Source organism: Penaeus monodon, chromosome 14 (genome assembly GCF_015228065.2).
Source record: "Penaeus monodon isolate SGIC_2016 chromosome 14, NSTDA_Pmon_1, whole genome shotgun sequence".
Lineage (NCBI taxonomy): Eukaryota > Metazoa > Arthropoda > Malacostraca > Decapoda > Penaeidae > Penaeus > Penaeus monodon.
Window position 1 is genome coordinate 41,858,701 of NC_051399.1, and position 72,089 is coordinate 41,930,789.

Below are 72,089 nucleotides of genomic sequence, written 5' to 3' on the forward strand. Positions count from 1 at the left end.
AATATTGAAAAAAATGTAGCAATGTTTTATGTTGAATAGAGATGGTTAAATATCGAAATTCGAGGGTTTGTAAAAATTTAAAAAACGCATAAAATTTTGAATATTTTTTTTTTATTATATGAAACAAATTGAAGAGATTAGAAATGAGAGCTTTTTCAACAGATATTTTTTAAAGAGGTATTTTTTGAAGGATAGTTTTGAGAAATCTTTTGAAAGATATTTTTTTAAGAGTTTTATATTGAATGATTATTTTAAGAGTTTAATTTTGAAGAGACTATTTTCAAGAGATTATTTTAAAGAGACTATTTTGAAGGATATTTTTTGAAGAAATTTTTTTTTTAAGAGATATATTTTGAAAGACATATTTTAAAGAATATTTTTTGAAAGTATATTTTGAAGTATTTTTTTTTGAAGAGAATGTTTCGAAGGAATATTTTTTTGAAAGATATGTTTTGAAGAGATATGTTTTGAAGAGATATGTTTTGAAGAGTATATTCTAAAGATATATAATCTTCAGAAACATTTTTAAGAAAAATTTTTGTAAGAGATATAGTTTGAAAAATGAATTGAAAATGTGTGGTTTGGGGATACATTAGTATTTCCAATTGATTGTGCACATTTTCCGAAAGAGATTTCACGCCCTGGATATATAGTTTTTTACTTTTTCTTTATGTATTCTTCATAATATATTAACACTTTTTATATGTATAAACACACGCGTATATTAGTATGAAATCACCTGTTGTATTTATACATGTTTGTTTTATTATTATTTATTGTGTGAAAGTTGGTACTAATAATCAAAAAAAATTACAACTTTAAAATAAGAAAATTAAGGTTATCGACAATTTTTTTTTTTTTTAGCTATCTATTTTTACCTTTTTTTCTGGGGTGCGGGTTTTTACGGAATATATTTTTAATATATATAATAATTCACGAATACCCAACCCCATCTTTTTTATATGTGCATGTGTGTTAAATTATTGTGCCTGTTATTTAATTTTCAAAAGTGATGCCATCTCCATCACAAAAATATTTTTTATTTTTTTATTTATTTTTTTTAATGTAAGGCCCCTTTTTGTTCCAATACGTCCATTTCCTGAAAATTTATAAAATCGTTAAATTTTTGTATGTTTTACAGTATACTTATGCCAAACCATGATGTTTTTGTGTTCTTTGTATTTCTAACCCTATAACATCTACTATGGAGACTCGTTCATGAAAGCCCCTTCCCCATTACTGGTTTTAAGAGAGTTCTTCCCAAAAGGGGGTTATCTTTTTCTGTTTAAAGGGCATCATGAGCTTATTATCTTACTACTTTCTTTGCAATTCTAGTTTTGGGGGAACATGAAAATATGGATCGCTAACTGTACGATTTTTTTGACCAGAAAAACTAACTACGGTTTCAATGCAGGGTTCGCCTTCCTCAGCTTCCACCCTTTTGTTTAAGGGAGCAAGAGATTCCTTTTCCCATTCCCTGATTTGGCAAATGGGGAAAATTCCTTTCGTTTTTTTCCTTTTTCAATTTGCCTTCTAAGACACTACGAACTAAAAATGGCTATTAAAAAATAAAAAATGTGAACACAATTCTCATATTTCTTGTATACCTGAAGGAATTTATATATACGTAATTACATACAACTATATACTCATAGATCATCACAACAAGAAAACTACAATTATGTATCATGCTGTGACCACTGTGGCTCAAATATCAACCTATCGTTAAAGAAAAAAAAATCATATATGAAGAAATATATTATGAAGAGATGTATTAAATGTGAATATTTGTGTATTTGTATATTTCTTGTATACCCAAAGGTATATAGATGTATGTATATATTTATATATTTACATAGTTACATACATTTATATATGAAGAAATATATTTTGAAGAAATCTATATGTGAATATTTTTACCATTATGTATACCTGCAGCATTTTCTCGAAAAGAGATATTCACGACCTGTGAGATATGGGAGTTACATTTATTCATAAATAATTAATGCATGAATATATAACAATTATATAGTATAAAAGAAACATATATAAGAAATATATACACCACCTGTATATATACAGTATAGGAAAATCAAATGTCTGGATATGGTATATATATATAATATATATATATATATATATAATATATATATATATAAAATTTATATATATATATATTATATATATATATTATATATATATATATTATATATTAAAATATTTCATATCGCCATCTTTATAGGGTGGAAAAATAATGCATATATGCGTTTGAAGTGAGTGCCATTTCTTATCACATAATTGCGTTTTAAGTGAAAGGCCCTTTTACAAATTATTTACTACATCCGTTCCATGACAATATAAAATGTTATATATTGCATTCCTTTACTGTATATCTTAGTGCCAAAACGTGACTCGTTTATGAATGCACAGTTCCCTTTAAACCGGGTATATAGAGAGAAAACTCCTGCCAGAAAGGAGTTATCAATGGTATCTTGTTGGAAGGCATCATGAAGCTCATTATCATTCCTACTTTCTTTGTAATTCTAGCTTTGTGCAACAGTGCCGAATATGGATTAGCTAACGTGTACGAGATTTTGACTCCGGCAAGACTAACCTAACGGCTTTCATTCGTTTATGCTAAATTCAATTTACCTTCGAAGGCACTAGGAACTACCAATGGCTATTAAAAATAGAGAATGTGAACACAATTCTTATGTTTCTTATATACCCAAAGAACTATACATATTTATACATCTTTATAAATATATATTTGTATATTTGATATTAAAAATATTTGTGTATGTACATGTTAACATACTTATATACGTCCATATGTTTATATATGGAGATATATATTAAGGAGATATATATTAAGGAGATATATATTAAGGAGATATATATTATGGAGATATATATTATGGATATATATATTAAGGAGATATATATGTTATGGCGATATGTATTATGGCGATATATTATGCAGAAATATATTTTGGAGATATATATTATGGAGATATATAGTATGGAGATATATATATTATGAAGATATACTAAGAAGATATATATTATAGTGAAATATATTCTTGTATACCCAAAGGAAGAAATATATGTATGTAAATGTTTATATATACATATATACATATATACACGTATATGTAAGGAGAATAAGCAATAAACAACGAAAAACATGAAGCATGAATGAACAAATAATATATGAAACATGATTAAATCATGAAATTAATGCAGCAAAACATAAATGTAAGAATGGAGTAATGGCTTATTATACAAATAATTAGCCGTTTGAATTAGTATATGAAAAAAAAACTGAGAAATATTTTTTTAGATATTAATTAAGAAAAATATGACGATGAAATAGACGAACAAAGATGTGGCAATATGGGAGTGGACATTTTTAAATCAAAAAGGGATTTTATGTCTATATATATGTATACATGTTTTATATGTATATATGCATGTAAAATGGGATATATATATATATATATATATATAATATATAATATATATTATATATATATATAAAATGCACGTATATATTGAGATTGCATGGATATATGTAGATATTTATATATGCCCGTATATATGTATATATGGGATGGTATATGTAGATATATGTATATATTCACGTATGTATGTATATATGTATATATATGTAGATATGTGTGTATTGCATATATATGGGAGATATATGTATATATGTCTAATTATGTATATATGTATATATATGTATATGTTAACGTATATATACGTATATATACGTATATATGTGATATATACACATATATATATGCGTATATATGTATATATATATATACGCATATATGTATACATATACGTGTATATATACGTATATGTATGTTTGTATATATATGTATATATACGTATATATGTTTGTATATATATGTATATATACGTATATGGATGTTTGTATATATATGTATATATGTGTGTGTGTAAGTTGGGTATAGAATAAGTAAAACAAATTGAAACATTGATAAGAATAGTTATTTGACTTTAGGGAAATCAAAATATGTCTGTGTGGACGCAGTATGTCTATAACTTTTGTTATAGTTATCTATATTATCTTTATATCTGTAGGTCCGCGTGCTTACGTAAATATATATATATATATTATTTTTATATATATTTTATATATATATATAATATATAAAATATGAGTTATATATATAAGTAAAATATATATATATATATATATATATATATATTAATACATAAATAACCAACTATCTACTATTATATGTGATAGCGTGTGTAAATGTGGTGTGTTTTGTGTATGTAAGGGTACAAGTAAGTGCCATTTATCTCATAATTATATTTTTAATGTAAGTCCCCTTTACAGACTGTTTTTTCTACGTTCCCTTTCATTGAAAATATAAAGTCGTTGAATGTTTGCATTAGTTTTACAGTATATCTTAGTGAAAGAATTATGATGTTGCTAGTTTTGTTTGTGTATTTCCTAATTCCTGATAACACCTGTTATGGGAACTCGATTATGAAAGCACAGTTCCCATTACTGGGATATAGAGAGCTCTTGCCAGAAAGGCGTTATCATTGTTTTCTTGTTTGAAGGCATCATGAAATGTATTATCATTACTCCTTTTTTCGCAATTCAACTTTTTGCAAACAGTGCCGAATATGGATCAGCTAACGTATACGAGTTTTGACTCGGCAAGACTAAACTACGGTTCAATGCAGGATTTTGCTTCCTCAACTCCCACAATTTTGTTAAGGAGCAGGAGATTCCACTGCCAGTTTCTGATTTTGCAAATGTGAAAATCTTTTGTTTATCCGTATTCAATTTGCCTTCGAAAAATCTGCGAACTGGGAGTGGCCCATTAAAAATAAACAATAAGAACACCATTCTCATATTTTTTGTATACCCAAAGGAGTCTGCATATGTATGTATATATTTATGTATTAACATAAAATTTATATATCAGCATAAATATATTATGACGAAGTATATTTTAAAAAAATAAATAGACGAAGTAATGAAACATTAGAAAATTAGATAATAAATCATGAAATAAATGAAGCAAAAGAATATAATATGGATAGACTGATGCTTAATTATACGAGAATACATGAAAAATAGGAGAAAAAATATTTGAATTAGTATATGAAATAATATATGAATGAATAAAATTTTTTAATTAAAAAATTACCAATTAAAAATAAAAAAGCTGTTAATATAGAATAAAAAATGGATACTTTAACAAATTAAAATGATAAATTTAAAGAAGAATGAAAAAATGAAAGTCAAATCTGGTGGGTCCCTTGCGTTAAAAATCTATATCATATCTATCTATCTATCTTCTACCTTCTATCTATCTATATATATACAATAAATTTTATATAAATTAAAATATTAATTTTTAAAATATAACTATTTAATATTATATATATATATAATAATATATATTTAAAAAATAATATATTAATTATTATACAATATAATTTATATATATTTATATATATCTTTTATATAATTTTAATATAATAGAAATAATATATTTTTTTAAAATTTTTTTATATAGTTTATATATAATATATATAATATATATATCTAAAATTTTAAATATATTTTCTTTACAAAAAAACCACCCAACACCAACCCAAAAACCTAAAAAACAAAAAAAATATATTTGAAAATTTTATTTAAAAATATTATTAATAAAAAAAGAAAAAAAAACACCACAAAAAAACACAACAACAAATAATAATATATAATATTATTATATATATATTATAATTTTATATATATTATATATATATAATTATTATATTTTTAAAACCATTAATATAATTTATTATATATAAATTTATATATTATATATTATATATATATTTAAATATATATTTTTTTTAATTTTTTATTTTATATTTATTAAAAAATTATTATGTATATATGTATTAATTATTGTAAATTAATATAATATTATATATATTTTATATATATTTTTTAAATATTTTAATATATATACCCTTTTATATAATTATTAAAAATATAATAATATTATATATATATTTTATATATATATATATAAAAATTTTTATATCTATAAATTTTTATATCTATTTTTTAATTATATTATATTAATTTATATTATTATTATATATATATTATTATATTTATATGCTTTTTATTTATTTTTCATATAAATTTTAAATGTTAATGTAGGAAAGATATAATATAAATGCATATATATTTTGATATATATAGAAATTATATTTAATATATATTTTAATATATATATATTATATATATTTATTAATATATATATATATATTTGTGTGTGTGTGTGTGATGTGTGTGTGTTGGGTGTGTGTTGTGTTGGGGGTTGTGTGTGTGTGTGTGTGTGTGTGTGTGTGTGTGTATGTGTGTGTGTGTATGTGTGTGTCTGTTTTTGTGTTGTACATATATGTATTTTATAAATATTTTTTGGGGCGTAAATATTTTTGTATGTTAAATATATATGTTTAATTAAAGCATAAATATTATATAATTCTTATAGTATATTACTACATACAACATTATATATATATAAAAATTTTAAATTTTATTATATATATATATATATATATTATAATATATATGTTGTAGTTGTTTTTAATATAATTATTGTAATGTTTATATTTAATATATATATTATATTATATATATATTATATATTATAATATATATATATTTATATATATATATATAGGGGTTGTGGTGGGTGTGTGTGTGTGTGTGTGTGGTGTGTGTGTGTGTGTTGGGGGGGTTTTGTTGTGTGTTTCTGGGGTGTGTACATATATATTATGTAAAAATATATAGGTGCGTAAATATATTTGTATTTACCTTTTTAGGAATTTCTATCCGGGCTTAGGACCACACTGACTGGGGGGCTTGCCCACCCGTAACTAAATATATATTTTAAATATATGTTTATTATTAGAAGAGAGATAGATACATGATAGATAGATATAGTTGGGTGTGTGTTGTTGGGTGTGTGTGGTGTGTTATATACATTTATTATATGCAACGAAAAATAAACACACACAGCCACACACACCACATATGTATAATTTTTCTCGTGTTGATAAATTTTTACACTACAACAATTTTGGGGCTGTGTGGGGGGCACGGAAACTTCTCTTTAACAATTTTTGGGGCCCTGCGTTAAAATTCCCGGGATGGAAAACCCGGCCATTCCTTGCACACAAAGGAAATTTTAGAAAAAAAGGGAAAAAGATAGCATGCACACCAAGAATATCCATTGTAACATTTGGGAATAAAACCAATTTTAAATCATTATTATATATATTTTACTTTTTATAAACATTTTTTAAACAAAATTAAATTAATTTTTCATATTTTATATATATATATTTTATTCATTTGTATTTTATGTATTTATATATATATTTTTGAAAAATTTATTTATAATGTGTAATTTTTATTTTATTTTTTTATGTCCCATATATATATTTATATACATTTTAGGGTTATATTTTCAAATTGCTTTAATGGTTTTTAAAATCCCAAACAATATGGCAAAAAATTATACATTTTTTTTAATATATGTATTCTTTTGTATATGTATAAAATTTTATGTATATGTATTTTTATGCTAAAATATATAAAAATATATATAAAATTTTATTTTATATTTAATGTGGGGCCTAAATATAATAAAATATATTATATAATTTATATATATCTATATATATATATATATATATATTTTTCTATTTTTTATAAAACCCACATTTTTATTTTATATATTATATTTATTTTATTATTTTATCTATATATATTATTTATATATTTTTAATGATATATATATACACAACACACACCACACACACACAAAACCACACCCAAAAACCACACCCCACAAAAACAACACACAAAAAAACACACACATCCCAACAAAAGCCACACACCACACACACACACCCCCACACACACACATATATTCTAATATATATATATATATATATATTATATATATATAAAATTATTATATATATATATAATATAATTTTATACATATATTATTTATTTTCTGTACATAAATTATATTTATTTTATATATTATATATATCTATATATATAAAATTTTTATATATATAATATAATATATATTATAATTATATTATATAAAATTTACCTATTACTTTGCAGGGAATTTTTTGAAATTTATAATGTATCTTTTCGATGAAGGCTATGGTCCCCCCATATCTTTTTTTAATTCCTGACATATAACAAAAATAAAAACTAATTCGGTTTATAAATTTTCCCGCGTATGTGTATAAAAAGGGGGACTTTTCCCTTTCATAAAAATTTTTTATTTTTGGGAAATTTTTATTAATAAAACCAGGGAAATTCCTTTAAGTTATTTTTTTTTATTTTGGGGCCCCGGGGCACGAAGCCAAATTTAAAGGACCCGGCTAACGTGTACGAGTTTTTGGTTCCCCCCAAGGCTAAACTTGGCTTCGACGCAATGTTTTTCCCCCCCCCCAAAAACCCCGACAACCTTTTTAAAGGAAAAGTTTTTCCTTTTCCCTTTCCCTGTTTTGGGGCAATGGGGAAAATTTCCCCATTCTTTTTTCCCATTTTCCCGGGCATCCCAAACAAACATCTGAAAAAAAACCAAAGGGGTTTGGGAAGTAGAAACGGCGAGGGCTGACTAGGGTTTCCATGCAGAGGGCCCCCCCCTGACTGATCAGAAATTGAAATTTCCCATTCCTGTATCCCATTTTAAATTTTCTCATGAAAACACTTTTAATTGTATATATAACATATTTGAATAACTATATTTTCATATATATTATATTTTATATATTATATATATAATATTATATATATATTTTATATAAAAAATATACTTTATTGCTATATATGTATACATCCCACAATATTCACACACCCACACATATTTTGTGTTATATTGTATTTTAAATATATTATATAAAATTTATATATATATATATATATATATTATTTTTTAATTACATATATTTTATAAAATTATATATAGTATATATATTATATATAAAATTATATTAAAATATGTATAAAATATAATAAAATTTATTATATATATATATATATATATTATATGTATATTAAAATATATTAAAATTTTATAATATATTAAAATCTATACTATTGTATATATTACACACCCCATATAAAAAAAAAAAAAGGTTATATATGTATATATATATTGTATGTATATATATAAAGGGCATATATTTTGTATTTTCGTATATTTTAAAATATATTATATATTATATACATATATTTATTTTAAAAATATATCAATATATATATATTGTGTTTTGTGTTTGTGTGGGTGTGTTTTATTATTGTTATATAAATGTATATTCATTATATTTTTTAATAATCTATTATATTTTTATAAAAAAAACCCATATTATTTTATATATATATCTTTTATATATTAAAATATTAAATTTAAAATTAAATTATTAATAATATATATTTTAATAAAATTATATATTTAATTTCTGTGTGTGTTTGGGGTGTGTGTGTTTTTTGTTGGTTGTGTGTAGGTGAAATGATATTTTTTATATATATATAATCCCTTAATTTAATAGTATTTTATATATATTTTTATATAAAATATATTTTATATGTATTTATTTTATATATATATAATACATTCATATTTTTCCCACCCATACATATAATAAAATATATATATAAAAATATAATATATTATATAATAATATATATATGTAAAATATATATAAATATATATATATATATTTTTTTTGTATATTATATTATATTTTATATATTATATATTATCATATATATATTTATAGTTATTTTAATATATATCCCATTTTATATATTATATATATATATTTTATATATTTATTTTCAAATATTAATTATATATTATATATTTATATAATAAATAATTACGGCTCTCATAACCCTTGTTCCTGTGAATTGGGGGGGAAGGTATCTTTTTTTTTTTAAATTTTCCCTTTTTATTTATTATCTAATTTTTTCGGGAAAATGCTTCATCTCTTGAAGGGTTATATAAAATTTGCAAAAAAAATTGTACTTTTTTTTTAAAATTAAATCTTTCCCCGGCCAAAAATGAAACTTTGGCGGAGTTTGCCGAAATTTTTATGGGTTTTTTTAAAAATTTTTTCCCCCACCCTTTCAACCCTTCAATTTTCAAATTCCCGTAGCCTCGCTTCACGGGGGTTGGTTTTTTTTCCTTTTTTAACTTGGCTCTTCCCTCCGTATTTTTAAAAAGGGGCCACCTTTAAAATTCATTATCACCCCGTTTTTTCCCATTTTCGGGGTTTTGTGTGTGTGTGTGTGTGTGTGTGTTGGTTGGGTGTTTTGTTTTGGGTGCATATATAAATTTTATATATTTTTATAATATGATATATATAATATATATAAAAATTATATATATATTTTTATGGGGAGAGAGAGAGAGAGAGAGAGAGAGAGAGAGAGAGAGAATTTAGAGATAGAGAAGATAAATGTTTAGTGATGGGACAGATACATTTTGTGTTATTTTCTATACCACAAAACACCCCAACCCACCCCCAACACACCACACACAAACACACACACACCCTTTAAAATATTATAGATTATATATATATATATAAAATAGATAGTCAAATTACATATATATAATTTTTATTTTATATTTTATATATATTTTATAATTATATATATATATATAATCTTATGTATTTTATTATCTGTGTGTTTTTGTGTGTGTGTGTGTGTGTGTGTGGGGTTTGTGTTTTGTGGGTGTGTTTGTGTGTATGCACATATATATTTGTAAAATATTTATAGATAATATATTTTATATTTTTAATTTTTTTTTTATTTTTATATTTTAAAATATATTATATATTTTTTATATATTTTTTATATTTTGATTTATATAGGGAAAATATATGTATTATCATTTTGGGCATTAGGTAAATATGGTATATGATATGTATAAATATTATGCACACACCACACACACACACACACACACATAATAAAATATATTATAATTTATAATTATATATATTTTTATATATATATATATAATATGTTTAATTTTAATGTATATTATATTCTGAAATTTTATATATCTAAAATCTAAAATACCTTATATCAATTTTTATATCTATATCTAAAATTCTATATCATTCATACTATATTATTCTATCTTCTACCTATCTATCTTTTCTATCTATCTAATCTATATAAAAATCTATCTATCTTTTCTATCTATCTACTATCTATCTATCTATCTATCTATAATATTAAAATATAAATAATTTTATATTTTTAAAATATAAAATTTTAAAAATATATATATATTATTTTATTTTATATTTTAAAAATTAAAAATGCGAGGGGGTTACACTTGGGGTCTGTATTTTAAAATATCTATATCATATCTATATCTATATCTATTTTTTCTATCTATCTATTTTTATCATCTATCTATCATCTATCTATCTATCTACCCTATATCTATATCTTATATAAAATTATTTGTATTTATACATATTTTAATATATATTTTATATATATATTTTATATTTTTATTTATATTTTAAAAATAATATATATTAGACATATTATATTTTTTAATATAAAAATTATATTTTTTGTACACCCCAACCACACACACACACCACAACAACACCCCACATATATATATTATATATATATATATATATATAATATATATGGATATTATATATATTATATTATATATTTTAAAATTTAATTATGTGTGTGTGTGTGTGTGTGTTTGTGTGTGTTGTGTGTGTGTGTGTGTTGTGTGTGTGTTTTTGGGTGTGGGGTGTGGGGTGGGGGTGTGTATGTATGTGTGTGGTGTGTGTGTGTATGTGTGTGCGTGTGTGTTGCGTGTGTGTGTGTGTGTGTTTGTGTGTGTGTGTGGGGTGTGTGTGTGTGTTTGTGTGTGTGGGGTATGTTTTTGTGTGTGTGTGTGTGTGTGTGGTGGGGTTGTTGCAGGGGCGCGTTTGTGTGTGTACCTAATACATATATTATTTTATATTTTATATATATATATTTTAATATATTTATATTTTAGGGGAGAGGAGAGAGAGAGAGAGAGGAGAGAGAAGAGAGAAGAGAGAGAAGAGAGGAGAGATGGGTATAGATATGGGATATATAGATAGAATATAAAATGGGGTGTGTATATCATAAAAAAAACAAACACACACACACACACCCACCCACACACACACACACCCCAAACATATATTTTTTAATTAGTATAAATTATTTTTTTATTTTTTATTTTTATTATTATTTTTTTTTTTTTTCAACAGCCCTTATTTCAACGGGGGGGGCAACATAGGCCTCTCTCAATTCATTACTGAAAGTTATTTTGGCAGTCCACCCTTTTTCCTGATTGGTGCCCGTCCTAATCAACCGGGGGGTTTTGTGCAAAGGGTGACTTCCCCTACGACACTTGCTTTTTGACTTCTAAAAGGCGATATTTCTTTTTCCCCCTGGGTTTCGACTGGGGAGTCAAAGCGCAGGCATTTTTGCGACGGGGGGCCGCGGGGGGGAATTAAACTCGGGCCACGAGGATCGCAATCCAGTGTTCTAACCCCCTGGTTTTAATCGCGGCAGTCATAAAAATTATTATATATATATATAAAATAATATATTATATATATATATATATATATATTTATATAAAATATATAATTTTATATAATGAAATGTATTAAAATATATATATATATATATATATATAAAATATATATATATATATAATATATATATATTTTATTATATATTTTTGGGTTTTGTTGTTTTGTGGTGTGTGTGGTTGTGTTTTGGTGTGTGTGTGTGTGGTGTGTGTGTGGGGTGTGTGTGTATGTGTGTGTGTGTTTGTGTGTTTTTTGATATATGTGTTAAAATTACACAATATATATAAAAAGATATTAAAAAATATATTATATTTTATATATATATATAATTATATATATATATATTTTTAGTGTACTATATACTTTATTTATTATATATAATATATATACATTATATATATATCTATTTTTAAATTTTATATGAATATTAATTTTTGTTAAAATTTGTATATATATAAAAATTAATGTCTATATATTTTAATATTTATAATCTTTTATTTTTATTTTAATATCGCATTATTACCAAAATATATTTTAATTATTTATATACACACTTGTGTGTGTGTGTGTATTTCTTAAACCCCCAATTATTATCTTTTCTAAAAACTCCATCCCAAACGATAATGCTGATAAAGATCAAAAACTGATAAACCTTCCAAAGTCCCAAAGGGAAAAACAAAGTAAAAAAAAAATTTGATTTTTCCCCCTTTCCCTTTTTGAGCGTTTGGGCCCAAAAGGTTTCCATCTCATAAACCCCTTTTTATGACGGGTTGGGGCGTTTCATCGCAGCGGGGGTTTAGGTCATTTTTTTTAACGCTTTCGTGTTTCTAAAACCAAAAATTTCCCTTTGACGAAAACGGGGCAATTGATGGGGAAAAAGGAATTTTCTCTAACTCCCCTCTTCCTTTTTTTTTTTTGTTTAAAAACTTTTTTTGGGTACGCAATGAAACAAAAATATATCATATTGTATTTTTGTCATCCATCACAAAATAATTCAAACAACCCCTTTAACCTTTTAAAGCTTGGCCACATCCGAACCGTTAAGGTGGAAATGGGGCCAACGTTGCGTATTTTCAGGAGAGTTGGGTTTTCCCCAAAAAAAAGGATTTTTTTTCAAAAATTCAAGTTTTTATATCTCCGAGCGCGGGTCAGGAGGCCCCTAACAGTTCATATCCCACTGCCTTGGTTTCCCACAAGTTGGAGATTAAAGGGCCTGTGACCTTGTACTCTTGGAGAAAATTTTACTAGGCCTATTTTTAATAACTGTTTCTCCTTTAAGTTAATAAAGAACCCCCGGCTTGAAAACCGTTTCGAGGAACGCCCCCTAGCAAAGTAAATTTGCCCGTCAGGGATATTTGCTGGGACACACTCTACTTTTTTTTGGAAAACTTATTTTCAAAAAAATTTCCCCCTCAGTACTGTGCCCTCGGGGGCTCTTTGCTGCCTGGGGGTGTTTTAACAGGTAAAATTCGTCCCCTTTTTTTTTACCCTTTTGTTTTTTTTGTTTTTTGGGCCCCTTCTTTATTTTTCTTTTTTCAAATCCTATGAAGTGTAAAACCCTTTTTGGGCGCATAAATCTTTCTTTCATAGATTGTCTGCACCGCTATAATGTGTAAATAGTGAACTGAACAAAATCATACAAAATTTCCAAATTTTCTTCAAAAAAACAATCCTACGAAGGGGACTTCGAGAAAATTGGCTTTCCCGCTTTTTTATAGGGTTTTCGTCAGTGGGATAAACCCAAAGCTAAATTTTAGATAATGATTTTAGAAAATTTCGTTGGGAACATATGAAACTGTTGGGGGCAGGGGCGAGTAAGTTTTTTGCATTTAGTTTTTCTTTTGTTTTCCTTTAATGGGCTGTGTGATGTGAATTGAAATTTCCATAAATTTTAAATAAAGGGTAGAATGACTGAAAGGGAAAAAAAAGATGATGATAGAGATGATTTTAAAATTACTTTACATATTCCATACAAAATTTTATATATAATTTTTATATATTATATATAATATATTATATAAATATATCAAATAATATATGTTTTATTATACCTGTGTTTTTATATATTTAAATAAAAATTTTATATATATCCTATAAAATTATATAATATATATATATATATATATATATATTATATATATATATTATATATATCTGTCATATGTGTAATATATATATTTTTATATATTAATTAGATTTTTATATATAATAATCAATTTATATATTAGATATATACAAATTTGTATGTATTTTTATATATGCATATTTTTGAAAATTGTTTTTATATTGTATATATATATAAAATATACATATTAATATTTTTATATAACTTTTTATCCTTTTATATATTTTATATATTTTTATTTTTTAAGATAAAATTACCCTTAAATTATTAAAATCTTATATATATTTAAAATATTATATAAATATTTTATATATATTTTATATATAATATATATATATATATATATATACCACAAAAACCCACACACAAAAACACAAAAACACACACACACATATATTTTATATATATATTTTTATATTTAATATAATATCTTTTTTTAATTTTTATAAAAATATATTTATACATTATTATAATATATAAAAATTTTATTTATATATATATATTAAAAATTTATATATATTATATTACTATCCTTTTATATATATATCTTTTATATATCTTAAAAAATATATAATATATATATTTTTATTTTACTTTTAAATATATCTATATAAAATATATTCTAAATTAATATATCTTTTTTATTTATATAATATATTATTAATTATTTTATATCTTTTATAAAATTATATTTATATTATATATATATCATATATTATATATATATATATTTTATATTATTCAAATATTATATCTTTTTATTTAATATATATTATTTTTCTTATATTTTCCTTTTTCTATATAATATATTTTTATAAAATATATTTTAATTTTATCAAATATATATATATTCCTTATATCTTAAAATATATATTTTTCTAAAATTATCCTCTTATATATCTATTATATATTTATATTATATTTTATATATTTAATTTCATAAAATTTATATATATTATATATACAAACAAACTTAAAATATTATATTTTATTATATGTATATAAAATATAATATATATATTTATATATTTTTATATATATATTATATATATAATTTTATATGTGTGTGGGGTGTGTGTGTGTGTGTGTGTGTGTGTGTGTATTATATTATATTATTATTTTTTAAATTTATATATATTATTTTTATATATTATATTATACTATTTTTATTATTTTAAAATTTTTTTTATAACATTCTATATATTTATAAAATTATTTCTATATTAATATTTATATATTATATTAAAATTATATTCCCTTATTTATATCCCATACATATTCCCTTTTATAATTATCCCTAAAAATATATATATTATTCTTCTATTATTTTTATAATATTTTTATTTTATATTTATTTTATATATAAAAATATTTACCCCAACTGACAGTTTAATATATATTATATATATATAAAATAGTATTTTATTTTATATATATATCTATTTTATATATATAATATTATTTTTTTTTTTTTTAAAAAAATTTTTAAATATAAAATACACACATGTAATATAAAATATACATTATTTCTATATATAATATATTATATATTATATATATATATATAAATATTTTAATATGTATGTAGGGTTATATGTATATTTTGTATATATATCCCTCTATCATCTTTTTTTTTCCCACATTTTTTTCACTGTCTTTCCCTACCTTGAAAAAGTTGTGGAAATTAAATTCACATCACATCAGCCCATTGAAAAAAACACAAAAAACCCCTAAACTGCAAAACTTACTCCTCTGCACCAACATGTACATATGTTCCCAACGACATATTCTAAAATCTTATCAAAATTCAGCGGTTCATCCTACGTGACAAACGTATAAAGCGAACGCCACTTTCTCGAAGTCGTTCGTAGGATTGTCTATTGAAAAATTTGGAATTCTGTATGATTTGTTCAGTTTCACTATTTAAAAACATTTATAGCGGCTGCCAGACGAATCTATGACGAATGATTTAGCCAAAATGTTTACACTTCATGGGATCAAATAGAAAAATACTGAAGGGGCTAAACAAACAAAAACACAGTGATAGAAGGGGGACGAATATAACATGTTAATCACCTCGGGCAGCAAGAGCACCGAGACACAGTACTGAGGAAGTTTTAGAACTAAGTTTGCAAAGAAAAGTAGAGTGTGTCGCAGCAAATCTCCCTGACGGTCAAAATGACTCTGCTAGGTGCGTTCTCTCCGAACGGTGTAAAGCTGGGATTTTCTTTATTGAACTTAAAGGAGAAACATGTTATAAATATGGGGGGCCTAGTCACATTTTCCCCAAGGTACAACTTGGTCACGTGCTTAACTCTCCATACTTGTGGAAGCCAATGGCAGTGGGAAAATAACTTTTATGTGGAGCCTCCTGACAGCGCTCGGAGATATATAACTTGAATTTTGAAAAAATTTCTTTTGGAAACTCTAACTCTCCTGAAATATCATCGAAATCGTGTGCTATTTCTCACCTTAATCGGTTCGGATGTGTCCAAGCTGAAAAGGCTTAGGGGGTTCGTTCTGACTTATTTGTGATGGATGACAACATACAATTGATATATTTATGTTTCCCTTCGCGTCAAAAAAAAGTTTTATAACTAAGAAGAAATGCAGGAGAGTGAGAAAAATCTTACCTCATCAATTTCGTTTTTCTCGTCAAGGACAATTTCCCGGGTTTTTTTTTAAGCCGAAGCGTTATGACCCTATTCCCCCGCTGCGATGATCGGCCTACCCTGTCTAAAAGGGTTCATGAATTAAACCTTTTTTGGGGAAACGTCTCAAAGGAAAGGGGAAATATCAAATTTTTTTTTATCTATTGTCTTTACTTGGGACTTTGAAGGGTAATCATTTTTTATCTTCATCAGCAATTATCGTGGTATGTGATTATAGAAAAGATATTTTAAATTGGGTGTTCAAGCAAAACACACCACCACAAGTGTGTATATTAATATATATATATATATATTATTTATATATTATATTATATATATATATATATATAATATATATATATATACTATGTTACTATATTTTTAATATATAAATAAATATTATTTTATTAAATTTATTTATATATATATATAGTTTTTGTGTTTTTTTATCACATATATCACAAAACACCCACACACACACATACACACACACACACAACCCCACCCCACACAACACACCACACCACACCACACACACACCACACACACACACTATTATATATATATATATATATATATATATATATTTATATATATATACATACATATTTTATATATATATTATATATATTATATATATTATATTATATTTTATATATATATATTATATATATATATATATATATATGACTGGCCCCGTATAGACCAGTTGGTTAGAACACTGGATTGCGATCCTCGTGGTCCCGAATTCAATTCCCCGCCGCGGCAGTCGCAAAATGCCTGCGCTTTGACTGCTAGCTCGAACCCGGAGAAAACGACATATCGCCTTGAGAAGTCAAACGCAGTGTCGTAGGGAAGTCACCGCCTTTGCACAAACCGCGGTTGATTAGGACGGGCATCCAATCAGGCAAGGATGGCACTGCCATATAACTTCTCAGTATGAATTGAGAGGGCCTATGTCCTGCATTGAAATAATGGGGTGTTGAAAAAAAAAAAAATAAAAAAAAATAAAAAAAAAATATATATTATACTTATTATATATATATGTTGTGTGTGTGTGTTGTGTGTGTGTGTGTGTGTGTGTGTGTGGTTTTTGTGTGTATAGTTACCACAAAATTCTATCTATCTATCTATTTCTATCTATCTATCTCTCTCTCTCTCTCTCCTCTCTTCCCCCTCTCCTCTTTTCTCTCCTCTCTCCTCTCTCTCTCTATATATTTATATATATATATATATATATATAATATATATATTTTATGTATTTGTCACACACAAACGGGGCGGCACACACCCACACACAACAACCACACCACCACACCTCCCCAAACACACCAAAAACCCCCCACACACCAAAAACAAAACCACACCACCACACACACACAACCCCCAAAACACACACACCACACACATACACACACACACACACAAAAAAATCAAACACCACACACAACACACACACAAACACACACAAACACACACACACCACACACACACACACACACACACACACAAAACACACCTTATAATATATATAATTTATTTATATTATTATAAATTTTTATTTATATATATATATTTTTATATATATGTGTGGGGTTGTGTGTGTGTGTTTGTTTTGTGTGTACACAAATTTATTTATATTATTTTATATTATTATATTATTTTTTTTTAATTTTTATTTATATTTAATTTATTTAAATTGTTAAATCCAATATATTATATTGATATAGATAATGATAGATAGATAGAAAATAATAGTGATAGATAGTGATAAATATAGATTGATATAGATATAAAATGTTTTTGATATACAACACACGTGTACGCCGCTTTATATATATATATATATATATATATATATTTATTATTATATATATAATAAAAAATTATATATAATTATGATAGATAATAGATAGATAGTAGATAGATAGATGATAGATGATGATATGATTAAGATGATAGATAGATAGTAGATAATGATAATTTGATTGAATTGTTTATAATATAATTAAAATATAATATTGATATAAGATATATAGATATAGATATATAGATACAATATATAAAATTACATATTTAAAATTTTATATATTATATAAATATTATAATATTATATATAATAAATATTTGTTGTGTGTGTGGTGTGTGTGTTTGTGCTTATATTTTACATATCTATACATATTTACATATATGCATATATGCATAATACATATATACATATATACATAAAAATATATATTAAATATATATATAATATTTTAAAATATTAATAATTATATTATATATTTTATATTATATATATATATTATATTTTGTGCATACCACAAACCCACACACACACACAGCACACACACACACCACCACACAACCCACACCCCAAAATTTATATATATATACATATATATATTATATATTAATATATTTATTATATATATATATTTTTATATTATATTTTATATATTATATATATTTTTAAATTTTTTTATTTTTTATTGTGTTGTTTTGTTTGTGTGTGTGTGGTGTGTGTTTTGGTGTGTGTGTATGATATCCCCCTTGTTCTTCTTCTTTTTCTTTTTATCTCTCTCTATCTCTATCTCTCTCTCTCTCTCTCTCTCTCTCTCCTCTCCCCCTCTCTCTTATTATTATATTTAAAATTTTTATATATAAAATATATATTTTAATATATTATTGCCACACCCCACACCCAACCCACCACCACACACACACACACACCCCACCCCTGAAAATGGATAAAAAAAATCGGTGATAATGAATATTACAAGGGGGCCAGTAAAGTACGGAGGGGGAAAGCCAAGTTAAATAATAAAAAACCAAACCAAAACGTGAAAGCGGGGCTACGGGATAGTGAAAATGCAAGATCTGATTAAAGGGGGTGACACTTATAAAATCGAAAACTCTACGGCAACCCCCCACGTTTCTTTAGCCCCGAAATGATGATAAAAAAAAGTCTTTTATAGCAATTATATAAAACAGGAAAGATAAGCATTTTCCAGAAAATTAGATAATAAATAAAAAAGTAAATTAAAAAAAGATCCAAACAAATTAATTCACGACAATGGTTTTGAACGTAATTATATAAAATTATATATATTATATTATTATTTTATATATATTATATATATATATATATATTTTAATATATATATATATATTATTTATATATATATTATATTAATATTATATATATATATTATATATATAATATATATATACTATTATATATAATATTTAATAAAATTATATATCTATATATAAAATACATATTATACACATTTATCTAACAAAATTATAAATTATATACAATATATTATTATATATATTTATATATATATATTTATATATTTTATATTTTAAATTAATTATTATATATTATTTTATGTGGTTAATATTGTATTATATTATATTATTATCTACATAAATAAATTATTATTTAATATATATATATATATATATATTTATATATTATATATATATTTTCCCCCCCCACCAACCCACACCACAACCACACACACACACAATTATATATATAAAAATATTATATTTCTATATATATATATTTATAATTATATTTATTTAAAATATATTTATATATATATGTATATATTATTATTCTATATATTTATTATTTTAAATTACTATATATAAAAATTACATACACACCCACACACACACACAATTTATTTATGTTTTTTATATTTTTATTAATTTATAATATAATATAATATTAACGCATCTTATAGGCATTAATATATACATCCCAAATTTATTTACTATATACATTTTTTTTTTTTTAATGTGTGTGTTATATTCATTTGTTTATATATATAATTATATATATATATATATATCTATATATATATTATATTATATCTTATATATATATTATTATCCTAATTATATATCTATTTTAAAAATATATAATTATTTTATATATATATTATGTATATATATATTATAATATTATTTATTTATAATATAATTATTTTACATAATTAACATTTTGTTGGTGTGTGAATATTGTGTGTATTATCATATATATGCTATAGTATATTATTATTTTATATATATTATATATATATTTATATATATATATATATATATATGCATTATGTAATTCACATTGTATATTATACAATTACTAGTTTTTCATGAGAAAATTTGAAATGGGTACGGAATGGAATTTCTTTTTTTCTGTTCAGGTGGACCCTCTGCATAAAAACCCGCTCACCTCCCCGTTTCTACTTCAAATACCCCTTGGTAGTTTAAAGTTTTCTGCTTGGTATGCTGAATTGGGAAAAACGAAGGAATTTCCCACATTTGCCAAATTCGAACGGGAAAGAGGAAAATTTTTGCTTTTAAAACAAAATGTGGAAGTTGGGGAAGGCAATCTTTGCTCGACCCCATAGTTCAGCTTCCCGGGAACCCAAAAACTCGTACACTTAGCTATCCATTTTGGGGATTCGTGCACGGGAAAAAATAATAAAAAAATAACTTTTAAAAGGAAATTCCAGGGTGTATGAAAAAAAATTTAAACAAAACATTCATGGGGAAAAGATTTTAATTCACATAGGGGGGGAAAACTTGATAGCCTGAATTATTTTTCTTATTTCGTTATAGTCAGGAATTTAAAGAAAGAATGACGGACCTAGCCTTCATCGAAAAGACTTATATTACAAATTTTTCCGTGCAAAGAAATAGTAAATATTTTTATAATATATTTTAATTATATATAATATATATTATATTATTATAATATATTTTTCAATATATATATTTTATAATATATTCATGTCAATTAAATATATATATGTTAAATTTATTATATATTTTATATTTTTTTAATTTTATTATAATTATATATATATATATTTATATAAAATTATGTGTGGTGTGTGGGGTGTTTTGGTGTTGTGTGTTTGTATGTGTAGTGTATGTAGCAGTGTTTGTGTGTGTGTGTGTGTGTGTGTGTGTGTGTGTGGTGTGGTTGTGTGTTGTTATATATAATACATAATTATATATCCTTTTTATATTATATATATATTATATATATAATAAAAAAATTTAAATGTGTTTATTATATATTATTATATATATATTTATATATATATATTATATATATATTATATATATAAATTATTCATGCACCTTTAAATTATAATATATTTAATATATTATATAATATAATATATAATATATTTATATTTTATATATTATATATATATATAATTTATATTTTTATATATTAAAAATTATATTGCATATATAACATATACATAGATATATTTCATATACATAGATATACATATATAAAAATACATGTATATTTTTCCCTAATGTGTGTATATATTCAATATGCATATAGAAATATATACAATATGTATTAAATTATATATCCCCAATAAATAAAAAAATATATATATACACATTATATTAATTATATACCATATATAATATAATTACATACAACAAATGAATTATATATATATAATATATGAACATAAAACTATGTTAAAAATGTTTAAAAATAAGAAAAAAAATATTAAATATAATGATTTAATAATCTGGTTTTTTTCCAACTGTTACAATGGATATTCTTGGTGGGATGCTATTTTTTTTCCTTTTTGCTTCTAAATTACCTTTTGTTCAAGGAAGGCCCGGGGTTTTACCCGTGGAATTTGAACGCGGTCGCAGATGTTAACGAGAAGATACCGCTGCGCCCACAGCCAAAGATTTTTGGGGTAATGTAAAATTATATCACACGAGAATATAATACATATGTGTTGGGGGTGTGTGGGTGGGGGTGTGTTATATTTTTGTGTGCATATAATAAAAGTGTTTACACACACACACACACACCACAACCACACATCTTAACTATCTATCTATGTATCTTCCTCCTCTATATATATATACATATTAAAATATATTATTTTTGTTCTGGGTGGGCAAACCCCGCCCCAAATCAGTGCTGGGCCTAACCCGGATAGAAATTACCTAAAAAGGGATACATACAAATATATTTACCACAATATATAATTTTTTTACATCATATATTGTACACACCAAAAAAACGACACACACACATACAACACACACACCCACACACACCACACACACACCACACACACACCACAACACACACACACACACATATGTATATATACATACATACATACATACATATAATATATATAATATATAATATATTAATAATTTATATATAATAATATATTATATATATGTATGTAGTATGTTATATACATATAATAGATATGTTATAACATATTTTTGCATATATTAAGCATATATATTTAAAAACATACAAACAAAATTTACGCACACAAATTATTTAAATACATAAAATATATATGTCACCCAAAACAACAGCACACCCTACACCCCACACATAAACCCCACACACACAACACACCACACACACAACACACCACACACACACAACCAACAACCACACACCATACAACACCACACACACACATTATATATATATATTATAATATATATTATATATATTTTTAATATATTATATTTTATATACATTATAATAATAATATTAAAATAATTAAAATGCATTTTATTTTATCTATCCATACATATAACTATATAAATTTATATATAAATATAATAAATGCATAAAATATATAAATAATTATATAATTATATATATATATATATTTTATTATATATATATTATAATATATATTATTTTATTTTTATGTTAAATATATTATTTTATTTTATATTTTATTTATTATATATTGTTATATTTTCATATATTATATATATTTAATAATATTAATCTATTTTATTTATAATAATATTTCCCCAAAATACATTATATACCCCTATTATTTCAATATTTATCTTTACAAAAATTTTCTTCCATACATATTACAATATAATTTTTATGAATAAATATAAAATAAATGCATATAAAAAAATATATTATATATATATAATATTATATTATATATAAAATATATAATATATATTAATATTGTATGTTGTTGTATGTATGTATATATTTCATATATATAGATACAGTGTATTATTTTTAATATATATATATATATAATATATATTATATATTATTATAATTTTTAATTTATTGTGTGTTTTGTGTGTGTTTGTGTGGGGGTGTTGTGTTTTTGTCTGTTTGTTTGTATGTGTACTAATATGTATTATAAATTTTTTGTGCGTAAAAATATTTGTTGTATCCTTTTAGGTATTTCTATCCGGGGTAGGCCACCTGATTGGGGTGGCTTCCCCCCCAGTAACTAAAAATTTTTATTATAATTTTGTATATAATATATTATTTATAATAAAATATTATTATATTATATTATGTATTATATATTATTTATATATATTATATTTTATATATATATATATATTATATATTTTAATTAAAAGTTATATTATTATTAAAATTTTATATATATATATATATATAATGTATTATTGATAGTGATGGGGAATAGATAGAAGATAGATTAGATATAATATTTAAAAAGCAAAGGGATCCACACGATATTACTTTCATTGTTTTATTACTTCATGTAATTATTCATTTAAATTGTTTTAAAATATCCATTATTTTATTCTATATTTTTAAAAGTCAATCTTATTTGGTATTTTTAATTAAATATATTCTTCATATATTTTTTATTCTAAATTCAAATTTTTTTCTCCTATTTTTTTTAGACTTTGTATAATTTTAAACTCAGTCTATCCAAAAATATTCATTTGCTTAAATTTCATGATTTATTATCAAATTTTTTAATTGTTTTTTACTTGTCTATTTTTTTATTTTTTTTTTAAAAAACCCGCAAAATATAATTTATGCTGATTATAAATGTTTTTTAAACTAAAATGACATACATATGCACTCCTTTTGGGGATACAAAAAATATGAGAATGGTGTTCTTATTTTTTTATTTTTTTTTAAAAGCCCCTGCCAGGGCCAAGTTTTTTGAAGGCAAATTGAACGGGATAAACGAAGGAATTTCCACATTTGCTAAAACAGGGAAAGGCAGTGGAATCTCTGCTCCTTAACAAAATTGTGGGGAAATTGAGGAAGGCGAAACCCTGCTTGAAGCCGTAGTTTAGTCTTGCCGGGTCAAAACTCGTATACGTTTGCTGTCCATATTCGGCACGTTGCACAAAAATTGAATTGCGAAAAAAAGAATGATAAACACTTCTGATGCCTTTAAACAGAAAAATGATAACGCCTTTTGGCAAGAGGGTCTCTATATCCCAGTAAAGGGGGCTGTGCTTTCATAAACGAGTTCCCCCCAAAAGGTTTTATCGGAAAATTTGGAAATACACAAACAAACTGCAACATCATAATTCGTCACTAAATAACTTAAAACTAATGCAACATTCAACGACTTTATATTTAAATGAAATAAACGTAGATAACAGTCTGAAAAGGGGACTTACTTTAAAAAATATAATTATGAGATAAATGGCACTTACTTGAAACCTTACATACACAAACACACACATTTACACACGCTATCACATATATATGTTTAGATATTTGGTTATTTATGTATTAATATATATATATATATATATATATATATATATATATATATATATATTATTATTTTATATATTTATATATATATATATATATATATATATACTTATATATATATATACTCATATATTATATATTATATATATATATATATATATATATTATATAAAATATATATATATATTTTACGTAAGCACGCGGACCTACAGATATAAAGATAATATAGATACTATAACAAAGTTATAGACATACTGCGTCCACACAGACATATTTTGATTTCCCTAAAGTCAAATAACTATTCTTATCAATGTTTCAATTTTTTTTACTTTTTTCTATACCCAACTTACACCACCACATATATACATTATATAACAACATCCATATACTATATATACATATATATACAAACATATATACGTATATATACATATTTATGCAAACATACATATACGTTATATACATCCCATACAACATATATGCATATATATATACATATATATACAAACATATATACGTATATATACATACATACGTATATGTATACATATATGCGTATATATATATATACATATATACGCATATATATATGTGTATATATACGTATATATATACATATATACATATATCTACATATATATACATATATACATATATACGTGCATATATACATATATCTACATATATCCATGCATATATACATATATACGTGCATATATACATATATCTACATATATCCATGCATATCTCATATATACGTGCATGTATATATTATATATATATATAATTATATATATATATTATATATATTATATAGACATATATACCCTTTTGATTTAAAAATGTCACTCCCATATTGCTCACATCTTTGTTCGTCTATTTCATCGTCATATATTTCTTAATTATATATCTAAAAAAATATTTCTCCAGCTTTTTTCATATACTAATTCAAACATTTATTCAAATATTCTATATATTTATCCATCTACATGTTCATACATTCAACCGGCTAATTATTTGTATAATAAGCCATTACTCCATTCTTACATTTATGTTTTGCTGCATTAATTTCATGATTTAATCATGTTTCATATATTATTTGTTCATTCATGCTTCATGTTTTTCGTTGTTTATTGCTTATTCTCCTTACATATACGTGTATATATGTATATATGTATATATAAACATTTACATACATATATTTCTTCCTTTGGGTATACAAGAATATATTTCACTATAATATATATCTTCTTAGTATATCTTCATAATATATATATCTCCATAATATATATCTCCATAATATATATCTCAATAATATATATCACCACAATATATATCTCCATAATATATATGTCTCCATTATATATATCTCCTTAATATATATCTCCTTAATATATATCTCCATAATATATATTTATAAAGATGTATAAATATGTATAGTTCTTTGGGTATATAAGAAACATAAGAATTGTGTTCACATTCTCTATTTTTAATAGCCATTGGTAGTTCCTAGTGCCTTCGAAGGTAAATTGAATTTAGCATAAACGAATGAAAGCCGTTAGGTTAGTCTTGCCGGAGTCAAAATCTCGTACACGTTAGCTAATCCATATTCGGCACTGTTGCACTAAGCTAGAATTACAAAGAAAGTAGGAATGATAATGAGCTTCATGATGCCTTCCAACAAGATACCATTGATAACTCCTTTCTGGCAGGAGTTGCTCTCTATATACCCGGTAATGGGAACTGTGCATTCATAAACGAGTCACGTTTTGGCACTAAGATATACAGTAAAGGTAATGCAATATATAACAATTTTATATTGTCATGGAAACGGATGTAGATAAATAATTTGTAAAAGGGCCCTACACTTAAAACGAAATTATGGAAAAGAAATGGCACTCACTTAAACCCCGCTATATGCATTTTTTTCCCCTATAAAGTGGCGATATAAATATAAAAAATTTATATATATATATAAATATTATTATTATATATATATATTATATATTATATATATATATTAATATATATAATATATATTATAAAATATATATATTTATCTAAACCATATCCAACATTTGTTTTTCCTATACGTATATTACAGTGGTGTATATTTTTTTATATATTTTTTTCTTATACAAATTAAAATTTTTTTATAATTCATGCTTTAAATTATTGTGAATAAATGTAACTCCCATATCTCACAGGTCGGAAATTTCTCTTTTCGAGAAAATGCTGGGGGGATACAAATGGTAAAAAAATTCACATTAGTTTCTTAAAAATATATTTCCTCATTAAAAAATGTTTTAAACTATGTAAATAAAAATATATACATCATCTATATCCCTTTGGGTATAAAGAAATTACAAATACCAAATATTACATTAATACATCCTTCATAATTATTTCTTCATATTGTTTTTTTTTTTAACGATAGGTGTATTTGAGCCCAGTGGTCACAGCATGTACATTTGTAGTTTTTTTGTTGTATGATCTAGGTATATGTTTATGAAATTACGTATATAAAAATTCCTTCAGGTATAAAAAATATGAGAATTGTGTCACTTTTTTTTTTTTTTTAATAGCCATTTTTATTTCGTAGTGTCTTAAAGGCAAATTGAAATGGGATAAACAAAGGGAATTTCCACATTTGCCAAATCAGAACGGGAAAGGGGAACTCTTGCCCCTTAAAAACAAAAGTGTGGAAAACTGAGGAAGGCAAACCCCTGCATTAAACGTAGTTTATTTTGCTGGTCAAAAACTCGTACCGTTAGCTGATCCATATTCGCACTGTTGCCAAAGCTAGAATTGCAAAGAAAGTAGAAATTTAAAAAGCTTCATATCCCTTCAACAGAAATGATAACCCCCTTTCTGGCAAGAACTCTCTTATACCCAGTAATGGGAACGCGCTTCTGAACGATCTCCATATAGATGTTTACTGGGAATTAGAAATACACAAAAAACAAAAATAACTCAGGGTTTTGGGCACTAAGTTACTTAAAACAAATACAATTTTTAACGTTTTTATATTATCAGGAAATGGACGTAGGGAAAACAAAAGGGGCCTTACATTAAAAAAAAAAAAAAAAATAAATAAAAACTATTTAGTGATGAGATGGCACTCACTCGAACCTTAATACATTACCACATACATTCCACACATGCACATATAAATGATGGGGGTTGGGTTTCGTGAATTATTATTATAACATAATATTCCGAAAACACCCCACCCCCAGAAAAAAAGGTAAAAATAGATAGCAAAAAAAAAAAAAAATTGTCGTATCCTTAAACTTTTTTTATTAATGTTGTAATTTCCTTTGATTATTTTACCAACTTACACACTATAAATACTTTATATATACAAACTGTAAAAATACATACATGTGTGATTACATACTAATATACGCTGTGTTTATACATAAAAAGGGGTGTTAATATATTATAAATTGATTATACATAAAAAAAGTAAAAAACTATTATCTCAGGTCGTAAATATCTCTTTTCGGAAATGCTGCACAAAATCATTGAAATACAAATGTTCCGCATCCACACATTTTCACATTTCATTTTTAAAAAACTATATCTCTTCACAAATATTTTTTCTTCAATATGTTTCTGAAGATTATATATTTTCAGAATATATCTCTTAAAACATATCTCTTCAAACTTTCCCTTTTTCAAAACTATCTCTTAAAAACATTCTCTTCAAATTATCTTTTTCAAAAATTTCGTAAAAAATAGGTCTCTTCAAAATTCTCTTCAAAATATCTCTTAAAAATATTCTCTTCAAACATTTCCTTCGAAACATTCTCTTCAATAAATATTTTAAAAATATACTCTTAAAAAATATATTCTCAAAAAAGTCTCTTCAAAAAATTCTTTTCAATATCTCTTCAAATTGATCTCTTAAAAACTATCTCTTCAAAATATATCTCTTCAAAATATTTCTTCAAATATATCTCTTAAAAATATTTCTCTTAAAAATATTCTCTTAAAATATGTCTCTTAAAAATAATTTTTCAAATATATCTATTCAATTAAATCTCTTTAAAATATATCTCTTCAAAGATATCTCAAAACTACCCCTTCAAAACATCCCTCTTAAAAATATTCTGTTAAAAATGCTCTCATCTATATCTCTTCAATTTGTTTTCATATAATATAAAAAAAATATTCAAAAATTTTATGCTTTAATCATTTATCAACCGTCAATTCTCGATATTTAACCATCATCTATTCATACTTAATTCTTTTGCTAATTTATTTAAATTTTTATTCATGTTTCTTTTACTAATATTTTTCAGGTTTTTTTTTTAATGTTTTATCTGTTTCACTTTTTATTTTATCATTTATGTTTCATTTATTCAATAATTTTTTCATGCTTCTTTTTATCTAATTATTTTTTCATGTTTCGTTTTTTTTAATTGTTTAATCATGTTTCTTTTATTAAATTATTTATGTTCATTTTTTAAATTGTATTTCTTTTTTCTTTTTTTATTCATTCTTCGGTTTCTTTTATTTTTTATTCCCATTTTCACTTATTTATTTATCTATTCACGTTCATTTATGAAATTTTTTATTCCGTTTTTGTTGTTTTTTTTTCTTTATTTATTCATGCTGCTTTCAAGCGGCTTAAAAATATTTAAAGGTATCTACAACACAAATTTCACATTTTATACTTTCTAGTATTTTCCCTTCACATATAATTTTTATATTCTTATATTATAATATATATATTTTTATTATATATATGTATTTATGTTAAAAATTAAATTTATTATAAAAAGTTTTTGGTTCCCCAGAAAAAAGTTTGTGTTCACTTTCCCCCTTTTTTTTTAATCCCTTTGGGAAAGTTCGTAGGCCCCTTCGAAGGAAAAATTAAATTTTGGGTAAACAAATGGAAATTTCCACATTTGCCAAAGGGAAACTGGAAGGGAAATATCTTGCTATTTAAAACAAAGGGGGGGAAGCTGAGAAGGGAACCCCTGCATTAAGCCAACCACAGATATAAAAAAAATATGGGGTGCTAAAAAAATGATTACCTTCCCAAACAGACATTTGAATTCCCCAATCCAATAGCTTTTTTTATCAAGTTAAATTTTCCCTTTTGCTTATACTATATACACATATGAAACTATTATTCAAATACGTATATTAATATACAAAATACGTATTATATCTATATGTGTAGGTTTTATATAAAATTATATATTAAAAAAGAAGTAATTCATAAAAAAATGTTACCCCCTCATATCTTTCCTTCAAAATATATTTTTTTTTTTAAATTCAAAAAAATTTAAAAAAATTTCATTTTATTCTCTATAAATTCTTGCATTCAACCGCCAATTCTTCGATTTTTTAAATTTTCATCTATTCTTACATTCATTCATTCACATTTATTTCGAAAATTTATTCATTTTTTCCCTTTTAATTATTTAATTATTTACTTTTCTGCTTTTTTTTTTTATTCATGCTGGATTTAAGGGGGCCTGAAATAGTCGTATAAATATATTAATTCCTTCGGGTATACAAAAATATGAAATTTGTGTTACTTTTTTTTTTTAGCCATTTTTTTATTCGTAGTGTCTTCGAAGGCAACTGAAAAGGATAAACGAAGGGAAATTCCACTTTGGGCCAAATCAGGAACGGGAAGAGGAATCTCTTCTCTTAAAAGAAAAAGTGGGGGAAGCTGAGAAAGGGGCGAACCCCCTGCTTAAACCCGTAGTTTATCTTGCCGGGTCAAAAACTCGTAAAAGTTGGCTGATCCTTTTCGGCACTGTTGCACCTAGAATTAAAAAAAGTGTAATGATAATGCTTCATGTCCTTAAAACAAAAAATTTGACCCCTTTCGGCAAGAACCTCTATATACCCAGTAAGGGGAACGTGTTTTCATAAAGAGTCCCCATATAGCTGTTTACTGGGATTAGGAAATACAAAAGAAATACAAAAAACATCATGGTTTGGCACTAAGATATACTGTAAAACAAATCCAATTTTAATTTTATTTTATCGGGAAAAGGGGACGTATTAAAACAAAAGGGGCCTTACAAAAAAAACGTTTTTTATGTGATAAGAATGGCCCACTTCAACCTAAATACACATAAAACCCACTACATGTACACACACATGCACATTAATAGATAGGGATTGGGTATTTAAAAATTAATTATTTAATTATATATTATATATATATATATATAATTATTATTCCGTAAAACACGCCACTCAAGAGAAAAAGAAAATTAGATCTATAAAAAAAAAATTGTCGTATCCCATGTCCTAAGACATTTGTTTTCCTTTTCCTGGGTCCTTTAAAATTTTCTTTATGTTGCAAATTTTCCCTTGATTTTTTCTGTACCAAATTTACACACACATATATTAATACAAACATTACTTTATTCATGTGTGGGGATATACTAAAAAACGCTGTTTAAATGTGAATATCTCTTTTCGATCTTTCCCAAATATTTTTCTTAAAAAAATTTTTTCTTAAGTTTTTTTCTCTTCAAACATATCCTTCAAAAAATATCCTTTTAAAATATACTCTTAAAATATATCTCTTCATAGTTTAAAATCCCTTAAACATATCTTTCCATAAAATTCTTTCAAATTTATCTCTTCAAAACATTCCCTTCAAAAACATATCCCTTAAAACATATCTCTTCAAAATAATCCCGTAAAATTATTTCTAAATATATCTCGCGAAAAAATATCCTTCGCAAAAAACTCTCTTCCAAAAATGTCTCTTCCATTATGTCTCTTCGAAAAAATGTCTCTTCAAAAAAATCTCCTTAAAAAATCTCTTCAAACTATTCTTCAAAATATATCTTTAAATTATATCTTCAAACATTATCTTCTACATATATCTTTCAAAAAATATCTCCCTTCAAAATATTCTCTTTAAAAAATAATCTCTTCAAAATAACTCTTCAATATATCTCTTCAAAAAAAAAATCTTTCATATAATCCTTCAAATGATATCTTTCAAAAAATATTTTAAAAAATATCTCTTCAATTATCTTTCCTCAAAAAATATTTCTTCAAAAAAATTTCTTAAAATTTTATTTCTTTAAATACCTTTTTTATATTTACTTCGTACGTAATTAAAAATTTTTTCAGGTATACAAAAAATATGAAACTGTGTTCACATTCTTTATTTTTTTAATAGCCATTGTGTTCGTTTTTCTTTGAAGGCAAATTTAAATGGGATAAAAAGAAAGGAAATTTACATTTGCCAAAACGGAACTGGAAAAAGGAATCTCTTGCCCTTAAAAAAAAGGTGGGAAGCTGGGGGAACAATCCCCGCTTAAGCCCTAGTTTAGTCTTGCCGGAGTCAAAAAATCGTACACGTTTGTGATCCATATTCGGCCGTTGCACAAGCTAAATTGCAAAAAGCAGTAAAGATAATAACTTCATGACCTTTAAACAAGCAAAAGATAACTCCCTTTTTGCAAAAACTCTCTTATACCCAGTAAAAGGGACTGCGCTTTCCAAGAAAGAGTCTCCAAGTACTTGTTTACTAGAATTAGGAAAACCACAACACAAAAAAAAAAATCATGGTTTTGGGACTAAGAATACTGTAAAACTAATGCAAAATTTTAAAGTTTTTTTTTAAACATGGAAAAGGAGTATTGGAACAAAATGGGGGCCCCCACTAAAAAAAAAAATAAAAAAAATAAAATTTTGATAAAGGGGATGGCACTCCTTGAACCTTAAATACACATTACACACATACATGTACACACACAGCACTATAAATATAAGGGATTGGGGAATTTATGATTTAAATTTTTATATTATATATTCCTAAAAACCCGCACACACAGAGAAAAAATAAATATAGATACTATAAAAAAAAAAAAAAAAAAAAAAAAATCAAAATACCTTAACTTTTCTTATTAAAGTATAAAATTTTCCTTTGGTTTTCTGTACGCAACATTGCACACTTAAATCTAATAACAAACATGTATATATTTTTTGTGCATCATCAAATATACGCGTGTGTTTTTACATATAAATGGGTTTAATTGTAATTAAATTCGATAAAGAAATATAACACCTATATATCTCAGGTCGTGAAATCTCTTTTCGGAAAATACTGACAAAACAAATTGGAAAACGTAAGGGATCCGCATCGGAACATTTTCACATTTTATTTTTTCAAATTATCTCTTCACAAATAATTTTTTTTTTAAATATATTTTTTAAGATTATATACTTTAGAATATATCTCTTTAAACATATCTCTTCAAAACATATCTCTTTAAAAAATATCCCCTTCAAAACATATTTCTTCAAAACATATCTTTCAAACATATCTCTTCAAAAAATCTCTTTTAAAACATTCTCTTCAAAAAATATCCTTGAAATATTTCGTCAAAAAATTCTCTTCAAATATATCCTCAAAAGATATCTCTTCAAAATAAATTCTTCAAAAAATATCTCTTCAGAAATATATCCCTTCAAACATACCTCTTCCCAAAAATTCTGTTTAAAATGCTCTTCAACTTAAACTCTTTAATTTTTTTCATAATAAATTTTTTAAAAATTTAAAAATTTTTGCGTTTAATCATCTTACAACCGTCTAAAGCCTAATTTTTAAACCCTCGTCTATTTATACTTAAATTTATTTGCTACTTGATTTCAATATTTATTTATGCTTCATTTATTTATTATTTATTCAGTTTTTTATTATCAAATTATTTTTTCAGTTTTGTTGTTTAATTTTTTAGGGCTTTTCATTTTTTTTATTTTTGTTTCATTTATTTAATTTTTATTCATGTTTTCCCTTTTTTTATTTATTCTTCGTGTTTTATTTCTTTATTCTTCTTGTGTTTCATTTATTTATTTATTCTCCTGTTTCCTTTTTATTATCTATTCCTTTTCTTTTGTAATTATTTATTTCCCTTTATTGTTGTTGTTTTTTTTTATTTATTCTCTGCATTTTAAACGGCTTGAAAAACTTAAAGGGATCTACAAAAACAAATTTCCATTTAAAATACTTTTCTAGTATATTTTTTCATATATATATAAAATACATACATATATATATATATATATTTATTATTATATTATATATTATATTTAAAAAAATAGTTGTATGTAAGTATATAAATTTATAAATAAAATTTCCTTTGGGATGCAAAATAAAGTTTGTGTTCACTTTTTTATTTTTAATAGCCATTGGAAAATTTTTGTATGCTTCGAAAGGGAAATTGAATATGGATAAAGGTATGGGGTTTCCACATTTGCCAAAACGGGAAATGGAAGAGGATATCTTGCTCCTTAAACAAAAATGTGGGAAGCTAGGAGGCGAATCCCTGCATTGAAACCATAACCACGATATGGATAATTAGATACTATAAAATGATATACCATGTCCATACCGACTTTGAATTCCCCCCGAGTCCAATAGCTTCTTTTATCAATGTTACAATTTCCTTTGCTTATTCTATATATACATATATACGTATATACGTATATATATGCATATATACGTATATATATACATATATATGTATATATATATATATACATATATACGTATATATAAACATATATACGTATAAATATACATATATGTGTATGTTTATATATACAAATTATATATTATAGAAGTAATTACATGATAAAAAAATGTCACTCCCTCATATCTATTCCTTCATAATATATTTGTTAATTTATTCAAAACAAATTTATCAAAATATTCATGTTTATTCATCTATACTTTCTTGCATTCAACCGTCCAATTCTTCGATTATTTAACTTCATCTATTCATACATTCATTCATTTACATTTACTTCGTAATTTATTCATGTTTCATTTAATTATTTAATTATTTACGTTTCATGCTTTTATTTATTATTCATGCTGCATTGAAGCGGCCTGAAATACGTAACGTATCCAAACAAATATTCACATTTAATATATCTTTTCATAATATATTTCTTCATATATAAGTATATAGTTGTATGTAAATATGTATAAATATGTATAAATTCCTTCAGGTATACAAAAAATTGCGTTCACATTCTTTATTTTTAATAGCCATTGTTAGTTCGTAGTGTCTTAGAAGGCAAACTGAAAATGGGATAAACGAATGGAATTTCCACATTTGCCAAATCAGGAACTGGAAGAGGAATCTCTTGCTCCTTAAACAAAAGTGTTGGAAGCTGAGGAAGGCGAATCCCTGCATTTAAGCCGTAGTTTAGTCTTGCCGGAGTCAAAAATTCGTACATGTTAGCTGATCCATATTCGGCACTGTTGCACAAAGCTAGAATTGCAAAGAAAGTAGTAATGATAATACACTTCATGATGCCTTCAAACAAGCAAATGATAACTCCTTTCAGGCAAGAACTCTCTATATACCCAGTAATGGGAACTGCGCTTCCATGAACGAGTCTCCATAGTAGCTAGTGGTTAAGCACTAAGATATACTGTAAAACTAATACAATATTCAACGATTTTATATTGTCATGGAAATGGACGTAGATAAACAATCTGTAAAGGGGCTATACATTAAAAATGTTACTATGAGATAAGTAGCACTCACTTGTAACCTTACATACACAAACACATTCACGTTCACACACACTGTCACATATACATAGATATTTGGGTATTTATGTATTGTTTTTTTTACGTAAGCAATCGCACCCACAGATATAGAGGTAAATATAGATAGCTATCACAAAGATTATAGATATACCGTGTCCTTACAGACATTTAATTTTCTTTTATCAATGTTGCAATCTCTTCTGCATATTCTATACCCAACTTACACACACATATACAAACACACATATATATATATACATATATATACAAACATATACAAACGTATATATATACATATATACGTATATGTATACATATATACGTATATATACATATAAACGTATATATATATATATATATATATATATATATATATATATATGTATGTTTATATATAAATATAGACTAGAGAAGTAATTACATGATAAGAAAATGTCACTCCCTCATATGTATTCCTTCGTAATATATTTGTTAATTTATTCAAAACAAATTTATCAAAATATGTTTATTCGTCTATACTTTCTTGCATTCAACCGTTCAATTCTTCGTATATTTAACTTCGTCTATTCATACATTAATTCATTTACATTTATTTCGTAATTTATTCATGTTTTATTTAATTGTTTATTTATTTATGTTTCATGCTTTTATTTATTATTCATGCTGCATTGAAGCGGCCTGAAATACGTAACGTATCCAAACAAATATTCACATTTAATATATCTTTTCATATATTTCTTCATATATAAGTATATAGTTCTATGTAAATATGTATAAATATGTATAAATTCCTTCAGGTATACAAAAAATTGCGTTCACATTCTTTATTTTTAATAGCCATTGTTAGTAGTAGTGTCTTAGAAGGCAAATTGAAAATGGGATAAACGAATGGAATTTCCACATTTGCCAAATCAGGAACTGGAAGAGGAATCTCTTGCTCCTTAAACAAAAGTGTGGGAAGCTGAGGAAGGCGAATCCCTGCATTGATGCCGTAGTTTAGTCTTGCCGGAGTCAAAAACTCGTACACGTTAGCTGATCCATATTCGGCGCTGCTGCACAAAGCTAGAATTGCAAAGAAAGTAGTAATGATAATAAGCTTCATGATGCCTTCAAACAAGAAAATGATAACTCCTTTCTGGCAAGAACTCTCTATATACCCAGTAATGGGAACTGCGCTTTCATGAACGATTCTCCATAGTAGCTGTTTACTAGGAATTAGGAAATACACAAGCAACACAACTAACATCATGGTTTGGCACTAAGATATACTGTAAAACTAATCCAATATTTAACGATTTTATATTATCATTGAAATGGACGTATTGGAACAAAAGGGGCCTTACATAAAAAAAATATATATATTTATGTGATAAGGAGATGGCACTCACTTCGAACCTTAAATACACATGTACACACATACATGTACACACACATGCACATATAAATAAATAGGGAGTTGGGTATTCATGAATTATTATATATATGTATACATATATATTCCGTAAACACCCGCACCCACAGAGAAAAAGTTAATATAGATAGCTATAAAAAAAAAAAAAATCAATATACCATTAACTTTTCTTATTAATGTTGTAATTTCCTTAGATTATTCTGTACGCAACATTACACACATATAAATACATATATATACAAACATGTATACATACATACATGTGTGCTATACATACAAATATACGCATGTGTTTATACATATAAATGGTGTTATATATTAGTGAATTAATTATACGATAAAGAAATGTAACACCTATATATCTCAGGTCGTGAATATCTCTTTTCGAGAAAATGCTGAACTAAATCAATTGGAAATACGTAAGGTATCCGCAATCGCACACATTTTCACATTTCATTTTTACAAACTATATCTCTTCACAAAATATTTTTTCTTCAGAATATGTTTCTTAAGATTATATATCTTCAGAATATATCTCTTCAAAACATATCTCAAAACATATCTCTTCAAAATATATCTCTTCAAAATATGTTCGTCAAAATATGTCTCTTTAAAAAATATCTCTTCAAAAGATATCTCTTCAAAATATAATTCTTCAAAATATATCTCTTCAGAATATATCCCTTCAAAACATACCTCTTCAAAATATATCTGTTGAAAATAGCTCTTCAAACTATATCTCTTCATATTTGTTTTCATATAATAATACAATTTTTTTTCAAAATATTTATGCGTTTAATCATCTATACAACCGTCTAATGCATCGTATATTTAACCATCAGTCTATTCATACATTAATTCATTTGCTACATTGATTTCATATTTATTCATGTTTCATTTATTTATTCATTTATTCATGTTTCATTATCTAATTATTTATTCATGTTTCAGTTAATTGTTTAGTCATGTTTCACTTATTGTTTTTATTATTTATGTTTCATTTATTCAATTGTTTATTCATGTTTCCTTTATTTATTCATTCATTCGTGTTTTATTTTTTTATTCATTCATTCGTGTTTCATTTATTTATTTATTCATCCAAGTTTCACTTATTTACTTACCCATTCACGTTTCATTTATGTAATTATTTATTCCAGTTTATTGTTTTTTTTTTCATTATTTTTCATGCTGCATTGAAGCGGCTTGAAATACTTAAGGTATCTACAAACACGAATATTCACATTTGATATACTTTTCATAGTATATTTCTTCATATATATATATATATATATATATATATATATAGTTGTATGTAAATATATAAATTTATAAATAAAAATTCCTTTGGGTATGCCAGAAATAAGAGTATTGTGTTCACATTCTTTATTTTTAATACCCATTGGAAGTTCGTAGTGCATTCGAAGGCAAATTGAATATGGGATAAAGATATGGAATTTCCACATTTGCCAAATAAGGAACTAAGAGAGGAATATCTTGATCCTTAAACAAAAGTGTGGGAAGCTGAGGAAGGCGAATCCCTGCATTGAAGCCATAACCACAGATATAAAGATAAATATAGATAGCTATAAAAATGATATACCATGTCCATACAGACATTTGAATTCCCCAGAGTCCAATAGCTTCTTTTATCAATGTTACAATTTCCTTTGCTTATTCTATATATACATATATACGTATATACGTATATATATGCATATATACGTATATATATACATATATATGTATATATATATATACATATATACGTATATATAAACATATATACGTATAAATATACATATATGTGTATGTTTATATATACAAATTATATATTATAGAAGTAATTACATGATAAAAAAATGTCACTCCCTCATATCTATTCCTTCATAATATATTTGTTAATTTATTCAAAACAAATTTATCAAAATATTCATGTTTATTCATCTATACTTTCTTGCATTCAACCGTCCAATTCTTCGATTATTTAACTTCATCTATTCATACATTCATTCATTTACATTTACTTCGTAATTTATTCATGTTTCATTTAATTATTTAATTATTTACGTTTCATGCTTTTATTTATTATTCATGCTGCATTGAAGCGGCCTGAAATACGTAACGTATCCAAACAAATATTCACATTTAATATATCTTTTCATAATATATTTCTTCATATATAAGTATATAGTTGTATGTAAATATATATAAATATATATAAATTCCTTCAGGTATACAAGAAATATGAGAATTGTGTTCACATTCTATATTTTTAATAGCCATTGTTAGTTCGTAGTGTCTTAGAAGGCAAATTGAAAATGGGATAAACGAATGGAATTTCCACATTTGCCAAATCAGGAACTGGAAGAGGAATCTCTTGCTCCTTAAACAAAAGTGTGGGAAGCTGAGGAAGGCGAATCCCTGCATTGAAGCCGTAGTTTAGTCTTGCCGGAGTCAAAAACTCGTACACGTTAGCTGATCCATATTCGGCACTGTTGCACAAAGCTAGAATTGCAAAGAAAGTAGAAATGACAGTAAGCTTCATGATGCCTTCAAACAAGAAAATGATAACTCCTTTCTGGCAAGAACTCTTTATATACCCAGTAATGGGAACTGCGCTTTCATGAACGAGTCTCCATAGTAGCTGTTTACTAGGAATTAGGAAATACACAAGAAACACAAATAACATCATGGTTTGGCACTAAGATATATTGTAAAATTAATCCAATATTTAACGATTTTATATTATCATGGAAATGGACGTATTGAAACAAAAGGGGCCTTACATAAAAAACATATTTATGTGATAAAAAAATGGCACTCACTTCGAACCTTAAATACACATATACACACATACATGTACACACACATGCACATATAAATATATATAGGGAGTTGGGTATTTATGAATTATCATTATATATATATACATATATATATATATATATATATATATATATATATATATATATATATATATATACATATATATATATATATATATATATATATATATATATATATTCCGTAAAGATGCGCACCCACAGAGAAAAAAGTAAATATAGATACCTATCAAAAAAAAAAAAAAAAATGTCGATATACCATGTCCATACAGACATTTGATTTTCCTTTTCCTGGAGTCCAATAATTTTTCTTATCAATGTTGCAATTCCCTTTGATTATTCTGTACGCAACTTTACACACATATAAATACATATATATACAAAGATATATACATATATTCATGTGTGTATATACATACAAATATACGCGTTAGTTTATACATATAAATGGTGTTATGTATTAGTGAATTAATTATACGATAAAGAAATATAACACCCATATATCTCAGGTCGTGAATATCTCTTTTCGAGAAAATGCTGCACTAAATCACTTGGACATACGTAAGGTATCCGCAATCGCACACATTTTCACATTTCATTTCTTTAAACTATATCTCTTCATAAAATATTTTTCTTCAGAATATGTTTCTTAAGATTATATCTCTTCAGAATATCTCTTCAAAACATATCTCTTCAAAACATATCTCTTCAAAATATATCTCTTCAGAATATATCTCTTCAAAATATATCTAATCAAAATATATCTCTTCAAAATATATCTCATCAAAAAATATCTCTTCAAAATATGTCTCTTTCAATTATGTCTCTTTCAATTATGTCTCTTCGAAATATATCTTTAAAATATATCTCTTCTGCATCAAAAAATATCTCTTCAAAATATGTCTCTTTTAATTATGTCTCTTTCAATTATGTCTCTTTCAATTATGTCTCTTCGAAATATATCTTTAAAATATATCTCTTCTGAAAATGTCTCTTCAAAATGTCTCTTCAAAATATGTCTCTTCAAAATATGTCTCTTCAAAATATATCTCTTCAAAATATATCTCTTCAAGTATATCTCTTCAATATAAAGCTCTTTAAAAGATATCTCTTCAAAACATATCTCTTCAAAATATATCTCTTCAAAATATGTCTCTTCAAAATATCTCTTCAAACCATATCTCTTATTTTTTTTTTTTTTTCATATAACAATTTTTTAAAAATAATAATATTTATGCGTTTAATCATCTATACAACCGTCTAATTCATCGTATATTTAACCACCAGTCTATTCATACATTAATTTATTTGCTACATTTATTTCATTATTTATTCATGTTTCATTTATCTATTTATTTATTCGTGTTTTATTTATTTATTTATTTACTCATGTTTCATTTATCTAATTATTCATGTTTCAGTTGTTGAATTATTTAGTCATGTTTCACTCACTTAATTTTTTTTTTTTCATTTATTCAATTATTTATTCATATTTCATTTATTTATTTATTTATTCATGTCTCATTTATTCATTCATTCATTCGTGTTTCATACATTTATTTATTCATCCATGTTTCACTTATTTATTTATTCGTGTTTCATTTATGTAATTATTTATTCTAGTTTTTTTTTTCATTATCTATTCATGCTGCATTGAACCGGCTTGAAATGCTGAACGTATCCACAAACACAAATATTCCCATTTGATATATCTCTTCATAGTATATTTCTTCATATATATATATATAGTATATAGTTGTATGTAAATATATAAATTTATATATATATATATATAAATTCCTTTGGGTATACAAGAAATAAGAGTATTGTGTTCATATTCTTTATTTTTAATAGCCATTGGAAGTTCGTAGTGCCTTCGAAGGCAAATTGAATATGGGATAAACGAATGGAATTTCCACATTTGCAAAATCAGGAGCTCGAAGAGAAATTTCTTGCTCCTTAAACAAAAGTGTGGGAAGCTGAGGAAGGCGAATCCCTGCATTGAAGCCATAACCACAGATATAAAGGTAAATATAGATAGTTATAAAAATGATATACCATGTCCATACAGACATTTAAACTTCCTAGTCCAATAACTTGTTTTATCAATGTTGCAATTTCCTTTGCTTATTCTATACGCAACTTTACATACACACACACACACACACATATATATATATACAAACATATATGCATATACACGTTTGTGTGTATTTCTACATACAAATGGTGTTATATATTAGTGAATTAATTATATGATAAAGAAATGTAACCCATATATCTCAGGTCGTCAATGTGTCTTTTCAAGAAAATGTTGCACTGAATCAGTTGGAAATACGTAAGGTATCCACAATCACACACATACTCACATTTCATTTCTTCAAAATATCTCATCAAATTATATTTCTTCAAAATATAATTTTTCATATTATAAATCTTCATAATAAGTTTCTTCGAAATATGATTCTTCATAATATGCTTCTTCATAATAAGTTTCTTCATAATATATATCTTCACAGTATGTTTCTTCATATTATACTTCCTCATATTTTTTTCTTCTTCTTCAACTGGCTTTTCCATGTTCACCAGGGGTCGCCGGTGCGGATTTTCTTGTATCCGCATCTTCATTACGGTTTGCCACGTTTTTACGACCGGATGCCTTTCCTGCCGTCAACCCTCCCCATTCATCGGGCTTGAATTGGGACCGGCACGGAACATACCACTATACTTCCTCATATTATATTTTATCATAATAAATATCTTCATAATATATATCTCCGTAATATATATTTCCGCAATATATATTTCCCTAATATATATTTCCGCAATATATATTTCCGTAATATATATTTCCATAATATATATCTCCATAATATATATATCTATAATATATATCTTCATAGTATATATCCATAATATATATCTCAATATATGGATATATAAATGTATATAAATATATAGATATGTAAACACAAATATTTACAATATTATATAGAAATATTTATTTATATAAATGTATAAATATATTTTATATACTACTTTGGGTATACAAGAAATATGAGAAATCGTGTTCAAATTCTTTATTTTTCATAGCTACTGGTAGTTCGTGCTGTCTTCGAAGGTAAATTGAATATAGGATAAACGAAGGGAATTTTCACATTTGCCAAATCAGGAAATGAGAGAGGAATCTCTTGCTCCTTAAACAAAAGTGTGGGAAGCTGAGGAAGGCGAACCCCTGCATTGAAGCCGTAGTTAGCTGATCCATATTCGGCACTGTTGCACAAAGGTAGAATGGCAAAGAAAGTAATGGTAATAAGCTTCATGATGCCTTCAGACAAGAAAACAATGATAACTCCTTTCTGGCAAGAGCTCTCTATATACTCGGTAATGGGGACTGCGCTTTCATAAACGAGTCTCCATAATAGTTGTTACTAGGAATTAGGAAATGCACGAATAAATTAATATCATGGTTTGGCACTAAGATATACTGTAAAGCTAATGCAATATTTAATGAACGTAGATACACAATAAAATTGTAATTTTATTGTGTGATAAAGAAATGATACTCACGTGTAACACACACATATACACACGTATGCACATTTACCTAGATAGTTGGGTATTTATGAATTAATATATTTGTCACGTAAGCACGCGCATCCATATATAGAGAGTTAAATATAGATACATATTAGATATACCGTGTCCACACAGACATTTCATTTTCCTAGAGTCAAATAACTTCTCTTATCATTGTTGCAGTTTCTTTTACTTATCCTATACCCAAATTTACACACACCTATATACAAACACATATATATACATACATATATATATGCAAATATATATACATATGTATATATATATATATATATATATATATATATATATATATATATATATATATATATATACATATATATACACATATATATATATATATATATATATATATATATATATATGTGTGTGTGTGTGTGTGTGTGTGTGTGTATATGTATGTGTGTGTGTTTGTGTGTGTGTTTATATAAATATCATATATTAGTGTAGTAATTATATGATAAAAAATGTCACTCCCATATTGCTCATATCTATTCCTTCGTAAAATATTTGTTAATTAATGTATTCCAAAATAAAATTCAAATATCTTTTCATATAATAATTCAAACATTTAATGTTTATTTACCTATACATTCTTATATTTAACCGCCTAATTCTTCATATATTTAACTATCAGTTTATTCATACATTAATTCATTCGCAACATTTATTTCGTGATTTATTCATGTTTCATTTATTTATTCTATTTGTTAATGTTTCATTTATTTATTTTATTTATTAATGTTTCATTTATTTATTTCATTTATTTATTTTATTTATTAATTTTCATTTATTTATTTTATTTATTAAGGTTTTATTTATTTATTTTATCTATTAATGTTTCATTTATTTATTTTATCTATTAATGTTTCATTTATTTACTCATGTTTCATTTATTTATTTTCTTATTCATATTTCATTTGACTATTTATTCATTTTTCATGCTTTTAATTTTTTATTATTAACGTATCCACAAACACAAATATTCACATTAAATATATCTCTTCATAATATAATTCTTCATATATAGCTATATAGTTATATGTAAATAGGTGAATTTATAAATATAAATTCCTTTGGGTGTACAAGAAATATGAGAATTGTGTTCACATTCTTTATTTTTAATAGCCATTGTTAGTTCGTAGTGTCTTCGAAGGCAAATTGAAAATGGGATAAACGAATGGAATTTCCACATTTGTCAAATCAGGAACTGGAAGAGGAATCTCTTGCTCTTTAAACAAAAGTGTGGGAAGCTGAGGAAGGCGAATCCCTGCATTGAAGCCGTAGTTTAGTCTTGCCGGAGTCAAAAACTCGTACACGTTAGCTGATCCATATTCGGCACTGTTGCACAAAGCTAGAATGGCAAAGAAAGTAGAAATGACGGTAAGCTTCATAATGCCTTCAAACAAGAAAATGATAACTCCTTTCTGGCAAGAACTCTCTATATACCCAGTAATGGGAACTGCGCTTTCATGAACGAGTCTCCATAGTAGCTGTTTACTAGGAATTAGGAAATACACAAGCAAAACAAATAACATCAAGGTTTAGCATTATGCTATGCTGTAAAATTAATGCAATATTTAGTTATGTTCTATTATCATGGAAATGGACGTATTGAAACAAATATGCCTTACATTAGAAATGTAATTATGTGATAAAGAAATGGCACTCACTTCGAACCTTAAATACACATGTACACACATACATGTACACACACATGTACATATAAATAGATAGGGAGTTGGGTATTTATGAATTATTATTATCATATATATATATATATATATATATATATATATATATATATATATATATATATATATATTCCGTAAGCACGTACACCCACAGAGAAAAAAGTAAATATAGATAGCTATAAAAAAAAAATCGTAGATATACCATGTCCATACAGACATTTGATTTTCCTTTTCCTGGAGTCCAATAACTTTTCTTATCAATGTTGCAATTTCCTTTGATTAGTCTATGCGCAACTTTACACACACATATAAATACATATATATACAAACATATACATATATATATACACGTGTGTTTATACATATAAATGGTGTTATATATTAGTGAATTAATGATATGATAAAGAAATGTAACACCCATATATCTCACGTCGTGAATATTTCTTTTCGAGAAAATGCTGCACTAAATCAGTTGGACATACGTAAGGTATCCGCAATCGCACACATTTTCACATTTCATTTCTTCAAACTATATCTCTTCATAAAACATTTTTCTTCAGAATATGTTTCTTAAGATTATATCTCTTCAGAATATCTCTTCAAAACATATCTCTTCAAAATATATCTCTTCAGAATATATCCCTTCAAAATATATCTCTTCAGAATATATCTCTTCAAAATATAATTTCTTCAAAATGTCTCGTCAAATATATCTCTTCAAAATATCTCTTTAAAAGATATCTCTTCAAAAGATATCTCTTCAAAAGATATCTCTTCGAAACATATCTCTTCAGAATATATCTCTTCAAAATATCTCTTCAAACTCTTTATATATATATATATATATATATATATATATATATATATATATATATATATATATAATCATTTTTAAAAAATCAAAATATTTATGCGTTTCATCATCTACACAACCGTCTAATTCATCTTATATTTAACCCTCAGTCTATTCATGCATTAATTCATTTGCTACATTTATTTCATTATTTATTTCATTATTTATTCATGTTTCATTTATCTATTTATTTATTCATATTTCATTTATTTATTTATTTATTCATGTCTCATTTATTAATTCGTTCATTCGTGTTTCATTTATTTATTTATTCATCCATGTTTCACTTATTTATTTATTCGTGTTTCATTTATGTAATTATTTATTCTAGTTTTTTTTTTCATTATCTATTCATGCTGCATTGAAGCGGCTTCAAATACTGAACGTATCCACAAACACAAATATTCCCATTTGATATATCTCTTCATAGTATATTTCTTCATATATATATATAGTATATAGTTGTATGTAAATATATAAATTTATATATATATATATAAATTCCTTTGGGTATACAAGAAATAAGAGTATTGTGTTCATATTTTTTATTTTTAATAGCTATTGGAAGTTCGTAGTGTCTTCGAAGGCAAATTGAATATTGGATAAAGGAATGGAATTTCCACATTTGCCAAATCAGGAACTCGAAGAGGAATTTCTTGCTCCTTAAACAAAAGTGTGGGAAGCTGAGGAAGGCGAATCCCTGCATTGAAGCCATAACCACAGATATAAAGGTAAATATAGATAATTATATACCATGTCCATACAGACATTTGAATTTCCCAGAGTCCAATAACCTCTTTTATCAATGTTGCAATTTCCTTTGCTTATTCTATACGCAACTTTACATACACACACACACACACATATATACAAACATATATGCATGTATACGTTTGTGTGTGTTTCTACATATAAATGGTGTTATATATTAGTGAATTAATTATATGATAAAGAAATGTAACTCCCATATATCTCCCATGTGTCTTCTCAAGAAAATTTGCAATGAATCAGTTGGAATACGTAAGGTATCCACAATCACACACATACTCACATTTCATTTCTTCAAAATATCTCATCAAATTATATTTCTTCAAAACATAATTTCTCATCTTCATAAGTTTCTTCGAAATATGATTCTTCATAATATGATTCTTCATAATATGCTTCTTCATAATATGCTTCCTCACATTATATTTTATCATAATAAATATCTCCATAATGTATATCTCCATAATATATATCTCCATAATATTTATCTCCATAATATTTATCTTCATAATATATATCCATAATATATATCCATAATATATATCCATAATATATATCTTAATATATGAATATATAGATGTATATAAATATATAGATATGTAAACACAAATATTTATAATATTATATAGAAATATTTATTTATATAAATGTATAAATATATTTATATACTACTTTGGGTATACAGAAATATGAGAATTGCGTTCAAATTCTTTATTTTCCATAGCCATTGGTAGCTCGTAGTGTCTTCGAAGGTAAATTGAATACAGGATAAACGAAGGGAATTTTCACATTTGCCAAATCAGGAACTGGAAGAGGAATCTCCTGCTCCTTAAACAAAAGTGTGGGAAGCTGAGGAAGGCGAATCCCTGCATTGAAGCCGTAGTTTAGTCTTGCCGGAGTCAAAAACTCGTACACGTTAGCTGATCCATATTCGGCACTGTTGCACAAAGCTAGAATGGCAAAGAAAGTAGTAATGGTAATAAACTTCATGATGCCTTCAGACTAGAAAACAATGATAACTCCTTTCTGGCAAGAGCTCTCTATATACCCGGTAATGGGGACTGCGCTTTCATAAACGAGTCTCCATAATAGTTGTTACTAGGAATTAGGAAATGCACAAATAAATTAATATCATGGTTTGGCACTAAGATATACTGTAAAGCTAATACAGTATTTAACGATTTTCATGAAAGTGGACGTAGATAAACAATAAAATTGTAATTATGTGATCAAGAAATGATACTCGCACGCTCACCCTCAGATAAAGAGGTAAATATAGATAGTTATAACAAAAGTTAAAGATATACTGTGTCCACACACATTTAATTTCCCAATAATTCAATAGCTACTTCTATCAATGTTACATTTTGTTTTGCTTATTCTATACCCAAACGTACACACACACTTATATATACAAACATATATACATATATATACAGACATATACATATATATATATATATATATATATATATATATATATATATATATATATATACAAATATATATACACAGGCATATACAAATACATATATATACAGACATACATATATACATATATATTGACATACATATATACATATATATATGCATTTATATATACAGACATATATATATATATATATATATATATATATATATATATGTGTGTGTGTGTGTGTGTGTGTGTGTGTGTGTGTGTGTGTGTGTGTATGTGTGTGTAGACATATATATATACAAAAACATATAGACATATGTATATACATATATACGTATGTATATACATATATAAGTACGTATATACATATATACGTATGTATATACATATGTAAGTATATATATATATATATATATATACGTATATATAAACATATATACGTGTATATATACATATATACGTGTATATATACATATGTATATGTATATATATACATATATACATATATACGTGTATATATATACATATATATGTATATCTATACATATATACGTATATATACATATATATGTATATATATACATATATACGTATATATACTTTTCTTTAACGGTAGGTTCATGTTTGAGCCGCCGTGGTCACAGCATAATACTTAATTGTAGTTTTCATGTTGTGATGCTCTTGGAGTGAGTACGTGGTAGGGTCCCCAGTTCCTTTCCACGGAGAGTGCCGGTGTTACCTTTTTAGGTAATCATTCTCTCTATTTTATCCGGGCTTGGGACCAGCACTGAATTGGGCTGGCTTGACCACCCAGTGGCTAGGTTGGCAATCGAGGTGAAGTTTCTTGCCCAAGGGAACAACGCGCCGACCGGTGACTCGAACCCTCAAACTCAGATTGCCGTCGTGCAAGTCTTGAATCCGATGCTCTAACCACTCGGCAACCGCGGCCTTGTATATATACATATATACGTATATTTACGTATTTATGTATATATATATACATATATACGTATGTATATATACATATAAACGTATATATATATATATTTATATATATACATATATACATATATGTGTACATATATATACATATATACGTATATATATATATATATATATATATATATATATATATATATATATATATATATATATACGTACATATATGTGTATGTGTGTGTTTATAAATAGGAATGTTATATATTAGTGAAGCAATTATATGAAAAAAAAAATGTCACTCCCATATTGTTCATATCTTTATTCGCCTATTTCTTTGTAATATATTCGTAAATTTATTCATTCGTGGAATCTACAGATCTATTCATCTGTACATTTTTATATTCTTCGTATATTTAACTATCTATTCATGTGTCTATTCATTTGCTATATTTATTTCATGATTAATTCATCTTTCATTTATTTACTGTTTAATTAAATTTATTTATTTAATGTTTAATTCATATTTCATGTTTTTTCACATATACTTATATATAATTTACATGTAATATCTTTTCATAATACATTTCTTAATATATGATTTTTTTTCTTTTTTTTTTTTTTTTTTTGAATGGTAGGTTCATATTTGAGCCGCCGTGGTCACAGCATGATAATTAATTGTAGTTTTCATATTGTGATGAACTATGAGTATATAGTTGTATGTAAATACGTATATATATATAAATTCCTTCAGGTATACAAGAAATATGAGAATTGTGTTCACATTCTTTATTATTAATAGCCATTGTTAGTTCGTAGTGTCTTCGAAGGCAAATTGAAAATGGGATAAACGAATGGAATTTCCACATTTGACAAATCAGGAACTGGAAGAGGAATCTCTTGCTCCTTAAACAAAAGTGTGGGAAGCTGAAGAAGGCGAATCCCTGCATTGAAGCCGTAGTTTAGTCTTGCCGGAGTCAAAAACTCGTACACGTTAGCTGATCCATATTCGGCACTGTTGCACAAAGCTAGAATGGCAAACAAAGTAGAAATGACGATAAGCTTCATAATGCCTTCAAACAAGAAAATGATAACTCCTTTCTGGCAAGAACTCTCTATATACCCAGTAATGGGAACTGCGCTTTCATGAACGAGTCTCCATAGTAGCTGTTTACTAGGAATTAGGAAATACACAAGCAAAACAAATAACATCAAGGTTTAGCATTATGCTATGCTGTAAAATTAATGCAATATTTAGTTATTTTCTATTATCATGGAAATGGACGTATTGAAACAAATATGCCTTACATTAGAAATGTAATTATGTGATAAAGAAATGGCACTCACTTCGAACCTTAAATACACATGTACACACATACATGTACACACACATGTACATATAAATAGATAGGGAGTTGGGTATTTATGAATTATTATTATCATTTATATACATATATATATATATATATATATATATATATATATATATATATATATATATATATATTCCGTAAGCACGTACACCCACAGAGAAAAAAGTAAATATAGATAGCTATAAAAAAAAAATCGTAGATATACCATGTCCATACAGACATTTGATTTTCCCTTTCCTGGAGTCCAATAACTTTTCTTATCAATGTTGCAATTTCCTTTGATTAGTCTATGCGCAACTTTACACACACATATAAATACATATATATACAAACATATACATATATATATACACGTGTGTTTATACATATAAATGGTGTTATATATTAGTGAATTAATGATATGATAAAGAAATGTAACACCCATATATCTCAGGTCGTGAATATTTCTTTTCGAGAAAATGCTGCACTAAATCAATTGGAAATACGTTAGGAATCGCACACATTTCATTTCTTCAAACTATATCTCTTCATAAAATATATCTCTTCAGAATATATCTCTTCAAAATATATCCCTTCTAAACATATCTCTTCAAAATAAATCTTTCCAAAATATCTCTTCAAAATATATTCGTCAAAATGTCTCTTCAAAATATATCTCTTCAAAATATCTCTTCTGAACATATCTCTTCTGAAAATATCTCTTTAAAATATGTCTCTTCAAAATATATCTCTTCTAAATATATCTCTTCAAATATATCTCTTCAATATAAATATCTTTAAAAGATATCTCTTCAAAAGATATCTCTTCGAAACATATCTCTTCAAATTATATCTCTTCAGAATATATCCTTTCAAAACATATCTCTTCATAATATATCTCTTCAAAATATGTCTCTTCAAAATATCTCTTCAAACTATATCTCTTTATTTTTTTTTCATATAATAATTTTTAAAAAATCAAAATATTTATGCGTTTAATCATCTATACAACCGTCTAATTCATCGTATATTTAACCCTCAGTCTATTCATACATTAATTCATTTGCTACATTTATTTCATTATTTATTCATGTTTCATTTATCTATTTATTTATTCATATTTCATTTATTTATTTATTTATTCATGTCTCATTTATTAATTCGTTCATTCGTGTTTCATTTATTTATTTATTCATCCATGTTTCACTTATTTCTTTATTCGTGTTTCATTTATGTAATTATTTATTCTAGTTTTTTTTTTTTTTCATTATCTATTCATGCTGCATTGAACCGGCTTCAAATACTGAACGTATCCACAAACACAAATATTCACATTTGATATATCTCTTCATAGTATATTTCTTCATATATATATATATAGTATATAGTTGTATGTAAATATATAAATTTATATATATATATAAATTCCTTTGGGTATACAAGAAATAAGAGTATTGTGTTCATATTCTTTATTTTTAATAGCCATTGGAAGTTCGTAGTGCCTTCGAAGGCAAATTGAATATGGGATAAACGAATGGAATTTCCACATTTGCCAAATCAGGAACTCGAAGAGGAATTTCTTGCTCCTTAAACAAAAGTGTGGGAAGCTGAGGAAGGCGAATCCCTGCATTGAAGCCATAACCACAGATATAAAGGTAAATATAGATAATTATATACCATGTCCATACAGACATTTGAATTTCCCAGAGTCCAATAACCTCTTTTATCAATGTTGCAATTTCCTTTGCTTATTCTATACGCAACTTTACATACACACACACATACATATAATATACAAAAAATATATGCATGTATACGTTTGTGTGTGTTTCTACATATAAATGGTGTTATATATTAGTGAATTAATTATATGATAAGAAATGAAAACTCCCTTTAAAATCCCCATGTGTCTTCTCAAGAAAAATTTGCAATGAATCAGTTGGAATACGTAAGGTATCCACAATCACACACATACTCACATTTCATTTCTTCAAAATATCTCATCAAATTATATTTCTTCAAAACATAATTTCTCATATTATAAATCTTCATAAGTTTCTTCGAAATATGCTTCTTCATAATATGCTTCTTCATAATATGCTTCTTCATAATATGCTTCTTCATAATATGCTTCCTCACATTATATTTTATCATAATAAATATCTCCATAATGTATATCTCCATAATATATATCTCCATAATATATATCTTCATAATATATATCCATAATATATATCCATAATATATATCTTAATATATGAATATATAGATGTATATAAATATATAGATATGTAAACACAAATATTTATAATATTATATAGAAATATTTAATTTATATAAATGTATAAATATATTTATATACTACTTTGGGTATACGAGAAATATGAGAATCGTTTCAAATTCTTTATTTTCCATAGCCATTGGTAGTCGTAGTGTCTTCGAAAGGTAAATTGAATACAGGATAAACGAAGGGAATTTTCACATTTTTCCAAATCAGGAACTGGAAGAGGAATCTCTTGCTCCTTAAAAAAAAGTGTGGGAAGCTGAGGGAAGGCGAATCCCTGCATTGAAGCCCTAGTTTAGTCTTGCCGGAGTCAAAAAACTCGTACACGTTAGCTGATCCATATTCGGCACTGTTGCACAAAGCTAGAATGGCAAAGAAAGTAGTAATGGTAATAACTTCATGATGCCTTCAGACTAGAAAAACAATGATAACTCCTTTCTGGCAAGAGCTCTCTATATACCCGGTAATGGGGACTGCGCTTTCATAAACGAGTCTCCATAATAGTTGTTACTAGGAATTAGGAAATGCACAAATAAATTAATATCATGGTTTGGCACTAAGATATACTGTAAAGCTAATACAGTATTTAACGATTTTCATGAAAGTGGACGTAGATAAACAATAAAATTGTAATTATGTGATCAAGAAATGATACTCGCACGCTCACCCTCAGATAAAGAGGTAAATATAGATAGTTATAAAAAAAGTTAAAGATATACTGTGTCCACACACATTTAATTTCCCAATAGTTCAATAGCTACTTCTATCAATGTTACAATTTTTTTTGCTTATTCTATACCCAAACGTACACACACACATATATATACAAACATATATACATATATATACAGACATATACATATATATACAGACATATATATATATATATATATATATATATATATATATATATATATATATATATACAAATATATATACACAGGCATATACATATATGCATATATATACAGACATATTATATATATATATATATATATATATATATATATATATATATATATATATATGTGTGTGTGTGTGTGTGTGTGTGTGTGTGTGTGTGTGTGTATATGTGTGTAGACATATATATATACAAAAACATATAGACATATGTATATACATATATACGTATGTATATACATATGTAAGTATATATATATATATATATATATATATACGTATATATATACATATATACGTATGTATATACACATATACGTATGTATATACATATATACGTGTACACATACATATATGCGTATATGTATATCTATACATATATACGTATATATACATATATATGTATATATATATACATATATACATATATACGTATATATACATATATACGTATATATACATATATATGTATGTATATATACATATATACGTATATATACTTTTCTTTAACGGTAGGTTCATGTTTGAGCCGCCGTGGTCACAGCATAATACTTAATTGTAGTTTTCATGTTGTGATGCTCTTGGAGTGAGTACGTGGTAGGGTCCCCAGTTTCTTTCCACGGAGAGTGCCGGTGTTACCTTTTTAGGTAATCATTCTCTCTATTTTATCCGGGCTTGGGACCAGCACTGAATTGGGCTGGCTTGACCACCCAGTGGCTAGGTTGGCAATCGAGGTGAAGTTTCTTGCCCAAGGGAACAACGCGCCGACCGGTGACTCGAACCCTCAAACTCAGATTGCCGGCGTGCAAGTCTTGAATCCGATGCTCTAACCACTCGGCAACCGCGGCCTTGTATATATACATATATACGTATATTAACGTATTTATGTATATATATATACATATATACGTATGTATATATACATATATGCGTATGTATATATATACATATATATGTATGTATATATATATATATATATATATATATACATATATATACATATATACGTTTATATATATATATATATATATATATATATATATATATATATATACGTACATATATGTGTATGTGTGTGTTTATAAATAGGAATGTTATATATTAGTGAAGCAATTATATGAAAAAAAAATGTCACTCCCATATTGTTCATATCTTTATTCGCCTATTTCTTTGTAATATATTCGTAAATTTATTCATTCGTGGAATCTACAGATCTATTCATCTGTACATTTTTATATTCTTCGTATATTTAACTATCTATTCATGTGTTTATTCATTTGCTATATTTATTTCATGATTAATTCATCTTTCATTTATTTAATGTTTAATTAAATTTATTTATTTAATGTTTAATTCATATTTCATGTTTTTTCACATATACTTATATATAATTTACATGTAATATCTTTTCATAATACATTTCTTCATATATGATTTTTTTTCTTTTTTTTTCTTTTTTTTTTTGAATGGTAGGTTCATATTTGAGCCGCCGTGGTCACAGCATGATACTTAATTGTAGTTTTCATATTGTGATGAACTATGAGTATATAGTTGTATGTAAATACGTATATATATATAAATTCCTTCAGGTATACAAGAAATATGAGAATTGTGTTCACATTCTTTATTATTAATAGCCATTGTTAGTTCGTAGTGTCTTCGAAGGCAAATTGAAAATGGGATAAACGAATGGAATTTCCACATTTGACAAATCAGGAACTGGAAGAGGAATCTCTTGCTCCTTAAACAAAAGTGTGGGAAGCTGAGGAAGGCGAATCCCTGCATTGAAGCCGTAGTTTAGTCTTGCCGGAGTCAAAAACTCGTACACGTTAGCTGATCCATATTCGGCACTGTTGCACAAAGCTAGAATGGCAAAGAAAGTAGAAATGACGGTAAGCTTCATAATGCCTTCAAACAAGAAAATGATAACTCCTTTCTGGCAAGAACTCTCTATATACCCAGTAATGGGAACTGCGCTTTCATGAACGGGTCTCCATAGTAGCTGTTTACTAGGAATTAGGAAATACACAAGCAAAACAAATAACATCAAGGTTTAGCATTATGCTATGCTGTAAAATTAATGCAATATTTAGTTATTTTCTATTATCATGGAAATGGACGTATTGAAACAAATATGCCTTACATTAGAAATGTAATTATGTGATAAAGAAATGGCACTCACTTCGAACCTTAAATACACATGTACACACATACATGTACACACACATGTACATATAAATAGATAGGGAGTTGGGTATTTATGAATTATTATTATCATTTATATACATATATATATATATATATATATATATATATATATATATTCCGTAAGCACGTACACCCACAGAGAAAAAAGTAAATATAGATAGCTATAAAAAAAAATCGTAGATATACCATGTCCATACAGACATTTGATTTTCCTTTTCCTGGAGTCCAATAACTTTTCTTATCAATGTTGCAATTTCCTTTGATTAGTCTATACGCAACTTTACACACACATAAAAATACATATATATACAAACATATACATATATATACGCGTGTGTTTATACATATAAATGGTTTTATATATTAGTGAATTAATTATACGATAAAGAAATGTAACACCCATATATCTCAGGTCGTGAATATCTCTTTTCGAGAAAATGCTGCACTAAATCAGTTGGAAATACGTAAGGTATCCGCAATCGCACACATTTTCACATTTCATTTCTTCAAACTATATCTCTTCATAAAACATATCTCTTCAAAATATATCTCTTCAGAATATATCCCTTCAAAATATATCTCTTCAGAATATATCTCTTCAAAATATGTCTCTTCCAATTATGTCTCTTCGAAATATGTCGCTTCAAAATATATATCTTCAAAATATATCTCTTCTGAACATATCTCTTCTGAAAATATCTCTTTAAAATATGTCTCTTCAAAATATATCTCTTCTAAATATATCTCTTCAAATATATCTCTTCAATATAAATATCTTTAAAATATATCTCTTCAAAATATGTCTCTTCAAAATATCTCTTCAAACTATATCTCTTTATTTTTTTTTCATATAATAATTTTTAAAAAATCAAAATATTTATGCGTTTAATCATCTATACAACCGTCTAATTCATCGTATATTTAACCCTCAGTCTATTCATACATTAATTCATTTGCTACATTTATTTCATTATTTATTTCATTATTTATTCATGTTTCATTTATCTATTTATTTATTCGTGTTTTATTTATTTATTTATTTATTCATGTTTCATTTATCTAATTATTCTTGTTTCAGTTGTTTATTTATCTATTCATGTTTCATTCATTTATTTATTCATGTTTCATTTATTTATTTATTCATGTCTCATTTATTAATTCGTTCATTCGTGTTTCATTTATTTATTTATTCATCCATGTTTCACTTATTTATTTATTCGTGTTTCATTTATGTAATTATTTATTCTAGTTTTTTTTTTTTTCATTATCTATTCATGCTGCATTGAAGCGGCTTCAAATACTGAACGTATCCACAAACACAAATATTCACATTTGATATATCTCTTCATAGTATATTTCTTCATATATATATATATAGTATATAGTTGTATGTAAATATATAAATTTATATATATATATATATATAAATTCCTTTGGGTATACAAGAAATAAGAGTATTGTGTTCATATTCTTTATTTTTAATAGCCATTGGAAGTTCGTAGTGCCTTCGAAGGCAAATTGAATATGGGATAAACGAATGGAATTTCCACATTTGCAAAATCAGGAGCTCGAAGAGGAATTTCTTGCTCCTTAAACAAAAGTGTGGGAAGCTGAGGAAGGCGAATCCCTGCATTGAAGCCATAACCACAGATATAAAGGTAAATATAGATAGTTATAAAAATGATATACCATGTCCATACAGACATTTAAACTTCCTAGTCCAATAACTTGTTTTATCAATGTTGCAATTTCCTTTGCTTATTCTATACGCAACTTTACATACACACACACACACACACATATATATATATACAAACATATATGCATATATACGTTTGTGTGTGTTTCTACATACAAATGGTGTTATATATTAGTTAATTAATTATATGATAAAGAAATGTAACCCATATATCTCAGGTCGTCAATGTGTCTTTTCAAGAAAATGTTGCACTGAATCAGTTGGAAATACGTAAGGTATCCACAATCACACACATACTCACATTTCATTTCTTCAAAATATCTCATCAAATTATATTTCTTCAAAATATAATTTTTCATATTATAAATCTTCATAATAAGTTTCTTCGAAATATGATTCTTCATAATATGCTTCTTCATAATAAGTTTCTTCATAATATATATCTTCACAGTATGTTTCTTCATATTATACTTCCTCATATTTTTTTCTTCTTCTTCAACTGGCTTTTCCATGTTCACCAGGGGTCGCCGGTGCGGATTTTCTTGTATCCGCATCTTCATTACGATTTGGCACGTTTTTACGACCGGATGCCTTTCCTGCCGTCAACCCTCCCCATTCATCGGGCTTGAATTGGGACCGGCACGGAACATACCACTATACTTCCTCATATTATATTTTATCATAATAAATATCTTCATAATATATATTTCCGTAATATATATTTCCGCAATATATATTTCCGTAATATATATTTCCGCAATATATATTTCCGTAATATATATTTCCATAATATATATCTCCATAATATATATCTCCATAATATATATCTTCATAGTATATATCCATAATATATATCTCAATATATGGATATATATGTATATAAATATATAGATATGTAAACACAAATATTTACAATATTATATAGAAATATTTATATAAATGTATAAATATATTTTATATACTACTTTGGGTATACAAGAAATATGAGAAATCGTGTTCAAATTCTTTATTTTTCATAGCTACTGGTAGTTCGTGCTGTCTTCGAAGGTAAATTGAATATAGGATAAACGAAGGGAATTTTCACATTTGCCAAATCAGGAACTGGAAGAGGAATCTCTTGCTCCTTAAACAAAAGTGTGGGAAGCTGAGGAAGGCGAACCCCTGCATTGAAGCCGTAGTTTAGTCTTGCCGGAGTCAAAAACTCGTACACGTTAGCTGATCCATATTCGGCACTGTTGCACAAAGGTAGAATGGCAAAGAAAGTAATGGTAATAAGCTTCATGATGCCTTCAGACAAGAAAACAATGATAACTCCTTTCTGGCAAGATCTCTCTATATACTCGGTAATGGGGACTGCGCTTTCATAAACGAGTCTCCATAATAGTTGTTACTAGGAATTAGGAAATGCACGAATAAATTAATATCATGGTTTGGCACTAAGATATACTGTAAAGCTAATGTAATATTTAATGAACGTAGATACACAATAAAATTGTAATTTTATTGTGTGAAAAAGAAATGATACTCACGTGTAACACACACATATACACACGTATGCACATTTACCTAGATAGTTGGGTATTTATGAATTAATATATTTGTCACGTAAGCACGCGCATCCACAGATATAGAGTTAAATATAGATACCTATTAGATATACCGTGTCCACACAGACATTTCATTTTCCTAGAGTCAAATAACTTCTCTTATCATTGTTGCAGTTTCTTTTACTTATGCTATACCCAAATTTACACACACCTATATACAAACACATATAATACATACATATATATATGCAAATATATATACATATGTATATATATATATATATATATATATATATATATATAACTAATATATACAATACATATATATACATATATATATATATATATATATATATATATATATATATATATATGTGTGTGTGTGTGTGTGTGTGTATATGTGTTGTGTGTGTGTTTATATAAATATCATATATTAGTGTAGTAATTATATGATAAAAAATGTCACTCCCATATTGCTCATATCTATTCCTTCGTAAAATATTTGTTAATTAATGTATTCCAAAATAAAATTCAAATATCTTTTCATATAATAATTCAAACATTTAATGTTTATTTACCTATACATTCTTATATTTAACCGCCTAATTCTTCATATATTTAACTATCAGTTTATTCATACATTAATTCATTCGCAACATTTATTTCGTGATTTATTCATGTTTTATTTATTTATCTTATTTATCAATGTTTCATTTATTTATTTTATCTATTAATGTTTCATTTATTTATTTCATTTATTAATGTTTCATTTATTTATTTTATTTATTAATGTTTTATTTATTTTATCTATTAATGTTTCATTTATTTACTCATGTTTCCTTTATCTATTTTCTTATTCATATTTCATTTGACTATTTATTCATTTTTCATGCTTTTAATTTTTTATTATTAACGTATCCACAGACACAAATATTCACATTAAATATATCTCTTCATAATATCATTCTTAATATATAGCTATATAGTTATATATAAATAGGTGAATTTATAAATATAAATTCCTTTGGGTGTACAAGAAATATGAGAATTGTGTTCACATTCTTTATTTTTAATAGCCATTGTTAGTTCGTAGTGTCTTCGAAGGCAAATTGAAAATGGGATAAACGAATGGAATTTCCACATTTGCCAAATCAGGAACTGGAAGAGGAATCTCTTGCTCCTTAAACAAAAGTGTGGGAAGCTGAGGAAGGCGAATCCCTGCATTGAAGCCGTAGTTTAGTCTTGCCGGAGTCAAAAACTCGTACACGTTAGCTGATCCATATTCGGCACTGTTGCACAAAGCTAGAATTGCAAAGAAAGTAGAAATGACAGTAAGCTTCATGATGCCTTCAAACAAGAAAATGATAACTCCTTTCTGGCAAGAACTCTCTATATACCCAGTAATGGGAACTGCGCTTTCATAAACGAGTTTCCGTAGTAGTTTTTTACTGGGAATTAGGAATACACAAGCAAAACAAACAACATCAAGGTTTGGCATTATGCTATACTGTAAAATTAATGCAATATTTAATTATTTTATATTGGGAATTAGGAAATACACAAGCAAATAACATCAAGGTTTGGCATTATGCTGTACTGTAAAATTAATGCAATATTTAATGATTTTATATTATCATGGAAATGGACGTATTGAAACAAAAGGGCCTTACATTAAAAATGTAATTATGTGATAAAGAAATGGCACTCACTTCGAACCTTATATATATACATGTACACACACATTCACTTATAGGTAGATAGGTAGTTTGATATTTATGCATTGATATATATATATATATATATATATATATATATATATATATATTATATATATATATATATTATATATATATATATATATATATATATATATATATATATTATATATATATATATATATATATATATATATATATATATATATATATCGTAAGAACACCCACGTAAATATAGATAGCTAAAAGAAAGTATCGATATACCATGTCCATACAGACACTGAATGACATTGAACGTCACTTACTAACCTGGCATTTTCCTTTGATTATTCTATACGCAACTTTACACATATAAATACATATATATACAAACATACATATATACGCGTATTTGTGTGCATATACATACAAATATACGTGTGTTTATACATATAAATGGTGTTATACATTCGCGAATTAATTATATGATAAAGAAATGTAACTCCCATATATCTCAGGTCGTGAATATCTCTTCTCGAGAAAATGCTGCACTGAATCAATTGGAAATACGTTAGGAATCTACAGTCACACACATATTCACATTTCATTCCATTTCTTCAAAATATATCTCTTCAGAATATATCTCTTCGGAATATATCTCTTCAGAATATATCTCTTCAGAATATATTTCTTCAGCATATATCTCCAAAATAAATACCTTCAAAATGTATAACTTCAAAATATATCTCAAAATGTATCTCTTCATATTTTTTCATAAAATAATTCAAACATTTATCAAAATATTTGTTTATCCATCTATACATTCTTATATTCAACCGTCTAATTCTACGTATATTTAACCATCAGTCTATACATGCATTAATTCATTTGCTACATTTATTTCAAGATTTATTCATGTTTCATTTATTGAATGATTTATTCATGTTTCATTTATTGAATGATTTATTCATGTTTCATTTATTGAATGATTTATTCATGTTTCATTTATTGAATGATTTATTCATGTTTCATTTATTGAATGATTTATTCATGTTTCATTTATTGAATGATTTATTCATGTTTCATTTATTGAATGATTTATTCATGTTTCATTTATTGCATTGAAGCCGTAGTTTTGTCTTGCCGGAGTCAAAAACTCGTACACGTTAGCTGATCCATATTCGGCACTGTTGCACAAAGGTAGAATGACAAAGAAAGTAATGGTAATAAGCTTCATGATGCCTTCAGACAAGAAAACAATGATAACTCCTTTCTGGCAAGAGCTCTCTATATACTCGGTAATGGGGACTGCGCTTTCATAAACGAGTCTCCATAATAGTTGTTACTAGGAATTAGGAAATGCACAAATAAATTAATATCATGGTTTGGCACTAAGATATACTGTAAAGCTAATGCAATATTTAATGAACGTAGATACACAATAAAATTGTAATTTTGTTGTGTGATAAAGAAATGATACTCACGTGTAACAAACACATATACGCACGTATGCACATTTACCTAGATAGTTGAGTATTTATGAATTAATATATTTGTCACGTAAGCACGCGCATCCACAGATATAGAGTTAAATATAGATACCTATTAGATATACCGTGTCCACACAGACATTTCATTTTCCTAGAGTCAAATAACTTCTCTTATCATTGTTGCAGTTTCTTTTACTTATCCTATACCCAAATTTACACACACCTATATACAAACACATATATACATACATATATATATACAAATATATATACATATGTATATATATGTGTGTGTGTGTGTATTTGTGTGTGTGTGTGTGTGTGTGTGTGTGTGTGTGTGTGTGTGTGTGTGTGTGTGTATTTGTGTGTGTTTATATAAATATCATATATTAGTGTAGTAATTATATGATAAAAAATGTCACTCCCATATTGCTCATATCTATTCCTTCGTAAAATATTTGTTAATTAATGTATTCAAAAATATAATTCAAATATCTTTTCATATAATAATTCAACATTTAATGTTTATTTATCTATACATTCTTAGATTTAACCGCCTAATTCTTCGTATATTTAGCTATCAGTTTATTCATACATTAATTCATTCGCAACATTTATTTCGTGATTTATTCATGTTTCATTTATTTATTTTATTTATTAATGTTTCATTTATTTATTTCATTTATTTATTTCATTTATTAATTTTCATTTATTCATTTTATTTATTAATGTTTTATTTATTTATTTCATCTATTAATGTTTCATTTATTTACTCATGTTTCATTTATCTATTTTCTTATTCATATTTCATTTGACTATTTATTCATTTTTCATGCTTTTCATTTTTTATTATTAACGTATCCACAAACACAAATATTTACATTAAATATATCTCTTCATGATATAATTCTTCATATATAGGTATATAGTTATATGTAAATAGGTGAATGTATAAATATAAATTCCTTTGGGTGTACAAGAAATATGAGAATTGTGTTCACATTCTTTATTTTTAATAGCCATTGTTAGGTCGTAGTGTCTTCGAAGGCAAATTGAAAATGGGATAAACGAAGGGAATTTCCACATTTGCCAAATCAGGAACTGGAAGAGGAATCTCTTGCTCCTTAAACAAAAGTGTGGGAAGCTGAGGAAGGCGAATCCATTGAAGCCGTAGTTTAGTCTTGCCGGAGTCAAAAACTCGTACACGTTAGCTGATCCATATTCGGCACTGTTGCACAAAGCTAGAATTATATGATATATAATTTCTTCAAAATATGTCTCGTCAAATATATCTCTTCAAAATATCTCTTCAAAACATATCTCTTCAAAATATATCTCTTCAAATATATCTCAATATAAATCTCTTTAAAAGATATCTCTTCAAAAGATATCTCTTCATAATATATCTCTTCAAAATATGTCTCTTCAAAATATCTCTTCAAACTCTTTATATATATATATATATATATATATATATATATATATATATATATATATATATATATATATATATATATAATAATTTCTAAAAAATCAAAATATTTATGCGTTTAATCATCTATACAACCGTCTAATTCATCGCATATTTAACCCTCAGTCTATTCATACATTAATTCATTTGCTACATTTATTTCATTATTTATTTCATTATTTATTCATGTTTCATTTATCTATTTATTTATTCGTGTTTCATTTATTCAATTATTTATTCATATTTCATTTATTTCATGTTTCATTTATTTATTTATTCATGTTTCATTCATTTATTTATTCATGTTTCATTTATTTATTTATTCATGTTTCATTTATTTATTCGTTCATTCGTGTTTCATTTATTTATTCATTCATCCATGTTTCACTTATTTATTCGATAAAGATATGTAACTCCCATGTATCTCAGGTCGTCAACGTGTCTTTTCAAGAAAATATTGCACTGAATCAGTTGGAAATACGTAAGGTATCCACAATCACACACATACTCACATTTCATTTCTTCAATATATCTCATCAAATTATATTTCTTCAAAATATAATTTTTCATATAAATCTTCATAATAAGTTTCTTCGAAATGTGGTTCTTCAGAATATGCTTCTTCATAATAAGTTTCTTCGAAATGTGATTCTTCAGAATATGCTTCTTCATAATAAGTTTCTTCATAATATATTTCTTCACAGTATGTTTCTTCATATTATACTTCTTCATATTTTTTTTCTTCTTCTTCAACTGGCTTTTCCATGTTCACCATGGGTCGCCGGTGCGGATTTTCTTGTATCCGCATCTTCATTACGGTTTGCCACGTTTTTACGACCGGATGCCTTTCCTGCCGTCAACCCTCCCCATTCATCGGGCTTGAATTGGGACCGGCACGGAACATACCACTATACTTCCTCATATTATATTTTATCATAATAAATTTCTTCATAATATATATCTCCGTAATATATATTTCCGCAATATATATCTCCGTAATATATATTTCCGCAATATATATTTCCATAATATATATTTCCATAATATATATCTCCATAATATATATCTCCATAATATATATCTTCATAGTATATATCTTCATAGTATATATCCATAATATATATCTCAATATATGAATATATAGATGTATATAAATATATAGATATGTAAACACAAATATTTACAATATTATATAGAAATATTTATTTATATAAATGTATAAATATATTTTATATACTACTTTGGGTATACAAGAAATAAGAGAAATCGTGTTCAAATTCTTTATTTTTCATAGCTATTGGTAGTTCGTGCTGTCTTCGAAGGTAAATTGAATATAGGATAAACGAAGGGAATTTTCACATTTGCCAAATCAGGAACTGGAAGAGGAATCTCTTGCTCCTTAAACAAAAGTGTGGGAAGCTGAGGAAGGCGAACCCCTGCATTGAAGCCGTAGTTTAGTCTTGCCGGAGTCAAAAACTCGTACATGTTAGCTGATCCATATTCGGCACTGTTGCACAAAGCTAGAATGGCAAAGAAAGTAATGGTAATAAGCTTCATGATGCCTTCAGACAAGAAAACAATGATAACTCCTTTCTGGCAAGAACTCTCTATATACTCGGTAATGGGACTGCGCTTTCATAAACGAGTCTCCATAATAGTTGTTACTAGGAATTACGAAATGCACAAATAAATTAATATCATGGTTTGGCACTAAGATATACTGTAAAGCTAATGCAATATTTAATGAACGTAGATACACAATAAAATTGTAATTTCATTGTGTAATAAAGAAATGATACTCACGTGTAACACACACATATACACACGTATGCACATTTACCTAGATATTTGGGTATTTATGAATTAATATATTTGTCACGTAAGCACGCGCATCCACAGATATAGAGTTAAATATAGATACCTATTAGATATACCGTGTCCACACAGACATTTCATTTTCATAGAGTCAAATAACTTCTCTTATCATTGTTGCAGTTTCTTTTACTTATCCTATACCCAAATTTACACACACCTATATACAAACACATATATACATAATATATATATACAAATATATTATACATATGTATGTATATATATGTGTGTGTGTGTGTGTTTATATAAATATCATATATTAGTGTAGTAATTATATGATAAAAAATGTCACTCCCATATTGCTCATATCTATTCCTTCGTAAAATATTTGTTAATTAATGTATTCAAAAATAAAATTCAAATATCTTTTCATATAATAATTCAAACATTTAATGTTTATTTACCTATACATTCTTAGATTTAACCGCCTAATTCTTCGTATATTTAGCTATCAGTTTATTCATACATTAATTCATTCGCAACATTTATTTCGTGATTTATTGATGTTTCATTTATTCATTTTATTTATTAATGTTTTTAATCTATTTTATCTATTAACGTTTCATTTATCTATTTCATTTATTAATGTTTCATTTATTTTATTTATTAATGTTTCATTTATTTTAATTATTAATGTTTCATTTATTTACTCATGTTTCATTTATCTATTTTCTTATTCATATTTCATTTGACTATTTATTCATTTTTCATACTTTTCATTTTTTATTATTAACGTATCCACAAACACAAATATTCACATCAAATATATCTCTTCATAATATAATTCTTCATATATAGGTATATAGTTATATGTAAATAGGTGAATTTATAAATATAAATTCCTTTGGGTGTACAAGAAATATGAGAATTGTGTTCACATTCTTTATTTTTAATAGCCATTGTTAGTTCGTAGTGTCTTCGAAGGCAAATTGAAAATGGGATAAACGAATGGAATTTCCACATTTGCCAAATCAGGAACTGGAAGAGGAATCTCTTGCTCCTTAAACAAAAGTGTGGGAAGCTGAGGAAGGCGAATCCCTGCATTGAAGCCGTAGTTTAGTCTTGCCGGATTCAAAATATATCTCTTCAAAATATATCTCTTCAAAATATATCTCTTCAAAATATATCTCTTCAAAATATATCCCTACAAAATATATCTCTTCAAAATATATCTTCTCAAAATATATCTCTTCAAATTATATCTCTTCAAAATATATCTCTTCAAAATATTTCTTCAGAATATATCTTTTCAAAATATATCTCTTCAAAATATATCTCTTCAAAATATGTCTCCATATTATCTCCTTTAAGTATATTTCTTCAAAATATATTTCTTAAATCATATTTCTTTAAAATACATTTTTTCATATATATCTTCATAATAAGATTCCTCATAATATGTTTCTTTATGTTATATTTTTTCCTATTAAGTTTCTTCATAACATATTTCTTCATAATATATTTCTTTATGTTATTTTTTTTTCATATTAAGTTTCTGCGTAATATATTTCTTCATATTATATTTCTTCATAATAAGCTTCTTCATATTATATTTTTCTACAGTACGTTTTGTTTCAATACTTCCATTAAAAAATCGTTAAATCTTGGATTAGTTTTACAGTATATCTTAGTGCCAAACCATGATGTTATTTGTGTTGCTTGTGTATTTCCTAATTCCTAGTAAACAGCTACTATGGATACTCGTTCATGAAAACTCAGTTCCCATTACTGGGTATATAGAGAGTTCTTACCAGAAAGGAGTTATCATTTTCTTGTTTGAAGGCATCATGAAGCTTATTATCATTACTACTTTCTTTGCAATTCTAGCTTTGTGCAACAGTGCCGAATATGGATCAGCTAACATGTACGAGTTTTTGAATCCGGCAAGACTAAACTACGGCTTCAATGCAGGGATTCGCCTTCCTCAGCTTCCCAAACTTCCCTTCAAGGAGCAAGAAATTCCTCTTCCAGTTCCTGATTTGGCAAATGTGGAAATTCCATTTGTTTATCCCATTTTCAATTTGCCTTCGAAGACACTACGAACTACGAATGGCTATTGAAAATAAAGGATGTGAACACTATTCTCATATTTCTTGTATACCCAAAGGTATATAGATGTATGTATATATTTATATGTTTACATAATTACATACATTTATATATGAAGAAATATATTTTGAAGAAATCTATATGTGAATATTTTTGCCATTATGTATGCCTTCAGCTTTTTCTCGAAAAGAGATATTCACGACCTGTGAGATATGGGAGTTACATTTATTTATCATATAATTAATACATTACTATATAATAATTATATTAGTATAAGAAATATATATAGAAGTCTATACACCCACACGTATATATACATGTATAGATGTATGTGTCTGTAAGTTTGCGTATTGAATAAACAACATTGATAAGAGAAGTTATTGGACTCTAGGAAAATCAATTGTCTGGACATGGTATATCGATTTTTTTTTTCTTTTTTTATCGCCATCTTTATATGTGGAAAAATAATGCATAAATACCCAACCATCTGTAAATGTATATACGGTTTGAAGTGAGTGCCATTTCTTTATCACATAATTGCGTTTTAAGTGTAAGGCCCCTTTACAAATTATTTATCTACATCCGTTTCCATGACAATATAAAATCGTTATATATTGCATTAGCTTTACTGTATATGTTAGTGCCAAAACGTGACTCGTTTATGAATGCACAGTTCCCATTACCGGGTATATAGAGAGCAGCTCCTGCCAGAAAGGAGTTATCAATGTTATCTTGTTGGATGGCATCATGAAGCTCATTATCATTTCTACTTTCTTTGTAATTCTAGCTTTGTGCAACAGTGCCGAATATGGATTAGCTAACGTGTACGAGTTTTTGACTCCAGCAAGACTAACCTAACGGCTTTCATTCGTTTATCCTAAATTCAATTTACCTTCGAAGGCATTAGGAACTACCAATGGCTATTAAAAATAAAGAATGTGAACACGATTCTTATATTTCTTATATACCCAAAGAATATATTTATAAAGAATATATTTATACATTTTTATAAATATATATTTGTATATTTGATATTGAAAATATTTGTGTATTTACATGTTAACACATCTATATACGTCCATATGTTCATTTATGAGTTTTTTTGTTTGTTTGTTTTTTAATGGTAGGTTCATGTTTGAGCCGCCGTGGTCACAGTATGATACTTAATTGTAGTTTTCATGTTGTGATGATCTATGAGTATATACTTGTATGTGAATACGTATATATATAAATAAATTCCTTCAGGTATACAAGAAATTTGAGAATTGTGCTCACATTCTTTATTTTTAATAGCCAGTGGTAGTTCGTAGTGTCTTCGAAGGTAAATTGAAAATGGGATAAACGAATGGAATTTCCACATTTGCCAAATCAGGAACTGGAAGAGGAAGCTTTTGCTCCTTAAACAAAAGTGTGGGAAGCTGAGGAAGGCGAATCCCTGCATTGAAGCCGTAGTTTAGTCTTGCCGGATTCAAAAACTCGTACACGTTAGCTGATCCATATTCGGCACTATTGCACAAAGCTAGAATTGCAAAGAAAGTAGTAATGATAATAAGCTTCATGATGCCTTCAAACAAGAAAATGATAACTCCTTTCTGGCAAGAACTCTCTATATACCCAGTAATGGGAACTGCGCTTTCATGAACGAGTCTCCATAGTAGCTGTTTACTAGGAATTAGGAAATACACAAGCAACACAAATAACATCATGGTTTGGTACTAATATATACTATAAAACTAATCCAATATTTAACTATTTTATATTATCATGGAAATGGACGTATTGAAACAAATGTGCCTTACATTTAAAATGTAATTATGTGATAAAGAAATGGCACTCACTTCGAACCGTAAATACACATGTACACACATACATGTACACACACATGCACATATAAATAGATAGGGAGTTGGGTATTTATGAATTATTATATATATATATATTCCGTAAGCACGCGCACCCACAGAGAAATGTTGCAATTTCCTTTGATTATTCTATACGCAACTTTACACACACATATAAATACATATATATACAAACATATATACATATATACGTGTTTATATATAAAAATATAAGCGTGTGTTTATACATATAATTAGTGTTATATATTAGTGAATTAATGATATGATAAAGAAATGTAACACCCATATATCTCAGGTCGTGAATATTTCTTTTCGAGAAAATGCTGCTCTAAATCAGTTGGAAATACGTAAGGTATCCGCAATCGCACACATTTTCACACTTCATTTCTTCAAACTATATCTCTTCATAAAATATTTTTCTTCAGAATATTTTTCTTAAGATTATATCTCTTCAGAATATCTCTTCAAAATATATCTCTTCAAAACATATCCCTTCAAAATAAATCTTTCCAAAATATATCTCTTCAAAATATATTCGTCAAAATATCTCTTCTGAACATATCTCTTCAAAATATATCTCTTCAAAATATAATTTCTTCAAAATATGTCTCGTCAAATATATCTCTTCAAAATATCTCTTTAAAATATGTATCTTCAATATAAATCTCTTTAAAAGATATCTCTTCAAAAGATATCTCTTCGAAACATATCTCTCCGAAACATATCTCTTCAAACTATATCTCTTCATTTTTTTTCATATAATAATTTTTAAAAAATCAAAATATTTATGCGTTTAATCATCTATACAACCGTCTAATTCATCGTATATTTAACCCTCAGTCTATTCATACATTAATTCATTTGCTACATTTATTTCATTATTTATTTCATTATTTATTCATGTTTCATTTATCTATTTATTTATTCGTGTTTTATTTATTTATTTATTTATTCATGTTTCATTTATCTAATTATTCATGTTTCAGTTGTTTAATTATTTAGTCATGTTTCACTCACTTCATTATTTGTTTCATTTATTCAATTATTTATTCATATTTCATTTATTTATTTATTTATTCATAATTCATTTATTTATTCGTTCATTCGTGTTTCATTTATTTATTTATTCATCCATGTTTCACTTATTTATTTATTCGTGTTTCATTTATGTAATTATTTATTCTAGTTTTTTTTTCATTATCTATTCATGCTGCATTGAAGCGGCTTGAAATACTGAACGTATCCACAAACACAAATATTCACATTTGATATATCTCTTCATAGTATATTTCTTCATATATATATATATATATATATATATATATATATATATATATATATAATATAGTATATAGTATATAGTTGTATGTAAATATATAAATTTATATATATATATAAATTCCTTTGGGTATACCAGGAATAAGAGTAATGATTTCATATTCTTTATTTTTAATAGCTATTGGAAGTTCGAAGTGTCTTCGAAAGTAAATTGAATATT